The 70,137-nt window shown below is 32.7% G+C and overlaps 6 protein-coding genes across 23 annotated transcripts in view; 4 read left to right on the top strand and 2 right to left on the bottom strand.

The window, feature by feature from the left end:
- LOC113853282 (homeobox-DDT domain protein RLT1) overlaps positions 1 to 9,346 on the top strand; it is a 10,501-nt gene extending 1,155 nt beyond the window's left edge. The window contains exons 2-18 of the mRNA XM_027483836.1: positions 68 to 484; positions 1,531 to 1,610; positions 2,092 to 2,499; positions 2,619 to 2,708; positions 2,812 to 2,976; positions 3,084 to 3,306; positions 3,437 to 3,537; positions 3,882 to 3,968; positions 4,077 to 4,229; positions 4,328 to 4,483; positions 4,738 to 4,947; positions 5,024 to 5,698; positions 5,779 to 6,321; positions 6,778 to 7,401; positions 7,537 to 7,641; positions 7,753 to 8,016; positions 8,285 to 9,346. Of these exons, the coding sequence (XP_027339637.1) occupies positions 68 to 484; positions 1,531 to 1,610; positions 2,092 to 2,499; positions 2,619 to 2,708; positions 2,812 to 2,976; positions 3,084 to 3,306; positions 3,437 to 3,537; positions 3,882 to 3,968; positions 4,077 to 4,229; positions 4,328 to 4,483; positions 4,738 to 4,947; positions 5,024 to 5,698; positions 5,779 to 6,321; positions 6,778 to 7,401; positions 7,537 to 7,641; positions 7,753 to 8,016; positions 8,285 to 9,055 (5,072 nt within the window). The 3' untranslated portion in view covers positions 9,056 to 9,346. The remainder of the gene's footprint in view (positions 1 to 67; positions 485 to 1,530; positions 1,611 to 2,091; positions 2,500 to 2,618; positions 2,709 to 2,811; positions 2,977 to 3,083; positions 3,307 to 3,436; positions 3,538 to 3,881; positions 3,969 to 4,076; positions 4,230 to 4,327; positions 4,484 to 4,737; positions 4,948 to 5,023; positions 5,699 to 5,778; positions 6,322 to 6,777; positions 7,402 to 7,536; positions 7,642 to 7,752; positions 8,017 to 8,284) is intronic.
- Positions 9,347 to 10,989: 1,643 nt separating this feature from the next.
- On the bottom strand, positions 10,990 to 13,740 carry LOC113874126 (dnaJ protein homolog 1-like). 3 transcript variants are annotated; one of them, XM_027512348.1, is made up of 3 exons: positions 13,437 to 13,740; positions 12,248 to 12,684; positions 10,990 to 11,627 (listed from the first exon to the last, which is right to left on the bottom strand). In XM_027512348.1, the coding sequence occupies exons 1-3, from the start codon at positions 13,599 to 13,601 to the stop codon at positions 11,201 to 11,203; spliced, it is 1,029 nt and encodes a 342-aa protein (XP_027368149.1). In that variant the 5' UTR covers positions 13,602 to 13,740; the 3' UTR covers positions 10,990 to 11,200. The 3 variants fall into 3 exon arrangements, with proteins under 3 accessions (XP_027368149.1, XP_027368154.1, XP_027368161.1); XM_027512353.1 differs by having other exon boundaries at positions 11,043 to 11,615; positions 12,377 to 12,684; positions 13,437 to 13,733; XM_027512360.1 differs by having other exon boundaries at positions 11,043 to 11,627; positions 12,422 to 12,684; positions 13,437 to 13,733.
- Positions 13,741 to 16,151: 2,411 nt separating this feature from the next.
- Positions 16,152 to 19,972, top strand: LOC113852989 (DNA-directed RNA polymerase III subunit RPC7-like). Of its 2 annotated transcripts, XR_003502473.1 has the most exons (9): positions 16,152 to 16,317; positions 16,411 to 16,540; positions 16,787 to 16,900; positions 17,013 to 17,066; positions 17,477 to 17,523; positions 17,686 to 17,809; positions 18,413 to 18,514; positions 19,586 to 19,640; positions 19,794 to 19,972. XR_003502473.1 is itself a non-coding variant. In XM_027483418.1 (8 exons), the coding sequence occupies exons 1-8, from the start codon at positions 16,228 to 16,230 to the stop codon at positions 19,808 to 19,810; spliced, it is 609 nt and encodes a 202-aa protein (XP_027339219.1). In that variant the 5' UTR covers positions 16,152 to 16,227; the 3' UTR covers positions 19,811 to 19,972. The 2 variants fall into 2 exon arrangements, 1 of the variants encoding a protein (XP_027339219.1); XM_027483418.1 differs by lacking the exon at positions 17,686 to 17,809.
- Positions 19,973 to 21,907: 1,935 nt separating this feature from the next.
- Positions 21,908 to 23,299, bottom strand: LOC113852472 (dnaJ homolog subfamily B member 4-like). 3 transcript variants are annotated; one of them, XM_027482756.1, is made up of 4 exons: positions 23,135 to 23,299; positions 22,715 to 22,950; positions 22,262 to 22,346; positions 21,908 to 22,144 (listed from the first exon to the last, which is right to left on the bottom strand). In XM_027482756.1, exons 1-4 carry the CDS (start codon positions 23,297 to 23,299, stop codon positions 21,908 to 21,910), a joined length of 723 nt encoding a protein of 240 aa, XP_027338557.1. The 3 variants fall into 3 exon arrangements, with proteins under 3 accessions (XP_027338557.1, XP_027338555.1, XP_027338556.1); XM_027482754.1 differs by having other exon boundaries at positions 21,908 to 22,346; positions 22,535 to 22,950; XM_027482755.1 differs by having other exon boundaries at positions 21,908 to 22,346.
- Positions 23,300 to 38,601: 15,302 nt separating this feature from the next.
- Positions 38,602 to 53,440, top strand: LOC113863030 (glycogen phosphorylase 1-like). 12 transcript variants are annotated; one of them, XM_027496425.1, is made up of 22 exons: positions 38,602 to 39,410; positions 41,076 to 41,190; positions 42,087 to 42,187; positions 42,316 to 42,407; positions 43,014 to 43,149; positions 43,284 to 43,352; positions 43,514 to 43,615; positions 43,886 to 43,984; positions 45,000 to 45,110; positions 45,785 to 45,991; positions 46,374 to 46,445; positions 48,325 to 48,420; positions 48,515 to 48,571; positions 49,586 to 49,732; positions 49,835 to 49,894; positions 49,984 to 50,088; positions 50,445 to 50,606; positions 50,987 to 51,060; positions 51,957 to 52,080; positions 52,446 to 52,537; positions 52,746 to 52,866; positions 52,970 to 53,395. In XM_027496425.1, exons 1-22 carry the CDS (start codon positions 38,757 to 38,759, stop codon positions 53,120 to 53,122), a joined length of 2,949 nt encoding a protein of 982 aa, XP_027352226.1. In that variant the 5' UTR covers positions 38,602 to 38,756; the 3' UTR covers positions 53,123 to 53,395. The 12 variants fall into 12 exon arrangements, 10 of the variants coding, with proteins under 10 accessions (XP_027352226.1, XP_027352218.1, XP_027352235.1 ...); XM_027496417.1 differs by having other exon boundaries at positions 46,371 to 46,445; XM_027496434.1 differs by having other exon boundaries at positions 46,338 to 46,445; positions 52,959 to 53,395.
- Positions 53,441 to 64,678: 11,238 nt separating this feature from the next.
- Positions 64,679 to 67,329, top strand: LOC113852938. 2 transcript variants are annotated; one of them, XM_027483339.1, is made up of 9 exons: positions 64,679 to 64,892; positions 65,030 to 65,157; positions 65,268 to 65,321; positions 65,440 to 65,553; positions 65,949 to 66,017; positions 66,142 to 66,198; positions 66,427 to 66,555; positions 66,743 to 66,823; positions 66,949 to 67,329. In XM_027483339.1, the coding sequence occupies exons 1-9, from the start codon at positions 64,772 to 64,774 to the stop codon at positions 67,003 to 67,005; spliced, it is 810 nt and encodes a 269-aa protein (XP_027339140.1). In that variant the 5' UTR covers positions 64,679 to 64,771; the 3' UTR covers positions 67,006 to 67,329. The 2 variants fall into 2 exon arrangements, with proteins under 2 accessions (XP_027339140.1, XP_027339141.1); XM_027483340.1 differs by having other exon boundaries at positions 65,030 to 65,161; positions 65,275 to 65,321.
- Positions 67,330 to 70,137: the final 2,808 nt, after the last annotated feature.

Raw genomic sequence — 70,137 nt, 5'->3', positions numbered from 1 at the left:
TCTCTTTCGTTTTCAATTTTTTCTTTTTTGTTCAATTTTTGAGGGTTTTGTGTCTTTTTTTGGTTAGTGGAGAATTACCCATCGGAGTCGATGAGGGCGGAGCTGTCGGAGAAGTTGGGGTTGTCGGATCGGCAGTTGCAGATGTGGTTCTGTCACCGGCGGTTGAAGGACAAAAAGGACTTGCCGTCAAAGAAGCCTCGTAAGGTGGCGACTTTGCCGGATTCTCCGGCTGATGAGCCCAGGTTGGGTCCTGAACCGGGTAATGATTACGGATCCGGGTCGGGTTCAGGGTCCAGCCCGTTTACCCGTTCGGAGTTGCGGAATGTGGTGCCACGGGGGTACTATGAGTCACCACAGACTATAATGGAGCTTAGAGCAATTGCTTGCGTGGAGGCTCAGTTAGGGGAGCCTTTGAGGGAAGATGGACCTATTCTTGGAGTGGAGTTTGATCCGTTGCCACCAGATGCATTCGGGGCACCCTTAGGTATATTCGTTGAGCTTGTTTTGCTGTCTTTGACTTGGAAAATGGTTGTGTACTTTGTGTTTGACGAACTCTGTCAATGTATGGTGGTGTATTTTCGTTGAGTAAGGCAGCCAAATTAGTCCTCACAACTGTATGGGTCAAATATTTTAGTTCTTGAGATTTTAAAAATCTGTAGTGAGTTAGTCTTTGTTTTATAAAATGACATTTACTTTTAATTCTTTTTTAGTGCAGAATGACAGAAACAAAAAAGTGAACAAAAAGATTAGAACGAATAACTTTTTGCAAAATTAGGGACTAATTGAGGATTTCTAAAATTCCTGACCTTTACTATCTCTAGGACTAATTTAGGAATTTAATTTACTCATTTTCTTTTGTACATTCTGTTTGTAACTTGTAAGCTTATTTTCTTGGATTTTATGTTATACACCCAATTCAGCTCTTTACTGAACTTGTCCCATGTGTTCTGTTTATTATCTTTTTCACCGTGCATTTTTACTTAGGTATCATGATAATGTTGTTAACTAGAATATGTTGTTTCCATTTCTGACATGTCTTACATTTTATTTTGTTTAGTGTTATGGGTAAAGTAGTTTCTTATATGTTCTATTTTATAGTACAATGTGAGGAATGAAATGTTTCGTTTTTAGCGTTGCTTGCTTTCTCCTTGATGGACTTTTTGAATCTTAAAGTATGGTTGGTAGCAATACTATAATGTTTTAAGTTGCTGATGAATAATAAGTAAGCTCTCATTGTAGTCCCTAATATTGTATCTGGTTAATTTAGTCCCTAACTTTACCAAAACTTTGCTGTAGTTGCTGACTTTGAAAAACATCATTCATAATAGTTCTTATATTTATGGAAAAGGGCTAGCGAGAATGATGTTTTTCAAAGCCAGGACTAAAGTGAAGTTTTAGTAAAGAAATTAAAATGACCAACATGTAAAATATTAGTACTAAAATGAGGGTTTACTTGATGAATAATTGTTTGTGATGAATACACATGCCTTGTTTGACTAGTCACACTTCTGGTGTTTTCTTTTGGTGCAGCTGTTACAGAACAGCAGAAGCGGCCTAGTCTGGCCTATGACAGCAAAATATACGAAAGACATGATGTTAGAACCAATAAGGTTGGTTTTCTGTATGCTATTACTTCTTAGTGTTTGGGTCTGTAAAATTAGCCTTGCATTGAGGTGCATGTTTACCAAAAAGTGTTCTTCAATCATGGTTGTATGAGATAATTATCCGGAGTCAGGACTGCTACCCTTTTTAAATGCCTGTCCTTCATGTCAGTATATCACAGTATTCCTTTATTTCTTATACTATTTAATGTTTATGCTTTCACCTTTTTCTAAATGGCACGCTGGTATTACCAGCTTGAATTGTGTTATCGGGCATTGCATTACTTTAAACTCTAATTATTTGTGTAAAAGGAAGAAGATTTAATGTGGATGCGTAGACTTGGGTATCCACTTGGTATGCTGCATATTCTTTATTGGAAAGCTTGCTTTTATTCTAAGCATATTTAAATTATATTACTATACTGTTGTGGATGAGTATTTTAACTTTTTGATTGTTTGACATGATGTTTTGAATTGGGCTCCATTGCAGGCAATGGCAAGGACGTTCCCTGAATATCCTTTTCTTCCAAACCAGTCTGGCATTAGACCTGATGTTTTTGGACAATTGAGCCAAGCTCATTTACATGATCCAGTGGAGGGTCCTGCCAGAACTCCTTTTCCCCTTGGAAATGAACAACTACCTAGGATTCATGCTACCCCCAGTCATTCTTCTCGTGTTCGCCTTTTGTCTCAACAGGACAAGCAAGGGATTCCATATCCGTCTCCTCCTCGAGACAATGATGTTGCTCCCCAAAGGGAAGCTCACACAAACATAACCAGTACTGGAATGAACTCCCACTTTACAGATCACCCAATTGGACAAGAAAATCAGTATGCCTTACCTGGTGGACAAGTTTTCCATAATGATGCAATATTGCGGATGGAGAGGAAAAGAAAGGTATTAATGTATTTGTAACTTGTGCCAAGTATTATTTTATGTGTCATTTCCTCAGCTATATTAAGTTAATATATTATTTTTGCTGAGGATGATTTTGATTTTTGACTTTATTTATGTAGAGTGATGAAGCTAGAGTTGCAAGGGAAGTTGAAGCCTATGAAATGAGGATGCGGAAAGAGCTTGAGAAACAAGATAACCTTAGACGAAAGGTTATTTTTGAAATGAATTTAGCCTCCCACCATACATTATGTAGCGCTTAAAAAGCATCCCCTTCTCTTTAGCTAACCCTTCTAATTTCCCTCTCCCTTTCAGAGTGAAGAACGGTTGAGGAAAGAAATGGAAAGACAAGATCGTGAAAGAAGGAAGGAAGAGGAGAGGTTGATGCGAGAGAAACAACGAGAAGAGGAAAGATCAAAGCGTGAGCAAAGGCGGGAAATGGAACGCAGGGAAAAATTTTTGCTGAAAGAACATTTGCGAGTAAGTTTTTAATGCCCATTGTTTATAGCCTTAGTTTGGCTGACAATTAAACATCTGAGTATTTAATGAACCCTACTATCCTTACTCCTGTGGTTTACTTAAAAAAGGCTGAGAAAAGGAGGCAAAAAGAAGAGATCCGCAAAGAGAAAGAGGCAGAGAGGAGGAAAGCTGCCCTTGAGAAAGCAACTGCTCGTCGAATAGCTAAAGAATCTATGGAGCTTATTGAGGATGAACAGCTGGAATTGATGGAGTTGGCTGCAGCCAGCAAGGGGCTTTCTTCTATTATCCATATTGATCTTGATACTTTGCAAAACCTTGAATCATTTAGGGGTGAGCAATTATCATTGTGTTACTTTTTGTTATGTTTCATAGTTGGGTTTTTTTGACCTTCAATGTTTATCTGGAAATACTAAGAAAAAAAAAGAGTAAGATTCTAGTACTGATACACCTTGTGCTGTAGATTCATTGTGTGTGTTTCCACCTGAGAGTGTAAAGTTGAGAAAGCCATTTGCTATCCAACCCTGGATCAACTCAGAACAGAATGTTGGCAACCTCCTCATGGTATGTTCATGTTGCCACTCTTCCATTGTATTAGCATATATTACATACAACATAACACACCTCAATTACTATTATCTATTGTTCTTGTGCTGTTAAAAGGGGAAAGGAGGACTTTACATCACAGCTTCTGACAGTGAACTGTTTCATTTCATGATTTGAAATGTTAGGTTAATGATATTGAGGTTATTTTTACATGAGATGATTCATGTAAATGTAGTCTATGGATGTACTACTTTTTGTAGTGAGCATTTTTTAACATTTTTATTTTATTTTTAAATTTGTTTTTAAGCTTAAATTGAGGATGTGAATTTCAAGTTTAAAAGCTGAGGGATGGTCTATTTCAGGTTTGGAGATTCTTGATTACTTTTGCTGATGTTCTTGAGTTATGGCCTTTTACTCTTGATGAGTTTGTACAGGCATTTCATGACTATGTGAGTAAATATAGCCTTTTGTTAGTAATCTTGTGCTGCAGATGAACTGTATTTTTGTGCACCCTTTGTTCATTATGTGGATGTTTAAATCAAACCATTTGATTACAGGATTCTAGATTGTTGGGTGAGATACATGTTGCACTTCTTAAGGTGATAATAAAAGACATTGAAGATGTTGCCAGGACACCTTCTACAGGATTAGGGACAAACCAGAATGGAGCTGCTAATCCTGGAGGGGGCCATCCAGAAATTGTGGAAGGAGTAAGTTGAAATATTTCTTATATTTTTCTTTCTCTTTGAGACCTAAAGTTTTGTTTGAGACTATTGAATCCAATAATGTTCCCTTTATTATGTTCTAGGCATATGCATGGGGCTTTGATATACGAAACTGGCAGAAAAACTTAAATCAATTGACATGGCCAGAAATTTTCCGACAATTAGCACTCTCTGCAGGATTAGGACCGCAGCTGAAGAAAAGAAGTATTGCATGGTCATATGCAATGGATAAAGACGAGGTTCAATTTGTTTATTTTGCTGTTTAATTTTCAGCTCAAAAAATTCTTATGTTAACTGAATACTGCTATATTTTAGTGCCTATAGTCTGAAACATATTTGTTACGTTATTCAGTTTACTGGTTCTAGATGAGCTTTTTTATACCATTTAATACTTTCACTGGGTTTTTATAATTTTGCACGTGTGTTAGATTAACAATTTTTGTTGGTCTGTCTTTTCTTACATTAAGTGGTTCAAAATGGATTGCAAATGCAGGGAACAAGTTGTGAAGATATCATTTCTACACTCCGTAATGGTTCAGCAGCTGAAAATGCAGTGGCCAAAATGCAAGAGAGAGGTTTGTTAGCTCCTCGAAGATCAAGGCACCGGTTAACTCCAGGGACAGTTAAATTTGCAGCTTTTCATGTTCTCTCGCTGGAGGGTAGCAAGGGTTTGACCGTGTTAGAGCTTGCAGAAAAAATTCAGGTGAATTGTTCATCTGTGTATTGAGTGCTCTTTTTCAAACTGTCAGCTTTTGTTCTTATGTCTCTTTTTCTTTCAGAAATCTGGTCTTCGGGACTTGACGACCAGCAAGACACCGGAAGCATCAATTTCTGTTGCTTTGACTAGAGACACTAAACTTTTTGAAAGAATTGCTCCATCAACATATCGTGTACGAGCTGCATTCCGAAAGGATCCTGCTGATGCTGAGTCCATTCTTTCAGAAGCAAGAAAGAAAATTCAGATATTTGAAAATGGGTTTCTAGCTGGTGAAGATGCTGATGATGTTGAAAGAGAAGAAGAGTCAGAAAGTGATGAAGTTGATGAAGATCCCGAAGATGATGATTTAGTAAACCCTTCAGATGCAAATCAAAATTCTGAACAGTATGATGACCCAAACATTTGCTCATCAAATGGAAAAGAAAATTTGGGTCATGATGTAGACCTTATTCAAAATGAGTTTGATACAGATCTACCATGCTTTCCTGAGAATGGTTCCAAGGATGCTGATTGTCCCAGTTCTGTCACTGGACAACCTGTTGCCTGTGAAGATTTAAATACTGGAAATCTTGACCAAGATAATATGGAAATTGATGAAAGTAAGTCTGGGGAGTCGTGGGTACTTGGGCTTGCTGAAGGAGAATATTCTGATCTCAGCGTAGAGGAGCGTCTAAATGCTCTTGTTGCATTGGTTGGTGTGGCAAATGAAGGAAATTCCATCCGTGTTATTCTTGAGGTGAACTCTTTTCCATGTAATGTATACCTTCAACATGATTATTGGTTTTAGGTTTTAAGTTGATGTAAAGAGCTTTTCAGGATCGATTGGAAGCGGCAAATGCTCTGAAGAAGCAAATGTGGGCAGAAGCACAGATAGATAAAGTTCGTCTGAAAGATGATAATATTAGTAAATTAGATTTTCCATCACTTATTGGGAATAAAATTGAAACACAATTCACATATGCAGCTGGGGAGGGCAACCAAAGCCCATTGCTTGACATTAATATTAATAATGAAGCATCACCCAGCACTGCAGAAAACCAAAAAGGAGCTCCTGTTGCACAGAGCATGCCTATTGAGAAGTCCTCATCAATTCAAGAGTTTGGCTTAGTTGCAGGTCCAGACAACCCTCAGACTCAGGTACCTGCACAATATTCAAAAAGATCACGTTCACAGTTGAAATCTTATATTGCCCACATAGCAGAGGAGATGTATGTCTACAGGTCTTTACCCCTTGGCCAAGATCGCAGACGTAATCGATATTGGCAGTTTGTTGCATCTGCTTCTAGCAATGATCCTGGTTCTGGCAGGATCTTTGTTGAATATCATGATGGCAATTGGAGGCTTATTGATTCTGAAGAGGTAAATTGTTTGTTCAGTATTTTCCGTTTGCTGATATCTGTTTTGGTGATCAACTAAATTCAAAATTGATTTTGACATATTTCTTATATTCCAGTGCATGTTTTAGTGACCTGTATGCTAGGACACAGGAAGTATCCTTTTTAGACGTCCTAAGACATTTCCTCTCTTAAATTTATTATTTTCCCGTCAATATCTGACCATTAGCAAATGGCATTAGTGAGGATAGCCTCCGAAATTTAATCACCTCCCTATCTTTTTATTCATGGTAATTCTTTTATATGTCTTTCTTCAGAGTGTCATATTTCATTATCATCAATTTATTGGAACTGTCATGGAAATATTATTGAATTTGTGATTCATTTAAATCTATAGGTGTCAATGTTGTGTACAGTTTAATGTCTTTATACTTGGTCTTAATTGGTTTAATATTATATCTATTCTATGATTTCTATGCAGGCCTTTGATGCTCTTTTGACATCACTGGATTCACGCGGGATCAGGGAATCTCATTTGCGCTTGATGCTGCAAAAGATTGAGAATTCTTTCAAAGAAAATGTTCGAAAAAAGAGTGCACAATGTGTGAAAACTGCAAGCAGAGGTGAAGTTTCTATTAAAAATGAACCTAATGAAGCATATTCCATTGCTGACCGACATGATGGACCTGACAGTCCTAGCAGTACCCTTCATGGCTTGAACCCCGACACATCTGAAACTTCATCATCCTTCAAAATTGAGCTTGGGAAAAGTGAGAGTGAAAAGAAAGCTGCCTTGAGAAGATATCAAGATTTTCAAAAGTGGTTGTGGAAAGAATGCTATAATTCATCAATTTTATGTGCTATGAAATACGGGATAAAGAGATGCAAACCTCAGGTGGAGATTTGTGATATCTGTCTCAATCCTTATTTTGTTGAAGACTCCCATTGCAATTCCTGCCACCGGACTTTCCCCTCAAATAATGGATTTAATTTTTCTAAACATGCATTTCAATGTCGAGACAAGTTATTCAAAGATATTTGTTTTTTGGAATTTTCTCTTCCTTTGCGTACAAGATTGCTTAAGGTCCTCTTGGCTTTTATAGAGGTGAGTTAACGGTAACTTTATATTCACCTTGAACATTTTTTTCTCAAAAATTTTAAAATGTCTTTTGTACCCTCTTATTTTGTCCTTTTAGTTTGACTTTTGAGGAGTATATTGTATTCACATTTTGATTTACAGGTATCTGTTCTATCTGAAGCATTTGGAGCAAGTTGGACTGATGATATTAGGAAGCTTTGGGGTGTGAAGTTAAACAAATCATCTTCTGTTGAGGAACTTTTACAGGTTTCATGTCCATTCATTTAAAGTTTTAGCTGCAGATCTCTGCATTATTTTAAAAATCAAGAATATACACCTATTCAGAAATAGAAAAACAACCCATTTTGCACTTTGCAGATATTGACCCTATTTGAGAAAGCACTACGGCGAGATTTTCTGTCATCAAACTTTTCTACAACAGATGAATTGTTGGGATCAAGCAGTTTGTCAGAAAGTTCTGCACAGGCTTCAACTGATCCTGAATCTGTCACTGTGCTTCCATGGGTTCCACTAACCACTGCTGCTTTGTCTCTCAGGCTTTTTGAGATAGATTCATCCATTAGCTACGTAAAGCTTGAGAGACTTGAGCCTTGTGAGGAGAAAGAAGCGAGGGAATACATAGTGAGTCTCTCTCATTTTTCCTTTTTAGTAGAGTGCTTTTAGTCTTAAATAACTGGGTTTGATGTTATCTTGAAAGGTTTCTTATGAATAAACTGTGCTGCAACTTTGCATTTTCATTTCCAAAGGCTTAGCTATTGTGTCCAAAAAAGACTAGAAGCAGATTTAAATTTATGTTCCTTTTGTTATATTTTTAGCGTCTGGGTTTTTAGCTGGAAATCTCTCATGCTAATCTAATGAAACATTAATTCATCCAATTTATTTTTTGCAGAAGCTTCCATCAAGATATACTTCCATCAAGTCTAATAGGGAGGCTGAACCAGCAGAATTTGACCATGGTGAATTCACTAAAGATAAATCTGCTCCTAAGAAAATTGTACGAAGTGGCAATAAGCGAGGGCGAGGGAGTAGTGATCAAGGACGGGGTAAAAAGCTGTCTAAAAAAATGTACAATTCCAAACGAGACACTGGCCGCAGAAATGCTAAGGTCAGTGACAATTTAAGTCACAAATTAAAACAGCAGGCACGAGGTACACAAGGACAAGGTGCTGCTGGACGAGGTCGCCGAACGGTCAGGAAACGGAGAGTGGAAAAGAGAGCTGTTGAAGATTTGTTGCTGGGCCATACGACTGCCAGTCATAGCACCAAGATTGAGAGAGAACCATTGAGAAGTTTGGATGAGGAATGGGATGGAGAAAAGGCCAGTCCCATGACTCCTGTACACATTGGGGTTGCTGATAATAGTAACAGTGCCGAAGAGGTGGAATCCGATGATGACAATGCTCAAGCGGTGGAATATGATCAAGGAAACTGGGAGGTAGGATTTAACGGTGTTCCCTCCAACAGATGGTGTGGGGATCTGGTTGGAATGAGTGATGAAGATATGGATGCTTTTCAAGATGACAATGACAATGGCATTGAAGAGAACGAAGAGGAGGATTCAGAAGCAGATGTGATGAGTGAGGGTTCAGATGGCATGGCAAATAGGGTAGTAAATGTTGGAGGGTCGGACTCGGCTGTGTCTGAAGATTCTTCTGATTAGAACATCCATTTTTAATTGATCATTGAGGGGATTGTACCTGAAGGCTGCATTACATTTTTGATATTGCAGCTTTACAAATACCTGAGCTCCAAGTCATGTCACGGCTTGAAGTCTTGATGGTTGAGTAGATTTAGTGTATATTATCCATGCAAAATGGAGCCTTGTGTTTTTAAGGATCTTGAAGTAGAGGGCTTTGTAGCCAACCTCATTTTGATTTTTTTTTCTCTCCTCCCTGTAATAGATGCTCATTAATTAATAAAGCTTTATTATACCTTCATTATTGTTGAGATTGCAAATCGTTAGTTGGCGAGTTAACTTTGGTCACGTCTAAATTCAAAATGATATCAGACTTTATGGTAAATTTTATTGGGCCACTTCAATTGTCTTTAAAGTTACAGTTTTACAATGTTCCCGGGCATGAGGGGATAGGTTGAAATTCTGTGTTGATTATAAATATGCTTAATTGAGGGCTTATAAAAATTTGGGTAATTTTCATTTAATACGAAAGTTTTTTTAAGTTGAGTTAGGTTAAAGTCAAATTTAAGAATAATCTTTTCATTGTTAATCTCAAATGTACCAATTACTAATGTTAGTTAATAGGAGTTAGTACTATAGTATTTGCTCATGCCACTTTTCGGATTCATGAGTCAAAATTTATCATTTTCATTGTCTTTAATTCTTTGATGTAACACGCTTGATTCTCCGGTTTTAAGGCTTAGATCTGGCCAAATTCTGATATAGACCACTTTTTGAGAACTGATTTAGTCTGCAAGCATACTTTAAAAAATGTTTTAAACAGGCGATTTTTATTTTTTATTTTTTTAATGTTAGTGAACCTAAATTTATATGTGATTTAGTACCCTTGGTCTTAAGACCCTTTAAGAGAGTTTGTTACAATTTTTTTTTATACAAGACCTTCTGCAATTTGTTGCTTGCATCAATTATTATTATTATTTTTAACAAAATTACCCTTAGTTAAGACTATAAAAAGAGTTAGTTATAGGTCCTAATAATTTTAAAGATAGATTAAAAAAACATTCAAGTTATTGTGTAATTAATAAAGTTGACTACATTTCTTAATTCTTGTGAAACACTTAAAATGGTCTTATATTTAAAATCATACTAAATAATAGATTTAAGCCTATAAATAAAATATATATGACGTAAAAGATGTTACATTATTATTATTATTATTATTTAAATAGGTCAACTTGTTATGCCTAAAAGACTTTAGGAATAGTGTAAATTCTAACCCTCTTAGCTAAATAGGTTTTTAAAATAGGCTTAATGTGACTTATTTAATAAATAAATTTGACTTGACGTAGGCTCAACAGACTATATAGACTAAACCGTAAGACTCCAACGTGGAGCTTGTCCTATTTCTACCCTGGAGAGCCATTTTGTATTTAGGATCATATAGGAATGGCAAAGCGGTTCAGTTTGCCTCGCAAAAAACCCACCATAAAATGAGCTAACTCGCACCTGCCACTTTTTGTGGGTTAGATTTTCTAGCCAGTCAGTCCCATTTAAAATGGATCTATGGGCTAAAGTCCAATCTGCCAATGACAAATAAAAGATAAAAGAAAGAGTTGATCAACAATGCGTTAAAGAGTTGAGCCACCTAAAATTAATATAGAAAAATAAATAAATAATTAGAATAATCAATAAAAACATAAAAATAATTATATATTAAAAAAATTGATATTTAACTAAAAATAATTATATTTTATTTTTTAAAATTAAAAAAACCCAACGAATTAGACCACTCTGACTTTCTTTTAATGGGCTAAAATAGGGTGAGCTAGGTGACCCACCATTTCGGTGGGTTATGGAGGTCAGCCCATGAAACACAATCTCCTTTGCCACCCTTAAACTGCTAGTTCTCTTAATTTCAACTAAATGCACCCTAAAACCACAATCAAGTACTTTTTCGTCAATTGTAGTCTTCAAAATATTATACCTCAATTCTTAATCGAATAATGTTGGATTTTATTTGCGTGGACAACACTGATATTACCTTACACAAATCACGTTCACCTAAAAATGGATGACAAAAAAAGGTAAAAAGGAGAGCAAAACATATGACTAATATACACTAAATACACTCTGCAATGATTGCCATTTTTATATGGTGCCAGAAATTTCTTAATTCTGACTTTCTGCTGTGGCATCAACTAGGTCTGGAAATTCGAAGTTGAATTTGATCCTAAGGTTGCCCTTCTTTGAAGGATCTTTGGAAATGGGCATACCTTCCCCAGCAATCACTTCTTCATAATCTGAATCAATCACGTTGTTGATGGCAATGGTCAGAGGTCTGCCATCTAGAGTTGTAAGTTGGATGGTGTAGCCCGTTAGATCTTCAGCTTCTTGGTGTAATATCTTTTTTGTCACAACCAAATCATTACCATCTCTTGTAAATACATTGTGACATTTCTCATCAATAATAAACACAAGATCTGCAGCAATAACATTTGGCTGCACATTTCCTTTCTCTGGGAAAGTGATTTTTGTTCCCTTTTTCCAGCCTGGTTGGATTTCAATGTTTAATATTTCCTCCAAAGGTAGAGTTCTCCTACAAATATGTATAAAGGGAGAGAAATTAGGTCAAAGTGGCTGCTCTCTTAGGCACATAACAAGTGAAAGAAAAAAAAATTTGCTCCATTTTATGGAAAAAAAAACTCAAGAGTTCATCAGCCTGCAAAAACCATAAATGTAAACTCAATTACTAGAAGAAAGGCAGCAGAGGGTTTCAGGCTGTATAGTACTAGTACACATATGCCACAGCCGAGTGATAAGTCATAAAAGTTGAAAACACTGACCATCTTCACTTTCATGCATATCTTCTCTCTCAAGTAGTCAAGTGAGTTAGGTATTGATAGGGCAACCTCAGCCACTGTTTCAATGCCTAACTAAATCACATAATTAATGTTCTTAGTGAGAGTAATAAGTAATAACTCCAGAGCCAACCATGAGTTATGGCACAAATGCAGTGACCCCATCAAGATTGGATATTGTACACCAATCCTTATCCAACAAACAAATTTTTGGTTTAGCTCAAGGAGACAGAAATGTATCAAACTTTAGTTTTCAACAAGTCCAACAACATAACTCATTCTTCTGTTCATGAAATTTAGTTGCAAGATAGGTTGTATAAATTGTTGTAAATTGAAAAACCAAGCAAAGAGCACTTACCCACTTGCATGAGTGATTTCCCTTGATATTTTCATCTTTCTGGTAGTCCCCTTGTAGAGCTCTTCAAGGCTGCAAAGCAATGTGTTTTCAATGGGAGGTGCCTTGCGTCGTGGACCTTGATTCATGGGCCTGCCTTCCCCAAACACGTCATTGCCAAACATTCCACCAAAGGACCTTGACACCCACGATCCACCCCTTATGCCACTGCCACAACCACCATACCCCATTCCCATTCCTCCGAATGGGCTTGAAGACCCAAAAACTTCTGCAAATATGTTGTTTGCGTTTCTGGGATTAAACCTAAACGTTGTTGCACCGCCCCTACTTTGGAAGAAGGAGAATGGGTCCAAATCTGCATTTGATGGTGGTGGTCCACCTTTAAGGCCACCTTCTCCATATCTATCAAAAATTGCCCTTTTCTGGGGATCACTTAGGACCTGAATGAAACCAAACCAATATATTAAATCAGATCAGATTCTAAGCAAATTTCAGGCTTCATACAATACACCCCCCACAAAAAAACAGAGACAGAGAGAAATCAATAATTGATTTTCATTGTGTGTCTTATTTAATCAAACTTTAACTCCACTCTAACTATATATATAGCCCTTGCAAACTAGAGGATGCTTATTAGAAATCCCAGCTTAGGATTAACTGCACAAACCAAATGATCGATCGTCCATCACCTAACCAAAATTTCAAAATCTGATATTTGAAGAATTTTGTTAACGAGTTCCTAGTAGTCTTGGACCTTTCTTCGGGCCTCCTCAATCTGCTTGCCGAGAAAATTGAATCATGGCAAAATTACCATAGACGGAAATGAACTGAAATTGGGACCTTAAATAATATGGGTGTCCAAATAGCATCTTAACATGAAGTCAAACTAAGAACAATATCATCAATGTGTAGTCATAAGCTAAAATCAAGGCTTGGACTTGAATTGAAAGAAAGAATCAACATCATGAACAAAGCAACTGAAAGTGGGAAAAACATCCCTAACAGGAAGCTAGTAACCAGACACTCTCAAAAGCTGACCAAAACGAAAAACAAGAGAATCTGATCTAACATCCTCAGCTCACCAACACAACAAATCAGGCAAGAATGGATGGATCAAAAAAGGTCATGATTTTCCAGCAATTCAATTCAACTGAAGATGGTAAATCACAGGAACTTTATATAACAATCCTACCTCGTAGGCTTCAGCTATGAGTATGAATTGAGTCTCAGCCTCTTTTTTATTGTTTGGATTCTTATCAGGGTGCCACTTCATGGCAAGCCTTTTGTAAGCTTTCTTTAACTCTTCATCTGTGGCATTCTTATCAACCTCCAAAATCTCGTAGTAGTCCAATCCCATATTTCTTTTAGTTAGAAGCTTCAAACTTTGGACACTACTTCCTTTTCACTCTTCTCTAAAAATAGGTCTCTCCTTCGTTCAACCTTTTTGCCTTCTTGTTGGTTTCCAAATGTTCAACCCCGTGAATCTGATAAGCAACAAGTGGTAATCAGAAACTACTGCATAAGAAATTTGGTAAGTAACATTTTTTTATCAATGTGAATAAAATCTTGTACCAATTCAGATTAAAAAATGATTCTTTTTTTTTCATTTTTGATGAAAATGATTTAATCATATTTTATAACATTTACTAAATAATATTTATATTTATTTGTATAATATATCTCCATGCGATGCACGAGCTGAAAAGGGCCTGATGGAGACTTTGATTTACGATAAGGTACACAGAGAATGGGAACTCGAGAAGGAATTGTCCGCATTTGGCGCAATAATGCGCAGTTGCGCATCATCAAACACGAACGGTATAAACGTAACAAGAGTTTTAGATAAAGACATGCACTGCTAAGGTATAAACCTAATAATGAACAAAGTGGTTTAAGAATTTATATAAAAAGAAATAATTTTTATAAATTATTTATTAAAATAATACTTTTTATCACCTCAAGATTCAGTATCCCACAGGATGATACTTATTTTAAAAAAATTAATTTCACATATGTGATACACTTTTAATTTGACATATCTTTTGCATCAAATAAATTTTGTATTTCACAGTAAGCAATTTTATTTTATTTTTGCTAGAAAGGTGCACAACTTTATATGATCCAATTTATGTGCATTAAGAATGTTAGCTAAAGAAAGAGTCCACTAAAAATTGCAGTTTTCCTCAAAATTATAGAGGATTATGAAGTGATTTTAGTCAAATTTTGATTGTTAAATTCACATTTATCAGTTAGAGAGAGCAGATAATTTGAATATTATATTTATTAACAATTAAATTTTTATTTTATTTTTTTAAATATATAACTTGACTAAAGTTAGTTTTTAAAATTTACAATTTTAATTTTAAAATTAATAATTATCAATCACATTAGTTTTTATTGTTAAAAAAATATTAAAATTAAATAATGAAATAATGATTTATTACATTAACTAATATATGACAATTGATTTTAAATACAAAACGCTTGACTTATAAAATTTAGAAAGTTGATTTAGATAATTTTGCATATTTTAAAAATTAAAGTGAATGTTTATTCATTTATTAACGGATAATTTTTAACTAAAAAAAGTTGGATTGCTTACAAGAATCTATTTAGCTTAACTTTTTATCTAACTAAAAGCTCTATGTAAGCGACATTAATGAATTACTTTTTTTTTTTCACTGAAAATCAATAATTAGTTCTTAGTCAACAAATGTATTCAAGTTAGTATTTTTTTAATAGTAATTTTTTTTATAAATATTTAATTTGTTGTTATTATTTTATTATTTTTCAAGTTTAATTTATATTCTAAGAATAATGACAAAAATATAATTTTTTAATAATAATTTAAATAATAAAATATAAATATTTAGAACTTATTTGATATAAATAACATTATACAAAATAATAAGCCTTATATATATTAATTATTTTGTTGTGTTTATTTGATTAATTAGTAGTTTGGTTCTGTACCTCTTATTTTATTTTCAATTTAACCTTTTAATTTTTTTTATAAATATGTTTTAAGTTAGTTCTTTTCGTTAAATTTAACTAACAATGTTATTAAATTTGTTAAGATAAAATTAAACGTGGAATAAAATAATAATAATATTATTGTTATACTATTTTTATAAAAATGAACCACAATTTCCCCACAAAAGCATAACGTATATTGAAGTCAGAAAAAAGAATAGAGTTCATTATTATATGGTGACAAAATAAAAAAAAAAATCTTATAAATTTTTTAAAAATAATACTGTTGTTGAAGGTAAACAAAATTATTTTGTTTTTATTATTAGTTTTGAGATATTTATTGTTGTATTATGATTTTAGGTGTTTAAAAAATAAGTGTTAGAAAAAAGAGTTGTGTGTAATTGTTGTGTTGTATTTTTTGTAAGAAGAAAACTACTTATAAAAATGATAAAATATTGCATTTAATTTTTTTATTTAAATTTTTAATTTTTGAATTACTTGATCATATATTTTTTAACTTACAAATTTGGATGTCATCTAATTAAAATTAACATCTATGGCATAACTAAGATTAAAATATTACTACCTACTTAAAAAAATAAATTTTAGAAGACCAAATTAAATAAAAAAAATTATGGATCAATATATTAATTTAACTTAAAAAAATTACTTTACGTTACTTATTTATTATTTATATTCATAAAAATAAACTTTACCCTTTCCCTCTCTCTCTCTCCCAGATATATATTAGTTTTATTTTTATTAATGATTTTCCAAAAAGAATTATTTATCGTAGTTATTTTATTTTATATTTTCCTATCTTTTGAAAACAAACAATTTTATGAAAAGGACAGCACTTGTTTACAATATAGGAATTTGACGGAGGGTTTACTTGTGATTCTGTCATTCTGAAGAGGGAGGGTTTAGAAAAGGGTTTTCTTTTCCTTTGATTTTCTGAATCTAACGCACTCTTCTCCTTCGCTCGTTTGTTCGTTTGTGCTTGTTTGGAGATGGGAAGCAGAGGGCGCGGACGGGGACGAGGACGAGGTGGAGGCTTTTCTACATTTGCCACTCAAACTCCATTTGTACTTTACCCTGAGGTTTTCAATTTTCTTCATATTCATTTTCTTTTCTCTCTACTCAATCCTGAATCCTACGCTCATTGCCACTGTTAATCTTATGCTTCACTGCAGGATGTTACTTTGCCCGATGCTAAAATTGATGATATTGGTCCTAACGTGAAAAAGTTGCTTAGTTGGAGTTTTAAGCTTCAGAATTATTGGAAAGCCTCTCCCTATCTTCTCCAGGAGACAACCTCTAAGAGTAATCTTTTACCTAAATACATTATTGTGTTATTCTGTTACGTATGAATGTGACATTATCATACTTAATTATACTTCCATCATCTCACTATCTTTATTGCAGATTAGGGTTTCTGCGGCCACTAGCCTCCCTCTCAGAATAAGACACTCTGTGATGCTTCAAGAAACCCTAATCTCTCGTGCAGACCAAAAAAAAAATAAAAAATCTTTATTGTAATGTATATTGATTTTCTCGCTTTATTGTCAGAGTCTCAAAGGATGCACATAGCTAGATTTTCTGACAAGAAGAGGACCGGTTTTACTCGTGATTCTCTGTCGCAGGTTTTAATGTTCGATGATTTTCCTCAGGAGTTGGTTCAAGGTGTGAATAGTGGAATCGACTGTCAAGGCAGTGGTTATGAAAGATTCTCTTTTTCATTAAGCATTTGAGGTTCCTATTAACAAATGATTTAAACATAAATTGGTATTGTCAGGTTTGTCTAAGCGGATGAAAAGGAGAAAAAAATTTCGATGGAACCCAGAGTCAGGTTGCTTGATTTCACATTACCTTTCTCCTTTTATTTGGTATTAGCTATTGGTTATCTGCTAATGTGACTAGGTTTTGAGATTAGTGCACAATAAGTTTAATCTTCCTAAATTGGTCCCTCTCTCTTTAAAGAACTTTATGAAATTTTCTTCACTTGAGGATAGGATATATATGCCGTTCTACTGAGCAGTATATATGCGTATGGATTCAACATTCTATTCTAGATTGTAATATTATTGTATAATTGTTTGATTGCTTCTGCTGTTGAAACTGTTTTTTATTGGATTGAAACATTTTGTGGAACTTATGTGAGATATTATCTATGTCTACTTGGTGGATCCTTGTTTTCATATAATAATGATAAAGAGCCTTAGATTTGTTTTTAGATTGATTAAGATGCTTGTGTGACAGAGACGAAGACCATTGATTTCTTTGAACAACAAGAGGAAACAAACAAGGTATGGCACCTATGCTTAGAATTCTTTCCTATATGTGTGCGTGTGTATGTGTATTAGTCTCTAACACTTTCAGTCAATTCATTGACACCTTTTTAATTTGATGTTTCTTACTAAGTTCAATATATATTGTTACTGGATGGAGCTATGGTTTTATTGTGGCAGCAGTCATGGTTGCGGTGCAAGCAGATGTTGTCTGCACACCCAGATGCTGTTGCTGCTGCCGCAACTTAGGCAGATGTTGCTGTCCTTCATTTCAAACTCTGGTGGACTTCTTCTACTCTTTGAGGTTCTTTGTGCCACATGGAATTTGAACCTATGGTTTTAAATTTCAGGCTTGGTATATCTTTTAATGTTAGAATTTTAATTCCTAATAACATTTTCAAGGAGTTTAGCTAAAACTAAATAAAGACCTCTTCAATTCTTAATCTGATTGAAAGAAGCTGCAGTTAATAATAGGCAGTCTCTAACCCACCCATTTACAGTATAACAAGTTACTGCAGCACCAGTTTGCTATTTCCACAACCTCCTCTGCTGATTTTGCATTTGTCACTATTATTGCCACCCCTACCATTGTTGCAAATGTGCCACAACGTTTGCCACTCTACATCAGCACCATTGTTGTTGATACCGCTACTGCAAATCCCATTAATATTGCCTCCACCATTGTTGCTGTCAATTTTATTGGTGGTACTTTCATTGTCATTGCCACGGTCACTTTGCTGCCACTCTCCATTAGTAAACTTCAATGGGTGTTGAGCCCTTGATCATTAGTTTCAGGAGTCTGATTGCATTTGGTCTAAATGAACATTGTATTTCCTTTTTGATTCTAGTGTTGGGCTACCTTTACTTGTTCAGCGAAAATCTATGCTGATGATTCTTGCACCTGCAGGGCAAAGAGGATGCAGATGAAAAGAAAGATGGAGAAGATGAAGATGAAGATGAAAATGCAGAGGAAGATGAAGAAGATTTAAGTGATGATGATTATAATCAGGTTCCCATGTAACCTCTACTTTGATGCGTTAATTTTTCCATTCTTGGACTCTTGATGATTCTCTCTGCTATGCTATAATAGTACATTTTATTCACAAAAATTTACCCTGCAAAATTTTCAAGTTGAAGTCCAAGTTAAAGAAGGTTAAACTTAAAACTAAGCCTTCCCAGCATCAATTATGAAAAACTTGAACTTATATGGTTTCCCGTGTCTACATTAAAAGTTCAGTTAATTGTCAAGGGTTGAGCATGAACTTTAATATTTTAAAATTGATATACTGAAAACAACTATGAAGTTGATAATGGAAGCAAGTTTTTTAGCTGTAGCAGTATATCATCTTTCCCCTTTCTTTGTAGGAAAAATTAACTTTCTCATTATTATCTGGCCAAATTGGCTATCCACGTTACCCCCAACAAAAGTATAAAATTGAAAAGAGAAAAAGGGTAGGGTTGGAGAATAAAATTAGAAAATGAAAAGTTGGAAACCTCAAGGATGTGGTTTATCTTTTGCTTGAAAGTTTAGAAGTGGATTTCATATTAAACTTGGCATTTGTTCAATTGTTATACATAATATGCTCTACCCCAGTTGAAAAGTAAAAAACAGAAAATGATAAGAGTAGGGAATGAAAGAAAATTAGAAGTTGAGGATTGTGAGGGTTTGGTCCATCTTCTTGCTTTGAGATTTGTGAGGTTTCTTTTATGTTGTAGAAAACTTGGCATGTGTTCAAATGTTACATGCATATTGCACATTTTCCTTTGACAGCAGGTGGTTGTATAAACTTGTTTCAGCGTTCAATAAAATTCTTCGTTTGGATTTTGGTTGCTTAGCTTGATTTGGTCAGGGCACATGGGAGTGACATGTTACACCATGGAATTTTTAACTGTTAGGGTCTGGTGGTAGTAGTTTGAAGATTTATTTCACTATTTTCCATGTTCCTTGTTTTAGAGTTATGAAGCATATGGTTGCAAAGCTTTGTGTTTTCATTTTCTTGTTAACGAAAAAGTACAAAATGTAAGTGTCTAACTTGCTGTCAAAAAAATATTGGTGTCTAACACAATTAAACTCTTGCAGAATGAATATTTTGATGACGACGAAGATGATTATAATGACGTAGATGACGGGGATGGTATTGTCCACTTTACGCTTCCAGTGCATTTCTTATATTTCATTCATTTGAATCATCTTAATCCAAATGCAATTGTGACATACTTTAGTGTAATCAACTTCTCAATTCTCCTGTTCTACTATTATTTTATACGTAAAATTTCCTTTATCGCAGATGAACCTATCTATTAAGATATCTATAAGGGGAGTGATCTTCTGGATCTTCTGCTCATCCTGTGGCAGCTATACTATCATGGACTATTGCTTCTTTAGTGTTACAAGTTGGGAATTCAAATTCTACGTTAGCCTTTTCTGGCTTTTACTTGGCCACTATTTTTAACTTATTCAATTACATACCGGTGTCTTCCTTCGTCCTGTAAATGTTCATTTTGAGGTACACCGCTTGACCAGGAAGAAAATATTGTTGGTAGAAAAATTGAATAATGATTTCTTTTAGGTTCTATTTGGACAAGTAATTAAAAAATTTAAGAAATTTAAATTTCTATTATTTTAAAATATTTTATTTGAATAGAATAATTAAATTTTCTTTATTTCAAGTATTTTTGTTTGAATAGAGTAATTAAATTACTCACATTCTTTTAAAAAAAATAAAATTATCACTATATTTGACAAAACTAATTAAAATTATAAAAGTTAAATTATTAAATTAATTATAACTAAATAAAATGTGAACGAAAAACAATTAAAAAAGTAATTTTAAATTTTCACTTTTTTGTTAAGATTTAGATTTCTTTTATTTTAATCTACTAAAAATCTCATCTAAAATTTTTAGAATTTTAAATTCTTTAACTATCCAAACAATAAATTTTAACCATGAAATTATAAATTCTCTAAAAAAAAATTTGCTTAAAATATCTCTTTCTAACGCAGATGTGTTCTCTTTCTACAACTAGATGAATAGGAAAGGGAATAACCAATTGGAACACGTGATTTCAGTCCTGCTATAGTAGGTTTCTTTAGACCTATTTTAAGAAAAAGGAATGATGATGCATTAAGGTAAAGAAGTCTCTAAATATAGAACACTTATAGAGTACTTAGATTAACTGTTTCAAGAAGATTTATGGAGATTTTAATTTTGAAAGTACATTTAATTTAATTGAAAATACTAAAAATCTTGTAAGTTCTATTTATAAAATCATTCAAATGCATAATTATATACTTTCATTTATTATAAGTGTGGATGGATAATTTCTCAAATCCAAAAGCGAAAATCTTATTCGTTGCAATTTATTCTATATTGTTCGTTGAGTCTGAATACAATTATCATCCCTAGTTATTGCCGATTTAAGTTATATTACTCAAATTTTTTAATTTGCTAAATCCCCCCGCCTTCTACTTGATTTGGCAATTAAATCTTCAAAATATATTCCTCTACCTTGCTTGTTTCTTTGTCCTATATATGTATCAAGCTTACTAATGGAATCACAATTTAACATGTTTTTTTGGCAATAAATTTGAAAAAAACCTCACAATTGAAAGAAAAAAATTTCAAAACTTTTACAATTTTTTTTTAATTAAGCTGCTTTGAATACAGACATTTGAAATATCAATCGTAGTAGATTATTTGGTTTGTCTCAATGTTAAACGGGGCTCTTACAAGGCATAAGAAATTGCGGAAGAAAAATTTTCAAGTAGACCTTTGAAGGTAAATTGAACTTCAACATAAATAAGGTAAAATTAACCGACGCTTGGACAGACGCTTTATGTCTGTTCTCTCACAAGGCATACACATAAACAGACGCTTTGACATGTTCATAATACAAGGCTTGTGATAAATGTGAAGGAAAAAAAAACCTGAATACAAGAGCAATTTATTGCCCTCTTGGGTCTTGGGATGTTTCTGACTGACAGCAATTTTTCTACCGTAATGTATGTTTCTCAATCGTGTCATCTAACCATGGCTAATTGGATCGACAACCCTTTACTCCTTCCTTGCTTTGTATTTACTATGTAAGAGAAACGGGGCATGATAGGTATATTTCTTGCGAATTAGCTCCTTATGTCGTCCTTGTTTTTAATAGTTACAGCTATTACGTCCAAAGTTTAAACTTAACATGACACACCGTAACCACAATATATTTTTTTAGTACTCTGTATAAACCATTTTGCCAAAATATAATCCCAACGTAATTTGGTCGGTGTGGAACATACATATTACACGCAACCTACACAAACCAAAGGCCATCTAAAATAGAAGGGGAGAAAGAGAAGTATTAATGAGAGCAAAATGAAAGTGAAGACTATACACAAGAAGATACACTTGGGTGCTTATGGCGCCAGAAGTTTCTTGATTCCCACTTTCTGCTCTGACGTCAACCTTGCCGGGAATTTGATGTTGAATTTGATCCTAAGGTTACCCCTCTTTGAAGGATCTTTTGGAATTGGCATACCTTCTCTGGGAACAACCTCTTCATAGCTTAGATGAATGACATTGGTTATGGGAATGTTCAGAACCCTGCCATCTAGTGTTGTAAGATGGACAGTGTAGCCTGTTAGAGCTTCAGCAAGTGATACCCTTTGCGTCACAACCAAATCATTACCCTCTCTTGTAAACACGCTGTGGGGTTTCTCATCAATAACAAATACAAGATCCGCAGCAATGACATTTGGCTGCTCATTTCCTTTCTCTGGGAATGTGATCTTTGTCCCCTTTTTCCACCCCGGTTTAATTTCAATGGTTAGTATTTCTTCCACCGGCAAAGTTTTCCTGTAAAAAAATGTAGTGATGGTGCTCAATTTCTCCTCAGTAATACAACAACTAAATTTTGTAATCAACAAAAACCACCTATGAAAGCTAAAGAATAAGACTAGAATAGTGTCACGTATTAAAAACAAAATCCACAAACAGAAATCATGAAAAGCTTGTAGTAGAATAAATTGTAGTAAAGCACTTACCCACTTGCATCAGCAATTTCCCTAGAGATCTTCATCTTTTTGGTAGTACCCTTATAGATCTCCTCAAGGGTGCAAGGTAATGTCTTTTCAATGGGAGGTGCCTTGCGTGGACCCTGATTCATGGGCCTCCCTTCTCCAAATGAACTAAATATATCATCACCAAAGATTCCACCAAAGGACCCACCTCTCATGCCGCCGCCACCACCACCACCTCCCATTCCTCCAAATGGGCTTGAATACCCAAAAAACTCTGCAAAAATGTCGTTTGCATTTCTTGGATTGAACCTGAACGTAGTTGGGCCATCTCCACTTTGGAAGAACGTAGCTCCACCAGCATCCGGAGGTGGCACTTGCCCTTTAAGCCCTTCTTCTCCATATTGATCATAAATTGCTCTCTTCTGAGGATCATTTAGAACCTGCACCAAACCAATGCACCAAGTCAGAATTCTTTGTTATATTAAACATCCTAGTCCTAGCATACGTACATTACATAAAAGAGATTTCGTTTTGTTTGCATACACTTAAAAGAACAAAACCCAGAAATCAATATGAATGATCTAAATTCGGCATGAACTAAACTTGAAGGAAGAAATGAATAACCTCATAGGCTTCAGATATCTGTTTGAACTTAGTCTCAGCCTCTTTCTTATTGGTTGGGTTCTTATCGGGGTGCCATTTCATGGCAAGTTTTCTGTAAGCTTTCTTCAACTCTTCATCCGTGGCATTCTTGTCAACCTGCAAAATCTTGTAATAGTCCACCCCCATTACAATTCTTATTCTGAGCTCAAAGTTGAAACAAACTACGGAATTATATATTGTGCCAGCACTTGCACTTTGTGGATTATGGCTTTATGGGAAATGGTTCGAAATTTTTGATTTGATGAGGCAGGTTTCAGTGACGAATATCATTATTAGTATTGTAAAGGAATGAGAAAGAATTGTCTCGAAGGTGCGCCATGCACCACCAGATAAGTGTAGAACATTCGAGGATTATACTAGGATTTGTGGAGCATTGTGATGTTTTAAGGTGCCACCTGTATTTAAATGGACCCACAATAGTAGCAGCCACCTCGTGTGTTGTTTCCGTTTGACGGCTGTTTTGATATGCCTTCGCAAATGTTGCATATTCAATTTTTGGAACAATCTTAGTTTTTATTTTTTATTATAATTTTAAGAGATATATACAAATTAAAAATAAAATTAGAGAAAATATTTATGTATATAATATCATATAATGTGTCAGTTTTTAATTATTTAAATAACAGCATTTTGTGAATTATGAATAAGAAGTTAATATACTTTTCAGCTTGCTTTATATATATATTTTCATTAAACTATAATATTTTTATTCTTTAAATTTTTTTGTTATATAGTTCAGTCTTATCTTTTTTCCTTTCTTTCATTCATTCTTGTGCTCTAATTAAAGTTTTAATTTGGGGTTAAAATAGCTTATTAAACTTGTGCACGTTTTAAATTTTTTCTTCATATTTAGTCGGATTTCACCCATCGAGAGGTATGGAGAAATTAGATAGCGTAGTCCTCGGTGGGCTGGGAGGCAGGGTTGATTTACAAACCATACCTGAAAATTCAAAATTCTTATTCTTAATTCCAACATAAAAATCAAATTTAATTATATTATTAGTTTTTATATTTTATGAATTTTAAGTTTTTTATAATTTTTAATTAGATCCCTAAATTCAAATTTAGATCAATTCCCCAAATAAAGATGAGTTAACATGTCTTATGACTTTAACATGGCCTTTGTATAATAACATAATAATAATATTGTCATGACTGCAAATGCATAGAGTCTATTGTCTATTCTTTTTCACACGACAAATGTGATTCAAATGTGACCTCTTTCTCATGTTATCTTACTGATTGACATGATTATTCTAATTCTAAGGTGAGAATGCAATCAACATAGCATTGAATTATTTTAAGCATCACAATCAATGAGCATTTCGTTTTTGGTTTACTTTTCAAGTTTAACGTTAATTTTTTTTTATACTACATATTAAGATGAAATATTTCTTATCAGTTGAGTTGATTCACGTGATTGGTAGTTGTTGATGTTCTATTCATTTTAACCCTTTACTAGTTGATATTATTTTAATAAAAAAATTAAGAGTAAAAAAATGCAATCTTTTTTACGTACTAGAGTGTTTTATTTTATATTAGTAAAAAATTATATTTTCATAAAATGGTGAGATTTTGCATGGAAAAGGTTGGGAGATTTATTATTATTATTATTTTATTTAAAATAATTTTCAAAACAATATAGAAATATTTTAAAAATTATATAATTAATAAAAAATATTATATTAAATTATTATTATTATCATAAACATATTTTTTAATAGAAATTATTTTTTTTAACTTTCTTTTCATTTATTCAAACAAGTTAAATAATTTTTTTATTATTTTTTCTCGTATTTCTATTCGTTCAAATAACATATATTTTATTTATATATATATATATATATATATATATTTTTTTTTTTTTCACTAGATGATTTTTTACTCATTTTCTATTTCATCTACATGTACCATTAAACTTCTAACTTCACAAAGCTCTTATTTTGTTTTATTTTCCTTCAAACTTTTTGAAACATTTTTAGTTCTTTTTATCACCTTCCTCTCACCTTTTACATCAATTTCTCTCTTTTCTATATTTTTTTTTGCACTTCAATATAGTCAATTTTCTCTCAACAAAAATTTATTCTTATAGTCATTCTTTGATCCTTTCGTTCACTTCTACAAGTAAGAGTATTAACGAAATAATACTTTTCATAAGTAAAGTGTAGTTGATTATTAATCATTGATCTTTTTTATATTAAATGAAATACTTGTTAATTATTGATATTTTTTCATGTTAAATGAATGACTAAGATTTAATGGTTAGGTAGATTTTTTAAGTGATAACATGTTGATGAATGACAAATTGGTAAATCTCCACTTCTCTTCCTTCATCTCTCTCCTTTCCTCCTAACCTCTCCAACTTCTTTGTTGCTCCTTTTGAGGGAATGTTTCTTGTTGGGAGTAGAGTAATAGCAAACTTGTTATCGTTCTCAATAAACTAAATAATGCAATAAGACAATTGTTAGTGATAAGAGGAACTTGATTTGGGATTGTGAAGAGGCATAAAAGCCCTAATAGAAACAACTAGTGCTCTTTTTTCATTGGCAATGCAAAACCATTTATAATACCACCCATATTTAAACTACTCATGAGTAAAACATACAGTGCTCTATAATGTTCTACGTGTAGTGTGCGTCAATGACTTAATAGAAAGCTTGATTAAAATATGCATTGTTTGGCAATATTAGAAAATAGTGAAAATTTTTGCAATTTCTTGCCTTTAATGTCTTAAACTTTGAAGAGATATATAACTTTTAGCATAAAATTCTGACTTATGCAAATTACATGTTTATTTCATACAACTTTTTGAGATTTATATTCTTGATGAGAGTTAAGACAATTTTTTTTTTTACCAAAACTTCAATTTTTCTAATTTTTTTGTATTTTTTAATATTTGGGGTTTAGGGTGAAAGAGTTCTACTATTTGTAAATGGTCAACAGTGTGAATCAGAATTTACCAGCGTGTTTGAATTCTTGTCATTTTCTTCCAACACAACTACAATAAGCACAACAAGTGAGTTTTTTTTTCTTTTTGATACTGCTACTTGATGTTACTGCAAATTTTATCCTTTTATATGCACTATAAATATAGTATATACTCATTTGTAATAATGTGAAATATTGATTAGAAATATCCAACACACATTATACATATCATACAAGGCTGACTAAGATTTTCAGTCGTTTCTTATTTATCTTTTATACATAGTACTTTTTAACATATTTAAAGTTCTGTGATCCCATCATTTGTTGAGTGTTAAGATTTATTAAGGTGCAATACTCATTTGAATATGCTTCCAGAATAATGAAAGGTCCTTCTCACTTCAGTGCCCACTTTGTCATATGTTGATTTCTCATTACTACATCAGTTGCTTTAAGCATCAATTCTCCTACTACAACATTCATGGTCTCACTAGCTTAACATATGCCATTCCAACCATTTGTTGGAGTTTCATTATCTCATCCTAGACTTGATTTCTACCATCTTCTGCTAGTTTAGTTTCAATGACCTAATTTTTCAGTTGCTTTAAAAGGACTCTTGTTGAAGGTGTTATAAGTTTTGTGACCAGAATTGCTTTTGCACCGTATACTAACGAAATAGGCATCGCCCTCGTAGTCCTATGCTTGATGGTTTTGTAGGCCTACAAGGGGAGAGATAAATATTCACTCTAATCTTGGTGGTTATCACTTACCATTTTTGCAAGCACCTTAATCAAGATCTTATTTGTTGATTCTGCTTGGCCATTGTATTAGGGGAAATATGGGGTAAATTTGTCATACGTGATCTTGTAGGATTTTAACATGCCTTAGAATTTTTTATTTACAACAAGGGGATCATTGTCTGATATTATACACTCCGGCAATATAAAGCAACAAATAATGTTATTTCGGATAAAGGTTATCACAATTTCAAAGTTTTCTTTTTTATTGCAATCACTTCCACCCACTTAGTGAACTACTCTATTGTTGCTAGAATCAATCTTTTATCCCTGAAAGATGGACTTATTGTTCCCACAAAGTATAACTCCCAATACGCAAAAAGGGTATGAGGAGTGGATACTATGCAATTCGGTTGCAGGAATGTGTATGACATTTCTATGTCGTTGGTACTCCTAACATTTTTTTGACAAATTTTATTGCATCTTTCATTGTTGGCCAAAAGTATCCTATTCTGAGCAATTCATATCATAGCGCATTCCTTCCTTGGTGTCTTCCACATGTTCTACGATACATCTTTCCCATTACTTAGTCCTCTTCACTGCTTCCAATACATAAGAGATTTTCACTTGTGAATGATTTTTTTGTATAGCTCCTATTATACAAGAAGTATCTTTCTACTTTTTTTTTATCGTTTTGTGAGCTTCATTTTTTTTCCAATGACAATATCCTTGTTTCCAAATATTCTTTTATAGGGTACCTTCAATCTCCTTCTACCATATTTACTTCCATGTTTTCCATATTTTCTTGGCACTATTTGCAATTATTCTAAAAGGTGTGGTGTAACATCCATATTTTATTTAAAATAATAAGAAAATAATTTTATAGTTAAGAAGAAAAAATTAAATTAAATCCATTTGCCAGCCGAATATAACACGTGAAATTATAAAATGTTTTGTTTATTTTGCTCAAACTTATAAAAATTTAAATGACAAAGTAGTGGAAACCAAACCAATTAAAAGGAAACCTGAAATAACATTAATATATATTGTTCTAATGAGTTTACAAGAGTTTCATAATTACACGATATAACTTAAAATACATTAAGACTCATCTATATTCTTTATAAAATACAAAATATAATAAGTCCTAATGAGCAGTCTGTCAACCAAAAAGACTGAACACGATCCTAGTCGTCTCCATGTCATCTCTCTATTTTCGCAAGGTCTTCTGGGTCAAGATAATCATATGATCCAAGATAAAAATCACCTAAATCTACAATAGCCTTCATGCCAGTAACTCACTCAAAAGTCCACCGAGTTAGTCTTCGAGATGATTGTGATCATGGTATGTAAACAGGTAGGTCACAGTTGCTGGAGTTTTAACTGTGCCTTAATAGAAGTACACACATAGGGTCTAGTGGATCCTATTGTTGATAAGGAAATCTAAAAGCAGACTATAATATAGATCTATTTCCATCATAATTATATGCCTAGGTATATCATCCACGTACATAGCAAATTTGAAATAACAAGTCGTTTGATATTCGTTAAATACATGTATCAGTTATTAATTATTCAACTTAGTACATTTCCTTTCTATTGACACTCAGAGTTCTCAATTTACACTTTCACTGCCCTTGGGATCCCTTAAGGTCTTCCTTAACATAGATAGTTGCTGGATAGCCGCAGCTACACAGATACAACGTGTGTTGACCTAGTCCTTTTCAGAAAAAGCATAATCAGGAGTTTAAGTCAGGAAATAAATGTGAGGCTTGTGGTGCTCTTACTCTCATTTGTTATGCACAATTCAAGAAGAACATTCACCATCTTCATTTTTTTCAAGATTTCTCAATCGCCTCCATCTTCTATACCCCCTAGTGTACCTCTGAACTATCCATACTTGTCCTTATCATGTTCCTTCCTCATTTCATTTCTCTTTCCATATTTTCCATCTCATTTCTAGATTTCTCATTATGGATCTACTCTTCTCATTAGTCATTATGGTCCAAGCTCATTAGTTATTATATCCTGAACTTATTATTTGTATACTATTATATTATTTATCCCTTTATTTCTCTATTTTATTCCAGTTCATTACTACATCATATATCAATCAATCATTACTAAGGATTGGTCACCCTCAGACTCAGTCCACAACATATATGCATATACACTCAAAACAAAGATCATACACACCATCAAACACCACAAAACCATGCTTCAATCAAATATATATTCACAATCATGCATTACATCATAATATTTTCATGAACACAAATATACTACATTCTTAGTAACAAGATAGAGCTCTCCTTACCTTGAAATGAAAGTTTAGTGAAGGGTTTTTGAGATATCTTGCTCAAAAGGCTGGGTTTTTCCTAAATATTACAAGAGATCATTTTTAGAGAAGGAAAAACAAGAAAATAACTAAAGGAATGGAGAACCAAGCTTCAAGATCTTACCAACGAGCAAAAAAAGTGGACTCCCAAGCTTAGATTGGAGAAAAATATGAGCTTTTCAAGGATTTTTTTTTTTTTGAGAAAATGAGGAGAGAGGTCAGAAGAAATGAAGAAGGGTCGTAACTTAGATTATAATCCAATTTTCTCAACTTGAAAATCCTTAAATATTCCTCAACTCATGACATTCTCGTTATAGTGAGCACTTATCTCGCTGCAGAGGAAAAATCAGACTTTTTTTTCCTTACTGTCTATCATTTTAGCTACAACGAGAGCTTTTCACTATAGCGAGAGCATCCTCGTTACAACGAGAAATTTCTGCTACAACGAGCGAGCGTCAGAGAGCCTGATTTTAGACGTTCATTTCTTGCTACAAGGAGACACATCTCGCTACAGAAAGAAATTCTGCAACTTACACACCTAAAACTTTCTTAATTTCAAACAAAATGCATTAATAATTATCATCCAAAACAAAATTAATAAATAATAAAATAGGGGTGTTACATATGGTAATGAATTTTTAGGAATGGCCAAAATATTCTTCACCTCAGAGTTCTTCTATATAAGCTTGGTCCCTCTTGTCTATACATGTTATCGTGTATTTGTTTCGCGATCTTCATGCCTTCTTCTGGAGCTACACATCTTGCAAATAGGTTATCACTTACTTTCTTGTATAAGACTCGTTAATTTGACATAAGTATTTAATGATCATGTTGACAATTTTCTTATGCAATTTCTCCAATATGAGTGCCCGCCAATCATTTTAAATGACCTTTTCTTCTTCTTCAAATGTGACTTTTCAACTTTTTTAATTCTTACTACCCTTCTATCCCTCTTCAGTCTTCTTCCTATTGTTGCCAATGCATTTGCCAACTTGTTATCTATCCTTGGAATATGAGAAAATTCAAATTTCTCAATGCTTTTTAACAACAGACGAGCTCGCTCCCTGTATGCTGCAAGAGTCGCCTATTTGACCCCATATTTCCCTTTGAGTTGTTTAATGACTAGGCTAGAATCTCTCCTTATTTTCAACTTTCAAATCTTTATTTCTTTGGCTACCTTTAAGCCAAAAAAAAATGCCTCATACTACTTTGTTGTTTGTATAGGGAAAGTCTAGTCCATATCCAAAAGACAATTCCTCTCCTTTTTCATTCATTAGAACAATTCTTTCCCTGCCTTGAGGGTTTGCAGACGATCCACTCCAACTTTCTTCGTTCTGTTGTTGCCACCCCCTCTTATTTCCTTTTCCTCCATATGTACTAGATAGATAGTGAGGAGGTCAACTAATGCTTGACTCTTAGCTATCATAGGAATAACTTTTGAAATGTCATATTCACTCAATATAAGAGACCACTTGCTTGTTCTTCATGTTAGCATGCTATTTTGCAACAAATGCTTTATTCCTACTGACTTGGTCATTACTTGCAGGGGATGCGTTTGAAAATAATTTATATAGTTTTGAGCGACATACACTAACGCAAGACAATACTTTTCTTGTGTTGAGTATTGAGTCTTAGCGTCTTTCAATATTCGACTTAAATAAGCAATTGATCTTTCTATACCTTCATTTTCTTGAGCTACAAAGCCATTTAAAGTTTATTGGGTCACAAAAGGTATAATCTGAGAGGCAATCCCCCTTTTTAGAGGTATCATGGTATTGGTAGAGGTCTGAACTTGTTTGATGCTTTCAAAGATGTTGTTGTGCTCATTGCCCCATCTAAATGTGCTTTTTTCTCTTAATAATTTTTTGAATGGGTGGATCAGTTCTACTAACCTTGGAATGAAACATCTTATGTAGCCTAATTTTCCAACGAATCCTTGCATTTCTTTGACACTCTTTAAGGGTTTCCTTTGTTGGAAGGCTTTGACCTTTTCTTGATATGCAATGATTCCATTCAAGTGATACTTTCTACATCTTTAAAATACTTTATGAAGACGGTGGACATACTCCCCCTTTTCATGCATTATGTCATGGAAAATGACAGTCATGGCTCGCTGATAAGTTGCTCCTGTATTCTTCAATGCAAAAAGTATAACTAAATAGCAGAAGTTTCCTACAAGGGTTCAAAAGACAATTTTCTCCTCATCTCCCAGTGTTATCCTAATTTGATTGTATCGACTAAAGCCGTCCATGAAAGAGAACCTCTCATGACCTGCTGTAGTATCTACCATTGTATCTATATGTGGTAGAGAAAAATCATCATTTGGGCATGCTTTGTTTATATATTTGAAGTTAACACAATACTGAATTTGTCCATTCTTCTTTTTTATTCGGATAATGTTGGATAACCAGGTGAGGTGTTGTATTGACTTGCTAAACTTAGCACCCAATAACCTTTACACTTCTTCTTTAATCTGTTACTCTATTTCTATAACAAACTTTATTGGTAGTTGTTTCACCGGAGCTGTCTCTGGTTGTACTGCCAAGTTGTGGGTGATAAGTGACATATTTAAACCAAACATTTCTCCATACTCTTATGCAAATATATCCTTATATTCCTGTAATAAGAAAACTAGATCTATTCCTTCCTTCTCTTTGAGCAAAGGCTTAGGCTTTTCTCTTTTTTTGATCCTATTTATTTCTTCCATTCCTTCTTCGTGCTTTCTTTAGGAATCTTGTTCATCAATGAGCATATCTCCTAAACTTTGCTTTAATGTTTCTATTTTCTAACGTCATTGGGGCTAATGGAGTTGTCACCTTACATTAGTCTCTCACTTTCCTATAATATCCTCCATCTCACTATTCCACTAGGGAGGTGCTCCCTTACTAGCCCTCTTCCATTGACTTCATATAACGTTTGTGCCTATTCCTCAACATGCTTGATTTGCTTAGCTTCTTGGTCTCAGTCTCCCTCTTCTTGGTTTCTTTTTCTTGCTTTTTCGCCTATCAACACACCTTCATCCCTTTTGATTTGATTTACTCCATGTTGGGCTAATTGATCAAATAATCTAGTATCCACCAAGTGCGCCTCAATCACATCAAAGGACGCTTTTGTTGCCATGGTTTTTATTTTCTTTCTCCTGAAATTTGACTTAACATATTGGTATAACATAGACAGTATGCAATGATGCACGTGAATCCAGGGTTGCCCTAACAAGATGTGGTAAATAGGCATTCCCTCAAAAATTTAGAATGTATTTGCTGTTTTCGTTAGCTCTACTTTAAGTTGTACTATTATGCTTCTCTTTATGGCTACTGTTCCCCCACTAAAGGTAGTGAGTGAAAAACTTGCCTGTACTTATAGGCATTATGTTTACTCTAGAACCATTATCCATCATAGTGCGTCTTACTTTCACTCTCTCCACCGTTGCTTTTATATATAATGGGTTATTATGTACAAATTTGATGCCTTCTTGCATTGCCTCTCTAAAAACAAGTGCAATTGCATGAAATCTTGCAATACTATTCAAAGGAGTATTCGATGCAAATAGATCTCCTCCTTTTTTCTTTACTATGGTAGCAAGCATCTTGGCTGCTTCTTTCCTTGCACCATCATCTAGCCTTATCTGCCTAAAAAGTATTCAAAAGCTCTTTGTCTCTGCTAATCTTTTTGCTAAATTGTTGAGTTATTTTCCATGCTTTATTGCATGTTATTGACACTCAGCGATGATTACATTTATTTCATGACTATGGAGAAGGCGCTTGTTAAAACTTTCTCCTTTGTAACACCCCAAATTTTATAATACTATTTTGATTATTAATATGAGTATGTGGACTGTTAATTGGATGTGCATTTTGATTTATTATTAATGGTGTGAATAAGTATATGTGTACGTGTATATATATGTGTGTGTTGTGATTTAAAGGCGAATGTTGACTTGTGGTTAAGCTGAATTGGTTGGAAATATATAGGCTAAGATTGTGCTGCAGGAGCATTCTCGCTATAGCGAGAAGGTCCTGGGCAAACTCAGGTGTCAATCGTTAGAGTGAGAGGATTCTCGCTATAGCGAGAAAGGGGCAGGGGATGAGGGGGTCTTTATTGCGTTCTCGTTATAGCGAGAGGAGTCTCACTGTAGCGAGAAAGCAATAGAGAACGGTAGTTTTCTGGGTTAGCTTTGCTATAGCGAGATTATGCAGAAAATTAAGTGTAGTTTCGTCTGATATTTTTGCTATAATGAGAAGTGGTCTCGCTGTAGTAAGAATATCGCGAGAAGGGGTTCGAAAAACACATTTCTCACCATTTCTCTTCATTTCTCCTTTAATTCTCTTGACCCTTCACCCTATTTTACTGATTAAATCGTCTCTAAAGCCGTTTGTGTGCTAAATTTAAGATTGAGATTGTGTTTTGAGTGTTTTGAGGTACGTTTTCTAAGCTAGGATTTTTGTTTTTACCCTTTCTCTGTTCTCCTTGGTTTCTCATGGATTATTCCATGTATTTAGGACAAAAATCCATGAGAGAGGAACGTTTTAAAGTTGATTTAGTCGTGGGTCTTCATTCTGAGGTAAAGGGGACTCTACCCTATCTCTTTGTGTTGAAATTCGTTTATATTGTTATGTATTGGAATGTGATTGAAATAAAACATAAGATGTGTATTTGGATGAAAATGACTTGATTGTAATAGGGTTGTGATGGAAATTTTGTGTGAAACTTAGTGTGATTGATATTGAGTAATGTGTGTGATGAAAGTGGTTGAGTATCTATACGTGCCATGATTGAGAATATGAGTGAATATGTGAGAATGACATGTTGATTGTGATTGTGGTGTGTTTGGAATAGTTGAAAACTATGAATAGTTACAGCGATACACTAGGAGTGTGGAAGATGGAGGCGGTAGAAATACCTTGGAAAAAAGAAGGTGGTGGTGACACCGATAGTGAGCGTGGGTGCATCACAAGCCACACCCTCTTCTCTTGACTCAGTCTCTGATCAATACCTTTGTTAAAGGGTTCATGACCGCACAACTATCTGTGAGATGGGAGCTAACCGGTGACCATCCATAGTGTGAAATTGAGTAAGTCCTTAAGTTGAGGGCATTAGGAAACTATGATCACAGTGCCACAGTGAGCGTGACTAATGTGCAGTGAATGCACATATGTGTATGAATTAATTTGAGGTGTAGTGAGTGCACCCCTGTATGAAGTGGTATGAACAATTGATGTGTGAACATGATGTGTATATTATTGGAGTGAATCGATCAATACTTGCTTAAATGTATGATTTAATTCTATTGGAAAATGTTTGAATGTGCAAGTTGAGTCTTCATGTCGTGTTTGTGATAGTGTAGAAGACTCACTTTTACATTTATTTTTCAAGTGATCAAGATGATCAACACCAAGCTTAGTGAATGAGATGAATGACACTGCTATAGGATTGAGAAAATTATTTTTGAAAATTATGATGTAAATAGGTCCTGTAGCATTTATCTTGACTCAAACTTGTAACCCATCTTATATTTTGAAATATTTTATTAAAATCTTGTGTTGGAAATAATTGAAATGAAATTTTATTATTCTCATTTTATTACGAAAATGTCTCATTGGAAATTATTAGAAAATAAATTAAGGTGTTACATCCTTTGTTACGCTCTAGTAGTAGTATCTTCCCCTCCCTTAGTTGTTCCTGGAAGAGTCTCCTGATAACAAAGCAATCCATCATCTTATGAGTTTGTTTTATGGAAGACACAAATGTTGGATTGTCATAATTCTTTTTGGACAGTGGAGGCTGCTTATGTTGCTGTTTGATTATCCCATCTTTCAACCATTCTTCAACAAGCTCGTTTGTTTGTTGTTTGATTAGAGGTATTGTTGACAATTTCTTCTGCACGATATTTCTGGTACTGCTCCGCTGGCTTCTTTTTCTGTTTTTTTCTTCTAACGCATACACTACTTTTGCAAGGTCCACTTCTTTTGTCTTTTTCCCATGTTGCTTCATTGCTTTTGACACATCTGCGACCTTTTCCAATAGCTCAACAAAAGTTATTCCCTCATTGACAAAAAAATCTGTGATTCATCTTTTACATTTTTATGCAATCATACACCAAGTCTGCTTCAGAGAGCATTTCTTTGCATTGTAAGGAGTAGTCTCAATACCTCTTAATGAAGCTTATTAGTTCTTCTATGGATTTTTGTTTTAAGCGCCCCAAATCCATGATGTGTAAGACATCCTCATCTTCTAGAAATTTGATACAAAACTTAACCACCATTTCTTCCCAATTTTTAATAGAATAAGGGTGTAACTAGGTATACCATGTGAATGCTCGTCCAATAAGTGATTTCGAGAACTCTTTTAGTCGAAGCACCTTGTCATTTTTTGTATACTCCCAGGTCATTCAAAAAGGTCATTATATGTTCTTTTGGGCTTCCCAATCTATCAAACTTTCAAAATGCAGGTGGCTAGTATCATACTAGGTAAGGCGTGAGGGGTATTTCTAAAACCAATGGTGGTTCCATGTCCTCAAGTATATTGTATTTGTCTCTATGGCCCTATAAGAGTCGTCATAACTCTCCTTGTGTCATCTACATTGAGGTGTTCTTTGCTTGAAATGTTGCATTGAATCACTTAATAAGGGTGATGAGATTGGTTGTTTGCTTCATGTGAGCCACCAATTGTGTAAAGCTTTGTTGGTTGGTGAGTATTGAATCAAGAATGGATGTTGAGATTAAGACTGAGGATATATAAGGGGTTGAGAGAGGTGTTTCAAGTTGGCCCAGTAGGTCTATGATGAATCCATATTTTACTAAATTTTTATACATCATTTATTACTTTTTTATAGAAAAGAATAGACTTAGATAGTGTAAATAAGATGAATATTTCAATTAGGCTAAATAATATAGGTTTCTTAGTTTTTGGTTAATTTACATTAATTTAGATAGTTTATTTTACATGTTTTAATCATTTGAATAATGTGGCAAGAATCTCCAAGCTTATTTTGAAGAATTATTGGATTTTGTGGAATTTGAGGTGAAAGTAACTACTTTCAAGACTGATAGTGACCGCTACAGCAAGCTACTTTCAGCAAAAGGACCAAAGTGATCACTTTCAAAGCTAAAAGTGACGACTACAGTAGCCCAAAATCCACTAAGCCTGTGCGTGGCTACTATGAAAGTTCATAGTAGTCACTCCAGAGCGTGTAGAATTGAAGGTGCTGTGCGTATCTACTATTAAAGTTCATAGTTACAACTCCAGAGAGCCCAAAATGTACAAGTGCTGCACGTGTCTACTATCAAAGTTGATAATGGACACTACAGAAAGGCAAAAACCAACTGATACTGCGCGTGTCTACTATGAAAGAATGAAAGTAATCACTTTGGAGGGCGCCAGCTTTAATATAAATAGATTTTTGCCAAATTAGGGTAAGGAGCTCTTACACTTTTCGTACCTTTTCTCTTCTTTACTAAATTAGGACATTTTTCAGAGCTTAGGGAAACCTTGGGTGACAGCCAAGGATCCAACCTAGGGTTTGATTTCTCATTTCTCTTGCTTTTACATTAATGTCAATGAGTTTTCTGCATTTCCAAACTGTGTTTTTGACCCTCATTTCCACGAAGGGCTAAATTTTGTGTAATCCTTAGTGAGTTCACATGGATTCTTGAGTTCCTTGATTTTAATGATAATATAATTCTTTTCTTTTCATGAATTACTTCTTCCTTACCTCTTGAATTGAATTAATGGTGAATGAGGGGGACATTACTTAATTAACCTTAATTCCTTTAAGGAGATTCTAAACTAGGGATTGCTTAATCCTAGGTTTAATTCTAAGGTTGCGTAATCTTGGGATGAAGGATTAGAGCCTAACAAATTGCGTAATTTCGTTAGAACTATAAGATTGATTTTCACTTGTTAACTTAACCTAATTCATGGGAGAGAGGATGCGTGTTAAATCTTAAGTGGAATGAAGATAGAATCTATGTGGATGAACTAAGGATTGCTATTTTCTATTGTTTGAATTAATTAAATTTGTTTGCTTGCTGCTCTTTATATTGATTTGAAATCACAAAACCCCTTATTTTAATTGCTTGTTCAATTAATGCCTTCAACATGTTTAATGAAGATTAATAGCCAATGTTCACGGGAGACAATATAGGGTAACCTTAGTACTACATTAATTTGTTTAAATTTTGATGAGAATTTGCGACAAATCTTTTAAACACAACAAGAAAACGCTCATCAGTCTACTTCTTTTTTATTACTTTTTGGTCCTTGTGGATTGACACTTTGTTCCTGTTGCATGTTAATGAGCTCAACATCTGAAAAGTCCTCCAAGCTAAAAGAGCCGTCTTTGTGTGATGTTCCATTTTGTCATTCTCTCTTTACAAGCTCTATACTTCTCCAGTGAAACCGCCAATTATTTTGGAATATAATTTAAAGAAAGAAATTTGTAAGCTTAGGAATTATAAAGGGAAGAAAGAACGAAGTGGACAAATGAATAAGTAATACTATAACTCAGATGTATGTATTTTTTTTTTGCTTGTTTTCTTTATACATGGTGATCCTTTTTATAGTCACAATTTGTGCATACAGATAAACTTCACATTTATTAAGTAAATACAAGATGAAAGTGCTTTGATCATGTAAGCACGATGTTGTTTTATGTTTTACTAACTCGTTATTATGCAAGTAAAAATACATTCCTCCTTGAGTGGCTGAACATCCATTCTACTTCATATTATTAGAGTTGATGTTTTAATTTTTGCATAAGGCTATGCATTCTTATCCTAGTCTAGAATTATGTACTATTTGACGAACACTTTCTATTATGTCTTACTTTTCTTTCTTGATGGATCTGCACTACTGCTTACAACATTTTAGTTTCTATCGCCTCAATTATATATTCACTTGAGGTACGTGCATTTTGTCTATTTTATTTAGATTTTTTTTATGCTTTTATCTTATAATAAAGTTATAACAATTGTCAATGGATTGAACTGGGTGTTAGTTTTAATTTAGATAATTCTTCGGTTATTATTCTAAAAATAAATAAATATATATATATATATATATATATTAACTTTTTTAAAATTTTAACTAAAATATTTTTTCTTAAGGATCAAGAAATATGTACTTACATTTTACATCTTAAACATATCTTGTTATTGTAATTATATTTTTTTTCTAAACACAGCCTTAACATTTAACACATAATATTTTCCTTAGTTATATCATTGTTTAACAGCTACAACAAATAAAAAATAATAATACTAAATTTTTAAAAAACCAAAAATAAAATATTTTATAAGATAATATGCCTTATAAATTAATTAACAAAAGCCCAACAAATCAGTTAATTATTATTTTTTAAAGGAAGTTTAGGTTTGCACACCTTCACGTGTATGCAGTAACATAAGGCACACGCTTCTTGCTTCCTCTGATCGGAAAGGTATTTACCTTTCTAAAGTAGCTAGTTGAAAGTGGAATAGCACGCTTGCCGCTATTATCTATCTTTCTCACTCGTTTTCATCTCACTCATACCACACACACACATGACTCTGCTAAGCTAAACCCTTCCTAAAATTTTCCCTCGAAAATGCAAACCATTTCCTTTCCTCTCTTCACTCCTTCATTCTCAGTCGCATCTTCAATTCCATTCCCCTCTCTCACTCTCACACGCTTCTCCACGTTTTCTTTCCCCTCCGCCACCTTTCGCCGGAACAACCGGTTGCAAGCTTCTACCAGCGAGTCAACACCTTCCACGTCAACCATCGCCGTCAACAATTCCGATTCCGGCGATTCCACCGCTTTCGTTATCCGAGCTCGCAACCGGATCGGCCTCCTTCAGGTCATCACCAGGGTTTTCAAGGTCCTCGGCCTCAGCATAGACCGCGCCACAGTCGAATTCGAGGGCGATTTCTTCGTCAAGAAGTTCTTCGTCACCAATTCCCATGGCAACAAAATCGAGGACTCCGAGAGCTTGGAGAGGATCAAGCGAGCGTTGGCCGAGGCTATCAGCGGCGGCGATGACGGGACGGTTTCAGTGGCGGCGAATCGAGGGATTATGGTGAGGAGGCCTGGATTGGTGGAAGGGCTTGGGGAGCGTAGGGCAAAAGCAGAGAGAATGTTTAGCTTAATGGACGGGTTTCTGAAAAACGACCCTCTCAGTCTTCAAAAGGATATACTTCATCATGTTGAGTACACGGTGGCCAGATCGCGGTTCAGTTTTGACGATTTTGAAGCCTATCAGGTACGTGCCTTTCCACTTCGAATTGCTTTCTGTTTGCTATGTTCTGTGTTAGTTTTTCCATCTACGAAGGTATTTATGGGAGATAACATTTATTATATAAACAGTTCTTTAATGTGTATGTGACACATAATAAAAACTGATATATAGTATTTTCAATAAATATTTTTTATTCAAAATAAGAGAATCTAACGAATTAATGATATTAAATGTCATAATTTTTAATAAAAAAATATTATTATTATTATTATGTATATTTAGATACATATTAAAAAAATAGTTTTATTAACTTTGGTCTTTATAGTAAAATTTAAGCCATTAATAATATTAAGATTTTTTTGAAAATATAAAAACACACTAAATATTTTTATTTTTAATAAAATATTACTATTATTAATTATTTAAGCTTAAGAGTTAAAATTAAAAAAATGTTCTATGAAAAATACAAAGATCGCTTAATTCTTGCTTTTTCAAGTAATTTGAAGTACTAAATTTGGTCCTATTTTTAAGAAATAAATATTTAATTGATCAAGACATATTATAAATTTATATTCTAGTTTATAAATGCTAATATTAAATAATCAAATTAGTATTTCATATATATTAAACAAATGAATATATTTATTTTGTAATGAATAAATGTTTCATTAACACAAATTTTATGATAAGTAAGAGTGTAAAAGGTATTAATGTATTTGAAAATGAGTCATTATTTTTTATAATTAAGAAAAAAAATATTAATAGCTATTTCTTTTGAATAGGATTGGAGGTAGTATTTAACATTCATCCATTCAAATTGATTGGCTTATAAAGTTGGAAAACTATAAGTATCGTAATTAGTAGAATAGTTTTACATTACTTAGTTATCCTTATTATTTGTTATTCTTATTTGCTAAAAAAATGATGCACACACTATTCAAAAACCTTTACATTCATTATTTATTGGAGGCAAAATTGGAATAATTTTTTTTTAAGGTTTCATTGAAATCTTAAAAGGTCACTTAATATGGTTTTTTTTTTTTTTTTTTTGCTAAAACGACACGTAATTTGAAATGGAAGAAGTAAGATAAATTAGAAGATGATCTTTTACTAGAGCTCTTAGGATTTTTCATTGAATCCTTTTCTTAATTAAAAAAAAATGTTAATAACCAACGTAATACATTATTTTAAACACATACTTTTTTTATTATTAGTTAAAATTTATTAAAAAATTAATACTGTGTAAGTTTCATAATTTAATAAATCTTATATGTACTTCTGTAACTTTTAATAAATTTTAACTTATAGCAATCGTTAGAGATAGCGTGTTCTAAGTATTTTTTTTTTGAAGAATGCGGAAGGGTGAGAAGGTGGCAAGGTAATTTTGATGATAGATGTGTTATAGGAGTTTGTCGTATGGACAGTGAACAATTGAAGCCTTGAAGGAACAAACGGCATAATTTAATTCATGCTTGCATTTTTTGAAACGAACTTTGTTGTAGAAGGAATTCAGTCCTCAGACACGGAAAGTTATAGATTATTCCATTTAATTTGATCTGTTTGACATCCTGAAATTTCAGCCCATGTTATAAAGGGCATCAAATAATATATTAAAGTGTTTTGGCCTATTGCTGGTCATATTTTTAATGGGTATCATCAGAAAATTGATTTTGTGCAACGATGTTGTAGGCTTTGTCACACAGTGTAAGAGATCGGTTGATTGAACGCTGGCATGATACTCATATTTACTTCAAGAGGACAAAATCTAAGTGCCTTTACTTCCTCTCGCTTGAGTTTCTTATGGGTACTTAAAGTGATGCGCTAAAACTTGTTTGGCATGTTTACCTTTATTTCATATTTGTTTCTTTCTCCAAGTTGATTTATAATTTTTTTGTTATAATTGCTTGCAAGTTCCAAATATAAATTTCATTATTTAAGCACACGATAAAAATGTATTGAACTTTATGATGGATGGTATTTCCTATTTAGGATTTGATTTGTATATTTTCTGATTTATTTTCCTAGTTTTCTCAAATGAAGCTTCACATATATTTTTAACAATAATGGTTAGTGTGGTAGCAAGCTAGCCACTTAAGCAACTGGATCAAATTTCAAATTTTGATGCGAGAAAAGATAGGATAAATGATAATTGTATATACAAGAATATTAGAGTAGCACCTACAATAAAAAATAATCAGAAATCTTTTAAGGTGATTTGGTCTTGTGCAAAAAAAGTTACTGAAAACACTAGTGAACAAAATTGAATAACATGACTTTTATTTTAATAAAAATGGGTAAAGAGAGTCTCAGAAGAACTATATAAGAAATTATTAAAAGAGAACCGGTAATAAATAATATTTTAAAAAATTTGGTTTTCAATAAAGTTTAATAATGTGGCATGATTTATGTAGTCGACCTCACTTAATAAGATGAAACTTGATTATTATTGTATGTTGTAGTGTGATATAAGTATCTATATATTTTACGATTCTGGTGGTTAATGAAGGAAACAAAAGCAGTTCAAAAATTCTTTTAAGATTTGTATCATAGGAAAGTCTATCAATTAATAAATTGATGCTGAACTGTTTCTTTCATCTGATGAATGGTAAATCAATTGTTGTGCTTGTGAAAATATACAACTGTTGTTGCTCTGAACTTCTTGTATCCAATTATTAAGAACACCTGTCTTTTGGATATCAGGTCGTTCCTTGTCAAATAGTGTCATCAATCTTGGCATCCAGGATCAGTATGCAGAGGCCCTAAGCCAGCTTGGTTTTGAGTTTGAAGTTTTGGCAGAGCAGGTGTGTTATTAGTTTTTAATTAATTATTTTCTGTTCTCCACTCTACTGTTGCAGATTTATTATCTCGGAGTGAGCAATCAGTGTGGTTATGTTTATCATTAATATACGTGTATGCTGTCCTTGACAAGGAAGGAGATGCAGCCTTAGGGAATGGTGGTCTTGCTCGTCTTTCAGCATGCCAAATGGATTCTTTAGCAACTTTGGAATATCCTGCATGGGGGTAGGTGTGGCTTTCTGATTTGTTGTAAAATTTGGCTTATAAGTTTGGAACAAAATTTGCCATTCTGTTTTCATTTTATTTTATGTATATTCTAAACATAGATATAGGCTTTGAATTATGACGTTTAAGCTTGGGCATCTAATGCTTAGTTTTTTGGCCACATTTTCCTGTTATGATGCCCCAAAGCTTTTCCAAATCTCCACAGTGTTTGCATAGTGTGTATGTATGAAGTAATTAGTATTTATCAAATAAGAATAAAGTAGCTTAGTTTATAAATTGTAGTTCACCTTCTGAGAGTGTCTTATCCTAGGAATTGCGTGAATTTGGGAGTTCTTCTGTTTTTTTGTCCACAATACTTTTCACCACTTTCTGTAATAATTATGCCACTGAAACCTTGAGCATCATAGAGGATTGCATCCTATTGAAAAGTTGATTTTGAAGTGTTATTCTTGTGGTTATTTTAAGTACCAACCTACTTGATGACTCTGGAACAAGCAAACAGAAGTACACTTATTTTGCTTTTTACTGTATACAAAACAAATATGCCTCTAATCTGAAGATTGGGTGCTGTTAGCTTAGTTTGTGGAATTGATCTTTATTTTGCAGTTATGGATTGCGTTACGAATATGGATTATTTCGTCAGGTCATAGTGGATGGCTTTCAACATGAGCAACCTGATTATTGGCTGAACTTTGGAAACCCTTGGGAGATAGAGCGGATTCATGTGACATATGAAGTGAAGGTTTGCCCAGCTTCCCTCTGTTATGCCTTTTGTTTAATTTTATTGTTTTCTGTTGATATTATTAGCCTTTCTTTCACTTTCTCACCTGAAAACTACTAACTGATTGCATCTCTATGTTATACTGGATGGATTAGTTCTATGGGACTGTTGAAGAGGTAGATATGAATGGAGAAAAACATAAAGTTTGGACCCCTGGAGAGACGGTAAGAGTAATATTTTTAATCTGGTTAGGAATGATACTATTTTCGAGAACATCTTTTCAAATAATTTTAGATTTATGCCTACTGCTCTCTGTGATTCGTTTCTTTTTGACTTGTGGAACATTCATAATGTTGATGGGGAACTGGTTTTTCCTGAATTGCAGGTAGAAGCTGTGGCTTATGATAACCCAATACCTGGTTATGGGACAAGAAATACCATCAACCTGCGGCTGTGGGCTGCTAAACCTAGTAATCAATTTGATTTGGTAAATCTTTTCTTAAGAATAAACATCTACTCCAACTATGAGACTAGGTTATTGGCATGATGGTATCATAATATAAGTATAATGTTAGTAAATAAAAATATAACTGCAGTTATGCAGATTTTACATTAAATTATTCAATTTAGGTCATTATCCCTATATATACCTTTCCTCCGATTGAACTTAGCTTAGAATCAGGTGAAAGGTGGTCTGCTGCAGTCCATTATTTTAAGTTTAGTTTGACATATCCCTTTTTCCTATTGTTTTTTGTAGGAGGCCTATAACACTGGAGACTACATTAATTCTGTTGTCAACAGACAAAGAGCTGAAACTATTAGTAATGTTTTGTACCCTGATGACCGTTCTCATCAGGTATGCCTTTATTTATTTATTTTTGAAATAATGATTTAGGCTCAGTTTGAATAAAATTTTCAATTAGTACTAATAGAAGAAATTGGGAGGTAAATAAATCTAACTTTTTCAAAATGTTAAAATTAGGTTATACACAACTTTTAAAGAAGTTAAATAGAAGAACTTCTAAAAGAGGCCAGGCGCATAAGTTGTTTTTAACTTACAAAAAAGATTTGATTCTTTTACTTATTTATTTTCTTCTTCTAAAAGTACTTATTGATAAGTTTATCCAAATTGGATCATAGTTGTTGCTATTATCCATTGAACTTGTATTGTTTATCTTCTTAGCTTGTCTCTATTGTTGAGCACGAGAGCTGGTAGCACCATATGTTTTGTTGTGGGTTGATGGTTGGGAGAACAAGAGACTTCCATGTTTCTTTTATTTAAGATTACCTACTATAGTTTCTAGCCTCCTCATTGTATTAGATAATATATGTATAAAGCTTTGCTCTGTAATTAGTAGAATCTTCTGTAGAAGATTAGTGTTATATTGACCGTCCAGTGTCTTATGCAGTTGTCTTTTAAATGAACTTATCTATTGGAAATTCTCAGTCTGTCTGGGGCTCAACATAGTTGTTTATAGAATTGATTATCTGCCCAAATTATGGGTGAAGACTCAGTGAAAGAACTAGGTGCCAGTTGTTGAATGAACAAGGGTTTTTTTTTGTTATCTTCTGCTTTTGTTCCCAAAGTTTTCCTTCTTTAATGTGTAGTGTTGTCCATTACCATATTATGTTTCTCAAGCTTTCAATATTAAGATTCCATGTATTCTATTTTCGATTGAATTTAGTTTTCTCGCTCACAATATTGATTGTATCCTTTGGCATAATAGGTGGTAGAAACATTACATTAGGAAGTTTATATAGTCACTTTAATTTTCATGGATAGGATAAAATTTGGCTATATAATCATTTTCCCCCTTTCTGAAAGATATTTAATCCCTCTTGCCATACTACCACTTTGAGTGTGTTTTCAGGGGAAGGAGCTGAGATTGAAACAACAATATTTCTTTGTCTCAGCATCTTTACAAGACATCATCCGAAGGTTCAAAGAAGCACATAATAACTTTGATGAATTGCCAGATAAGGTTCCTTGTCAAATATTTTGTACTTTCACACTAGGTTGTTAATTTGTATAGTGATTACTGGTTGTTCTATTGCAAGACTATATTGTATCAATAATATGCATTTTATATTTTTTTAATTGTTCCTCTGTGATAGGGTGAGAAGGTTATAGAATTCTATTGACCATTCAAAATTCCTAATTATCCCCTGGCCATTTCTTGATGTCAGTGTTCCGTTTTTTAGTAGTGATTCTAGTATATTAGGAAAGCAGAAATAGGTTGTTGAGTTTTCAAGAAGAGAGAAAGAAAAACAGAAAGAACACAAGAAAAAAAATGCTTTGCTAGTGTATATTGAATTACAAAGAACACATGGATAAGATTATCCTTCCATGGGTTTCCCCTGTCTAAAATAGAGCTCATGCTCAGATTCTCAAATGATAACAACATTGAATGCCCGCTATTCTACCATCTCCTATTTAAATCTAACTCCCTACCTCTACATCTTCAACTGTCCAACTATTCTAACTAACTATCCTGACTAATCATTCTCCAGCCCTATTCCTATCTGTTGGTTCAATATATGTGAAAGTAGATGAGTTAAAATTTATTGTATGCATTAACTGATTGCTATTTGCTAGTGACATAATTGTGTTCTAACTTCTGTGTTGCAACTAAAGCATTTCCTTTCCTATAATTAGGTTGCTTTCCATCTAAACGACACTCATCCATCTCTTTCAATTGCTGAGCTTATGCGAATATTAGTTGATGAAGAACATATGGGCTGGAATAAAGCATGGGACATTGTATGCCAAGTTTTTTCTTTTACAACTCACAGTGTGGTAGTTGAAGGACTGGAGAAAATCCCTGTTGATCTGCTTGGCAGCCTTCTCCCTCGTCATTTACAAGTATGTTTATCAAGACATGCTTTCTGAGTTTCTGTATTTTATGTATCATTTTACCTTACATATGCATTTCACATGCAAATTGAATAGTGGAAAATGGATTTTTTTTTTATCTTTTTTTTTTTTACCCTCTATGTTTGGATAAAGCATGGGAACATTTGACTGCCTGACTTATATTTCTTGTCAGTTTTCCATGTTAAGCCATAAATTTTAGTAATTCAAAATGAAAATGTAGATGAATTTTAATTGTTTTTCTGTCTTTTGTTCTCATAAAAATTGTAATTTTTTTTTCTTAAATTTTTATTATAATGCAATTATATTTACAGAATATTTTAAATGCCCTTTTCAGATTTTATATGAAATAAATTTTAATTTTATGGAGGAGTTGAAGAAAAAGATTGGTTTAGATTACAACCGGCTATCCCGGATGTCAATTGTTGAAGAAGGTGTCGTGAAGGTATTCTGTAAACAACTTGTCAAAGCTTTATCTGGTAATTTTAATAGGCTACATTGTCTAATTGCATGTGCTTAAATATTTCTTTTATTAAGAATATTTTTAAGTTATGCAATTTGGCTATCAGATAGTATTATATATAGTCTTAAAACAAAAACTTGTTGAGTTGAGGCTCTGGCATCCAAAGAAAAAGTATGCGCTGAAAGTTTGACTGTTAGATAGTGTTGTGTATAAAGTCTTAAAACAAAGACTTGTTGAATTGAGGCTTTGGCGTCAGAAGATAAATGTATGCGCTAAAAGTTTGAGCTATTATGAGCTGGATAATTTACATCATAACAAACATCAGTTTACTGTGGATTTTCATGGATCAGTGGTGGCTTCACTACCACAGCAGCTCCCCTCTTAGTTCAGGCAAGTTTGAGCAATCTACTAAGGGTGCATTGGCATCATTCTTCCATTTGAAAGTTTGGCAAACAACTTGAGTATGTGGACTGATAGAATTTGAATAAAGGCCTTGTTTGGACAGCATCCCCTATCTAGCAACCTCTCAAAAAGTGTGGGGTACTAGATTTGCTTATGTTTCAGTTTTGGGTTACCTCCCTCTTGTCACATCACTTGCTTGAATTGTACTTGTCCCACATAATATGCATCTTGTATTAATTTAGGGTTTAGGGAAAGAAAAGTGATGATTTTGTCAGAGCTGAAACAAACATGCATTACTTCCCTCTCACCTTTATATCCTGCTAAAATACCTTCTTTATCTAGTTCTATCCCATCACAAACTATTGCACTTGGAGAATTTTGTACCTATCTTCACATGATGTCTTTTTGTCATTTCTCACTTACTGAACTTTTTGCCATACATTAAATGCACTCATCAACTCAGGCATTCTAAGTATCCTCAAACTTAGTGCATCCATTAATTTGGACACTACGTAAAACACTCTCACTCTAAATGCACCTGTCAACTTACACAATAATTAATGCCCTTTTCCTGTCTCAGTAAATGGATCCTTCTAAGCCTTCTTATTCTCTTATTCTGACCACTGGTTTCCTTCATCTCCTTACTTTAAGCTCACTGCTCTGCTCATTTTCATAAGTTACCAAATGGCTCACTCTCACATCTTACTTGGAGTAGATTGTTATGTCCCCTACATATTCAACTTTGATTGTGTTCACTTTCTGGAGGTATTTTTAGTTTGTTGCCTTTTTTACTTTGGCATTTTCTGTTCTTCCCCTCTTGTCACTCTGAAAGTTGGGCTCATTGGCTACAATGTCTAGTAACACAGCTTTAATCCTTTATTCAAATCACCCGTAAAAGTTGTAGGTAATTATTTATAAACTCCTGAATGCATATAATTTAGATTCAACTCAATAACCATTTATGCATTGAGTTAAAACGACAATATTGAGTTAAAACAGGTGGTTGGTTCAAGTGATACATGCTAAATTCTCCTTAAGCAAAATATTAACCTTCTATATGGAAAAAAAATCTCTTCTGAGAGTGTTAGCCCCTCCATGCTGAAAATAAAAAGGACTGCAGTACATAATGCTCCCTAATTTAGACAGACATACAAATGAAGGGCATCTTTAAGAAATATGTGAATTAGGGGAGGGATCTGCTGTAATTCACAATCATACAATACAACTTAGAAAATTCTTTTTCCCTATAAGCTATTGGATTAGCTAACTTCTGAGCTGAAAAACAGATGTCTGCTTCCATATTATTATGCACTGTGGGATAGTAATTCAAGCATATTGAGAAAATGTTTTCAAATTTGAAGATATTTGTAATTGTGGTGTTATTTAAGGAAGTGTTTGTTAAATGTATTGTATATTTATGTTAAAGATAGATTTTGGTGATTGTGCATTGGATTTGCAGAGCATACGAATGGCAAACTTGTCAATTGTTTGCTCCCATACTGTGAATGGTGTTTCAAAATTACATTTAGATACGCTGAAAACGAGAACATTTAAGGTATGAATGAGTCATGCCAAATCACTTCACTATCCTTATCACCTTTGCTGATTGAAAATTCATAAAGCAATAAATTTGTGGTTCTACTTTGCAGGACTTCTATGAGCTATGGCCTGAAAAATTTCAATACAAGACAAATGGTGTAACTCAGGTATGTAATCTAACTATTGTTTGCAAGGTAGCTAAAATTGGGATTTTACTCTAAATCATAAAGGGGAGTGAAAATTGTAAATCGAATTGTAGGATTTTGTAAAATTCATATGCTTATAAATTCATATTATGCGTATAAAATAACATAAATAAGGAAAAAAAACTTTAAATCAGTAAAAGCACTTAAATAAAGTAGCACTCACAAATCATAATCCAGATTTCATTAGAATGTCATGCATCAATATGAGTAAAAGTTTAGACAAGAACAGAAAAGTTGCAAGAACAGCAGGACTAGACTTGAACTCAGAGCAATAGCATACTGCTGGGTTTAGCTGCAGACTAGGCCGCACACACTGAGAAGACTGTTGAATTAACAATGACGTTAGGGTTCAAAGCTGCTAGAGGCAAATTAGGTTTGATTAAAAAGAGATATGAAAGAGGTATCGACTACATTGGGGTTCAGCAAATGAGACTTCTTGAGCAATTTTCAGAATTAAAGTGAAACCGTAAAATCCCATGATTTGAGGGATGTACAATTTAAATCAGGATTTTACAACAATTTTACTTAGCCAGGATTTTTACCCACATTTAAATTGGTAAGACGTCCAAAATCGTAGGATTTTATGATTCAAATTAGGATTTTAACTACTGTGGTTGTTGGACTTCCCTTCTATGTATGTATAGTTATGTGAAGTGGCTTAGGTGCCTTACTCTTGGATTGGGATGCGTCTGTTGGCAGAATTATCCTTCTATATATGAAATTTGTTACCACCTTGTAAGCACTAGTATTGGAAAACTTTTGTATCTTAATTACATCTTAAATAATGTTGTCCATTGACCATATATATAAGTTCAAGATGCTTCTTTCACAATTATTTAAACATATTTCACTTCAGAAATTTTTTTTTTTGTGGTACTTGAATATTGCACCTATTGTCGATTGACCATTAAAAGATGTGCAATTATGTGTGCACCATGCAACAACTAATGAGCCAAATGAATTGTTATTTGTCAGCGTCGGTGGATTGTGGTGAGCAATCCCAGTTTATGTGCTCTTATATCAAAATGGCTAGGAACTGAAGCTTGGATACGTGATGCTGACCTCTTGACTGGGTTGAGAGATCATGTTGACAATACTGATTTTCATCAAGAATGGAAAATGGTAACTTTTCAAACTTCATTTATGACAGTAGTGGAATTTCTTTAGATTAGGAGAAACTAGGTATGATCTACTCTGATATGGCTCGTCCTTTTGATATTGTAGGTTAAAAAGGTCAATAAAATGAGGCTTGCTGAGTACATTGAAGCAATGAGCGGTGTGAAGGTTGAAGTGAAAAACTTTACCTGAACTTTTCTTATCTTCTTCATTACTATCAAAGAAGTTACTTTTTCCTATATTTTTCTTAATGGCAGGTCAGTTTGGATGCAATGTTTGATGTTCAGGTGAAGCGTATACATGAATACAAAAGACAATTGCTTAATATATTTGGAATAATCCATAGATATGATTGCCTCAAGGTAAACGAGTGTTCCTTGGTACTAAAAGAACTTCTAAATAAATGCTAATTTTAAGTAGCAAAATAATTACTTTTCTCCTCTAAAATCAAAAGATATTGCTGTTCCTCTGGAAAGTAAAATCTTCTTTCCCTACTTATTGTGCTATTTCTTCTATCTATCTACTTGAGCAAGCAATTTTTTAGCTCAGAGTTCATTGAATATGCTCTGTTTGCTGTGCTTCTGTGTCGATCTGATATCCCCCTCCCTTATGGTTTAAATTCCTAACTACCTACATCCGTACTGATCATAACTTTCTACATGGGAGTTATACTGAAGCATCAACTATTATTTTGTATTCACTTCTTGCTTTCTTGCAGAATATGGACAAGAATGACAGGAGGAAAGTTGTACCCCGTGTTTGCGTAATTGGTGGGAAAGCAGCTCCTGGTTATGAAATTGCTAAGAAGATTATCAAACTTTGTCATGCCGTGGCAGAAAAAATCAATAATGACAATGACATAGGAGATCTTCTAAAATTGGTGAGTTTCAAGTTACAACTGTTCTTTTGTGTTTTCTGTCATCTTTGTTCTTTCTATTTGTTAGTGTTTGACTATTAGGGGATCTTCCAATTGAGAAGATCCATCAACCTGAGACAAAAAGAAAGAAAGGTCTATCTATTTTTTTTTAGTTATTCAGTTAAACCAGTGATTCGTTATTGGAGTAGATAGCAACAATCATCTCATATGGGAAAAGTCATCTTTTTCTCAACAATGTCTTTGTCATTTGATCCAATAACGTTCTATTAGATAGGAACAGATTTGATAAATATTGATGTTACAACACAGGATGGACCTGTTAAGTATACTGTATTTATTTTTTCATATCTCTTGTTTGATCCAGTCTCTTTGTTCTGTTATAGGTTTTTATCCCTGACTATAATGTCTCTGTTGCTGAATTGGTGATACCAGGGGCTGACCTTTCTCAACATTTAAGGTTTGTTAAGTTAATGCTCATCAATGTTACTGATCAGTAGCATATTAGTATTTTGCCTCATTTATCATCATGCTTATACTGATCAAGAAAGAGTAGACAGTTTCAAATAAAAGAGGTATGATAGAATGAGGTACGACCATGTAGTGGGGATAATATACAGCTGGAATAGATTTTGTTAAAAAGGCATCATGATAGAATTGAATTTAAGTTATTACATATAACTAGTATCCGAATCAACTTGAGCAAGAACCTGCATAGTCGATCCACTGTTTCAAGACACTACATGTTCTTCATATTCTCTATGATATTTAGTCTTCATAGGGTGCATTTGATGTATATTGAGGAACAGCACGAGAAGAACAACATAGGACAAGAAGTTGTTTCAGCACTATTTTCCCCCTTTCTGTTGTTTGATGGTCGATACACTGCACAAGCAGTTTTGAAAGTGGAGCGGGGGGTTGTGTTGGGTATGAGTCGGATATGATCCCAGTTAGGCTTGCTAGTTGTTTTCCATTGCTGTCGATGGATTTGGCCAAATTGATGGGTATTTTTGTGCTTTTGGCTGTTGTTGTACATGGTACGTGAAGTTTTCTCCTTATTTATTCAGTAACAAATATATAGATCGTGTCTTTTGTTTTATCATGTCTCATCACCATTTTTTAGATTAAACATGGATAAGTATTTTTCATTTCTAATGCTATCCAATCCTTCATCTTTTAGCAAATACATCCTTAAGATTTTTGTATGGGCTGTGTGCTTTACACCGTTATTCTTGCTCAATGCTTTGTAATTTATATTTTTCAGACCTCTTTCCTTTTCCTTTTATTTTTCAAATTTAGTTTTGAGAAGTGCAGTACGAGATTTGTTGCTTATTTACAGCAATAATTATCCTATAGCACTGCAGGACATGAAGCATCAGGAACAGGGAGCATGAAATTTTTAATGAATGGATGTTTACTTTTAGCTACAGCTGATGGATCTACAGTAGAAATAATTGAAGAAATAGGGTTGGATAACTTGGTGAGTGAAAACTCTCATAATATTTTCATGTTACTCAACACAAAATAAGCTCTTAAAAAAATTGAGAAGGGTTCTGAATTTAGGAATCGAGTTGCTTGGACATATTTCCTTAGTTTTTATGTGTAAGGCTTGCTTTCTGTAAATCTGGTTGGTGCTTTTAAATGCCTAATCAAGCATCCTCCTTTCTAGAAGGGACAGAATCATGTAATTGGCTTGACTAAACTCAGCCTCGGTTTCATGATTCCCTATATTGTAATATCTTCTTATAGTAATGGGGGCTTTATTTTATCATTCTTGAAAAGTTCTGTTCATCTTATCAATATTCACCTAACAGCTTCAGTTCAAAATATCTGCACTTGTTTCAGTTTCTCTTTGGTGCGAAAGTGCAAGAAGTTGCAGAACTCCGTGAAAAAGGATCTACTTTAAAAGTACCTCTACAATTTGCACGGGTGTTACGGTACAACAAAATCTTCCATCTTTAAAGAATAAGAGGATTATTAACAATTGCAGATAACATTTCTGATCACAATTCAATTGTTATTTTGATAACTATTAATATATTTTACAATGGCTAAAATAAAGTGTACTGAAAAAAGGAATGCTACTCTTAATCATCGCTTTTTTCTTTTTATGACTAACTGCTGTTAATCTGATAATACAATTAGGATGGTTCGAGATGGATATTTTGGCCATAAGGACTACTTCAAATCCTTATGTGACACGGTGGAAGTTGGTAATGATTTCTATCTCCTTGGCCCTGATTTTGGGAGTTACCTTGAGGCACAGGTACTTTGGTTCGTGTTTTATTGGTCTCCAAACCATTTGTATTACTATCAGTTCTTTATTTAATTTTAGTAAGTATTTAACCTTAATTTAAGTATGATAACAGGCTGCTGCCGATAAAGCATTTGTTGAACCAGAGAAGTGGATCAAGATGAGTATCCTTAGTGTTGCTGGCTCTGGGAGGTTTAGCAGTGACAGGACCATTCAAGAATATGCTGAGAGGACATGGAAAATTGATCCCTGCCGATGCCCTCTCTGATGACTGATCTCTAACGTTCCGCTAGACGAAATTGTGATTGAAGTTAAGGGAGATAACGAGGAATCTTAATACCTGCTCATTAGAATAATAAAATTTTGGCCGTGATCCATGACAGTTAGGTTCACTGTACTAACTAAAGTATACATGTGGTTCTTAGTCGTCCCATAACTTCGGGGGAAAATTAGTATGACGTGTATTAATTCACTTTTTGGTGACTATATCTTGACCCATTGGAAAGAAAGAATTGGGAAAATCCCGTCACTTTGCTCTTATTTTCGTACTTCATATATACACTAAATCACAACAAATATCCTATTTACAACAATTGTGAATAAATCCCAATCACATTCCTATCATTCTGCTAAAGACAACAATAAATCACCCATTTATTTATAGTAAGTGAATAGTTTACATTATTGAAATATATCTCTTTCTAATATAACTTAATACCTCTCGACTTAGTGTATGAAGATTATGAATGCGAAAAGATAAGAGTTACTTGTCCAACACTTTTATAAGAATATTCACAAATTGTATTGAAGTATACGAATATAAGCTCAATATTGTCATTGTATATTTCATCATGTATAAAATGATAATAAACTTTAATATGTTTTTTTTCCCATGAAACACCGAATTGATTATAATATGTAGTGTGGTTTGATTGTCACTGTAACATCCAGGAGCTAGGCAAGGGTGGGAAGTAATCGCCGGTGCAATGTAGCACGGATAAGAAGTGGCTCTTGATAAGTTTTCGACAGTAAGGGGCACATGAATGAATTGAACTTACACTGGAATGAGAGGGATTCAGAGTTAAAGCACAATGAAAAGTCTCTGTTACAGTCACAGTGTAGTTGAAGAGTGTCACATTGTCTATCACTTTTAAGTCTTCTATGCTCTTACAGTATACACGTTTCAAAGTACAAAGGAATACACAAAATATAAATAATTATCTTTTATGTGAGTAAAAATATGACAGAGACAATTGCGTTTATAAAAGTCTACATGAACACTCTTATTAAATCTTCCTATACCTCTTCTTTCTAATTTTAGTTACTATGACTGAAAGTTTGTACAATAACCATGTTTGCAATAGGAGAATAACCATCTGATTGTTACTGAGATTAAATGAGCCTTATAATGCTCCACACTTCTGTCTGAATTATACTCGTTTCATATATCCATTTATTTCTGATAGCCTTTTTTGTAGGTGGCAAATCTTCTAAGTCCATGTCCTATTTTCTTTAAAAGCTTTTATCTTCTTACACATTGCTTCTTTCCACCTTTGACACTTTACTACCTCAGAAAACATTGTGGGCTCATTACCTTCAGTAATAGCAGCCAAAAAATTATCTCAATTCACAAATGTGCTATAGGATAAAAAGTACTTGAAGACTTTGATCATAATGGGTTATTGACAGAGGGGCTTACAAGAGTTTTGTGAATGACATAATCCTTCAACTGAACTAACATGTGTTTCTCTTGTTTCCTACGACTAAGTTCACCATTTAGCACTTCTTCCACAATGGTTTCAACAATACTACAACAATTCAACAATTCCTTCGTCATCCACTATATTCTTGTAAGGGTAATCAACAAAAATGCACTTCTTACTTCAACTTGCAAGCTTATACTTGTCGTAGTTTCTCATAATGACTATAACATAAACAACCAAATGTTTGTATGTGATCATAATTAGGCTCTTTTCCAAACAAGACTTTATATGGTTTTACCACGCATCTAATACCATATTAGGTATGTGATTGATAAAAAAAAATCAAGAGCAAGAATGCTCTCACCCCAAAAAGCCAGTGGCATTTGGCAAGCTTGCTTGAAAAGGAAGTGCTCTAGCCACGTTAAGTATGTGACGATGCTTTCTCTCCACTCTTCTTTTTTAAGGAGTTTTAATGCAAGATATGTCATGTTTTATTCCGTGTATAAGAAAGTATTGCTCTAAGCAAGTAAATACTTTTCCATTGTCACTTCTAGCAACCTTAACATTCTTATTAGACTAGTGTTCGCTCATAGCAAAGAAATTTTTAAGAATAGGTGCTACCTCACTTTTATTATTCAGCAAGTAAATCAAACAACACAAGAATGGTCATCAACAATTGTCAAAAAATAATGATGTGGCAAAGAGGCAGGTACCCGATAAGCACCCCAAAGATCACAGTGAATTAAATCAAAACACTCTTCAGTAACATTGTCACTAGACATAAAAGGTTCTCTAGTTTGCTTTGCTCAAAAACAAATGTCACAAAACATATTCTCCTTACTACCAACACTACCAAAATTACTAACAGGAGGAAGTAACCTAATAATTTTAGATGAAGGATGTCTCATCCTTCTATGTCAAAACTCGAAATCTCCAACTTCATTGATCTTAAAAGCTTGAATTGCTCCCACATCTTTAAAGAAATAAAAGCCCTCTTGTTATATAACACAAATTTTGCCAGTGAATTACGTAGTATATTTGGTTTCATGAAGAAATTTTGAGACTTAGATTAAATTATAATTCAAATTGGGAACAAAAAAACATTGTTCGTTGTTACCTAAGATCCTTTCATTAGCGTCACCACTGTGAGTGTTTAACATGTTCAACAATGTATTCCATTGCTTGTTGCTCAATCCTTCTAGCCCAACTTTTTCTGCTTTTGCCACTTCTTAATTTGCTACCAGACCAAAACATGAAGCATGTGCTACATAGGCCTTCACAAAATTTCCCCACCCTTTGCCAATGTTAGTTGACCCCTGCTACCTAACACATCATCGTCTTGTGCCTCGCTTAGCAACTCGTGGCTGATCCCCCCACCATTCAGGGTATCCTATTAGTTGGAAGCACTTGTCTGCATCATACTCAGGTATCTTATAGTTCGGACACACGTTCATACTCTCCCTTCGGTCCCCCCCTAAATCTCAACTCGCTACACTCACAACACTACCAACAAGATCACTCTTTTCCTCCCTCGAGTGTGTCATTGTTTTGACTTATATATATGCTTGATTTAGATTAGGCAGGGGTTCCATGCTCTAAATATTAGAGCGCACCATCTCAAAACTATCATCATCAAGCCTTGTTAAAAATTGATTGAGTTTTTTTATTTCTCACTTTCTTTCCAACTCCCCAGTCAAATTATATTTGCATTGATTGTCAATATTAATAAGACTATATAAGTCATGAGACTCAAAGAACAAAATGTATTCTAAACAAATACCCTCTATTAAATGTTGGCAACATAAAAGAAAAGTACAAGTTCTACAACCAACAAGCATTCAAAAAATCATTAGAAATGGACTTAAATGTCTGTTTAACTCAACCAATCAATCTTTATATATTATATGTATAATTATATATATTAAATTTCACAAATATCTGTAATTATATTATTTAAAATTTTAGTTTTTACTTATATATTAAAAATATAATATTTATTAAAATAAAATAATGTAATAAATTACTTATTAATTTTATTTTTTATGAAATTTTATAAAATTAATGTCCATGATAAAAACCTTCAAACCAACAATTTAATTGGTCAATCCCACGTTTCATGAAAATTGTACAAGTTTAACACATAATATCAATAAATAAATATTTAAATTTAACACCTATTATCAATGGATATTAACTCTATATAAATGTGTGTGAGGGAGTTGTGAGTTAACTTGTTAGTCAATTATTTTTTAAAAATATATTTTGTAATTTTTTTATTTTCTTACTAATTATATATATATATATATATATATATATAATTAGTTTTCAATTTTTAAATATTTTAGTATACTTTATTATTTAAATCAATCAACTCCCAAAGTCAAAGTATGTTGAACACATTAAAGGTTATTATGAGCAGGAGGTGTCAATTTTGGTTAAATGATTTAGTTGTGTTTTCAGAAATAACAATGTTTATGTATATTATGGGTTATGTGTGGTGTAACATCCTTATTTTATTCAAAACAATAAGAAAATAATTTCGTAGTTAGAAAAGAAAGATTTAAATTAAATCCATATGTCAGTTGAATATAACATATGGAATCATAAAATATTCTTTTTTTTGTTTATTTTTTCAAATTTATAAAATATAAATAACAAGGTAATAGAAATCAAACCAATTAAAAGAAACATGAAATAACATTAATATACAATGTTCTCATAAGTTCATAAAGGGTTGACATTTGCAAAGTATAACATCAAAATATTTTAGGACTCATTTACAACATTTACAATTATAAAATATAACAAGTCCTAGTGAGCAACTTATTACCCCAAGACTGAAATGATACTAGTTGTCCCTATGCCACCTTTCTATCTCTGCAAAATCTTCAAAATCAAGGTCCTCATATGACCCGAGATAAAAATCTACTGAATCCTTAGTGGCCTGCCTGCCAACAATATGCTCATGATCTTCCAAGGTGGTCGTGATCATGATATGTGAACAGGTAGGTCACACCTACTGGAGTTCTAGCTTAGCCTTGGTAGAGGTACATACACAGTGTATGGTAGATTTTATTGTTTACAGGGAAATCAAAAGGTACACTATAAGATAATTCCAGTTCTAGCATAATAATGTTACAAGGTACATTATCAACATGTAAGGCCAACTTAAAATAGAAAAATCTATGGTACTCGTTAAGTACATAATTTAACTTATACTGTGTAAAGCTATCTATAAGTCGAATGCTCTCTCTAAGTGTTGTCATCTTGATTTCCTAAAAAGTTATGTAAGGATGAGTCTCTATTTTCATTATCAAGCATACATTCACAGTCACGTCAACAATACAACAAAAGCAAAAATACAACAAACTATCATGCCATAAGATCACATGCAAATAAAAGCAACACTTATCAATTATTCAACTTATTACATTTCTTCTCTATTAACACTTGGAGTTTTCACTTTACACTTTTAGTGCTCCTGAGATCCCTCGATGTCTTTCTTAGCATAGATAGTTGTTGGATACTCGCAGCTACACGGATACAATGTGTGTTGACTCGGCCCTTTTTAGCAAAAGCATGGTCAGAAGTTTAAGTTAAGAAACAAGTGTGAAGCCTGTGATGCTCTTACTTTCATTTGTTATGCGCAATTCAAGAAAAGCATTCACTACTCTCATTTTCCCAATATTTCTCAATTGCCTCCATCTTCCACACTCCTAGTATACCTCTAAACTATCTATACTTGTCTTTATCATGTTCCTTCCTCATTTCACTTCTCTTTCCATATTTTTCATTTCATTTCTACATTTCTTATTATAGATTTACTCTTCTTACTAGTCATTATGGCCTAAATTCATTATTTACTATAACCTGAACTCATTACTTGTATACTACTATATTATTCATGCTTTTATCTCCATGTTTTGCTTTAGTTTATTATCATATCATACATCAGTCAATCATTGCTAAAGGTTGGTCACCCCAGACTCAGTTCACAATATACATACATATACACTCAAAACAAGGATCATACACGTCATCAATAGCACAAAACATGCTTCAAACATAACAAAAACATGTTTTCATCCATCATATACTCAAAATCATGCATTTCATCGCAACATTTTCATGAACAAAAACATACCACTTTCTTAATAACAAGATAGAACTTTCCTTACCTTGAAATAGAAGTTTAGTGAAGGGTTTTTGAGAAATTTTGCTTAAAAGGTTGGGTTCTTCCTAAATATCATAAGAGATCCTATTTAGAGGAGGAAGAACAAGAAAATAATCAAAGGAATGGAGAACCAAACTTCAAGATCTTACCAAATAGCAAGAAGAGTGAACTTTTAAGCTTGGATTGAAGAAAGATTTGGGCTTTTCAAAGATTTTCTAAGAAAATGAAGAGAGAAGTCAGAGAATGGAGAGGGTCGTAACTTGGATTATAATCAAAGTTTCTTAACTTGAAAACCTTTAAATATCCCTTAACTCGTAATATTCTCGCTCCAGCGAGATCTTCTCTCGCTGTAGCAAAAAAATAAAACAAAATTTTACTTTGCTGTCTGTCATTCTAGCTACAGCAAGAGAGCATCAGCGAGTCTGATTCTAGACGCTCATTTCTCGCTACAGGGAGAAATTCTGCAACTCATATACCTTAAACTCTCCTAATTTCAAGTAACAAGCATTAACAATTCACACAAAATATAAAATTAATAAATAACAAAATAGGGGTGTTACATGTGGTCTCTTTTTTTATTCTTTTATGATTTTTTATTCATTTTTTTTAATAAGTGGGTATTATAAGTAGGGAGTGTGGTCCCAAATTTTGTTGTTATACAATATTGGATATTTTTTTTTTAATTTGGATGGATTCTTTTGTTGAAAGAAAATGTTCTCATTTTAGTGGTTCATGTGAGTGTTTTTTCAATGAATGAATTTGTGAGAATTTCTTTTAAATTAGCATCTCATTATTGTATTGTATTTTTTTTAATGTTGGTGATAGTTATTCACATGCACTACGATGGCATGTTTGTGAAAGAAAATGAAGAAAGAAAGGGTTATATGTGAGGTAAGGTAGAAGCATGGCCTAACTATGATAAGGACAAGTGGATATCTTTGCAATCACCAATTACATAAAGAGTTAGGATATTAGAAATTGATTAATATGCATTGGTTAGATCTTTAGAAGAATTTTGGAGAAGGGTTGAGAGAGCTACTGATTGATGCAAATATATTAAAAATGGTGTCTATAACAAAGAAGAATAGCAAAAAATAATTAAAAAAAAATTACACGAGTGTTATGAAAATCAAATAAGTGAATTTGAATTCATAGACTTGGATAATTTTAACGAGAGAAAAGGAAATGAAGGTATTAATCGTGAAATATCTACAAAAGACTCTTTATTTGACTAAGAATAAAAAAGAGTTAAGGAAAAGCACACACCCAAAAAGAGGTCAAGAAAGAATATCATACTAAGATACTTGAGTAAGAAATTGACCACTAAGGATACAGAAAAAAAAAAAGAATTTGAGAAAGAGGATGTAAGAGCTGAGAAGGAGAAACAATGTCATGTTTGAAAGGAGGACTATATGCACCAAAACAAGAGTCAAAGAGAGCATGGAAGGAAAGGAGAAAGTTGTAGAAAGTGAAGAAGTTGGTGGAAAGAAATAGCCAGCTAAAAAATAAATAAAGAGAAAAAAAAGTTAAAAAAGGGGAAAAAATAATGTCATAAGAAAATATAGACTTGTGGTCACTGAAGATTATTCAAATGCAAAAGTTAATGCTACTGGTTTATAGGGAGTTTGTTACAAGACCACTTATCATAAGGCTGAGTCTATTAAGGTGGAGGATGATTCTTGGATGTTTAAAGAGATGAAGACCCTTGTCACTTCAGATGATGAAGCAACATCAAAAGATGTGTTTTCTTAATTCAATGAGTAAACTATATTTGAACATGTTACCTTGGAATTGGGGGATAAAATTTGCAACATTAGAGACTTTTAAGTAAGGGGGTGAAAGATTACATAATTTAGTTAAGAAGAAAGATCAAATGGGTAAAGAATGGCCAAATAAAGGTTCGAGTTGAATGTAGGAGTGAGTTATGTGATTAGGAGATATGTTGTGCCAAGAACAATGTCAAACAAAGTTATCAAATCAAGACATTCAATTCAAATCACATATGTGTAAAAGAATTTACAAAAAAGGTCAAGCTTGATAAAAAAATTAATCTAATTCTCAATATGACAAATAATAATTAAATGTTATAATAAGATTAAATGTTAGAATTACATGAAACAGTAGAGATTGATGAGTCCATGATTAAGTACTTCCTTGATTAGTGAGAGAAATCCAAAATAGAAAGATGACTCATACTATCACTCTTTCAGATGTTTTATGTACTTTGTCTCAATAAGGCAACACTTTCTCTGAAATGGTTAAAGCATGGACCTTTTTAGTCAATAATAAAATAGGTCAGACCTAACCATTATAGCTCAACCCAACAACAGTAACTATAAAATCATATCCATTAATAATAAAGTTATTACAATTAAGTCCAATAACAATAATTAATCACAACATGGTTCAATATTTTGACATCCAATTAATCTAAAATTAACTTAAAGATAATAAAAATTGATTTATGTCAGTCTACACATAAAATATCCAAAAAAGGTTACTAAGGATGAGTTACTAGAAATTAGTAAAGAAGTTAAGAAGATTACAGACATGAAACATAAAAAAGTTTATAATTACATAAAAGTCCAATATACTGTTTAGCTGAAGGATAAGAAAATACACAAGTCTTTGAAGAAAACTAAAGAGATTGTTGAAGGGAGTGAAACAAAAAATATGAAAAGATGTGGGATTACTTTTGAAAATTTTTGAAGTGTGATCTTATATCTACTATAAAGATGGACACAATATAGCATAAAGTCTACAATAATGTTGTAGGCTTTGTATATGTTTAGCTAGTTGTAAAATGACTTCAAAGATGGTTGTAGACCATTAATTGGTCTTGATGGGTTATTATGGAGACCAAATCTTTTCTATTGTTGGTTAAGATACAAACAAAGACTTCAAGTCCAAATGCTTAATTTGTGGATAACTAAATCACAATAAAGGATTGTCCAATTACAATAAAGCAAAGACCTGAAGCATTTCAAGCTCAATAGACCCTGCATGAGAGTGACCTATATAAGCATTGCACCTCTAATTTAATTAGGCTAAGTCCAACCAAAGTGGAAATTGAAGTCCTAACTTGTACACGAAATTAGTTCACAATCTTATCAAGATGTCTAAACCAACTCCAACTTGAATATTAAACTTAAGCTCAATATCAAAACAAAGAAAAATGTCATAAAGTTGACTTCAAGTGTTGTTTAGAGTCCACATCCATCCTTACTCCACGAGAATGCTGATAACCCAAAATGAGTTATAACATTCATATCCATTCCTCAAGTTTAGTTAGATAAATTATTGTGTTGAATAATTGGGTAAAACTCCTTTTACTTACTCATTTCTATTTTGGTATTTAAACATTAATAGTTACTTTTGTTATTTTTCTTCACTTGATCAATTATAATTAAAAAATTACTTGTCTTGATGGATTGAATTTGTATAACAATTTTTTTTTATATGCACAAATAGTACTTGCAATAACAGACCCTTATTTTGGAACAATTACTCATATGTAATAAAACAAACTACTAAATGTATGTCATACAAGTTTGTAATTTAAACAAACTCAAATTCACACATTGCACTGCCACATTAGTTTACACACATTCGATTTTAAAAAACTTGGATATGTAGTTTAGATTTTTAGCTTTTTAAAGAAATAACTACCACAAAAACCATCAAACAAAATATTAAAATACATTGAAATATTATAACCAAACTAAACCTCTTAATCTTAACTTCAATAGATGACATTTTTTTCCATATTTAGAAAGTGCACTTCCAATAACAAAAAGCTAACCTCCAAATTTCAAATTATCCAATCCCCCGACAACATTCTCTATCCATGAAAAATACTTGAGGTAGTTTTCTGTCTACAAAATTCAAAAGATGCATAAGACTAAAGTCCTTTACTTAGATAATAGTAATAAAAATAAATAAAATAAATTTAACATTTTACTAGAGGTGAAGTTTCTTTGACCCATGAGAGAACTTTGGCTAAGAAAAAAAACCTTACATATAAAGATATATTATTTTTTATGGTCCCTCATTATTTGTTTTATGGACCATCTTTATTATTTTTTAAAACTTAAGTAAAATATAATCATAAATATTCAGAGACATTATATTTTTTACTAAACCCAAGCTCATTTACAAAATAACAAATGAATTGTTTACCTTTTTTTACTATTTAAAATTTCTTCATGTTTCACGGATTTAGCCATGTCCTTCAGTTTTTAAATCCTCCAAAACTACTTTACTGCACTATACCTACACAAAAAGTTTGTCGTTCTTTGAAACTCACTTAAGGAAGCAAGAAAGTAACACCCAATACCTGCAGAAAAGTCGTCTTCCTTTTTTTTTAATCAAATCTCATTTATCCGATTATTATTATTATTTTGTCAATGATAGATTGCACGCAAGAAATTGAAACATGATATCTAGGGAGTGTTTCAAATTGAAACACGACATTCGCATAGCACACCATAGTAAACATCACAGCAGTGAACAATTGGTTTGTTACTTGCTACTTGCACACTATGAACTTCTCATTTGTAGTCCCCTCCACTAGCTTATAAAGAAAAACATAGTTATTAACTAGAGATACTAGTTTTTTTTTTTTTTATGTTTTTAAAAATAAATAGAAGTTTTCTATTTTAACAAATTAATTGCTTTGTTATTTCATTTGAAATTTACATGAATAATTTATATCTATATTATTATTATAGAATATTCACTTACATAAAATTATTTACTATTTAAAATTAGTGTGTAAACAATTTTAAGTACCTTTACTAATTAGTAATTAAATAAGAAACAAGTTAAATAACATTTGTCCTTAATTTGTAAGAATGTTTAATTTGTTTTATGTATGAGTAAAGTAAAAACAATTGAATTTTTTTTTTAAAGAAAAATATTCAAATGATCAAAGTGGTTCTTCTATGTGTGTGCACTGCAATTTTAATACTTTATCTCATAAACAAGAGTAATGTGAAACAAAACACCCAAGATTTCATCTTGAAGAAATGGAAGGTTTTCACAGACTAAGGCTTCAAATTTGGATAGGATGTAATAGATAACAGAAAAAAAAAAAGAGATAAGACTTGATTAATTACAAAACTATAAATTTGTACCACTTTAATATTTGCATGTGTTACTTGATATGACATCTTAACAAATTTTAACACTACGAAGATTTTTAGTTTCCACATACGTTCCTACAACATAATTTGAACGGAAAACAGTAATGAAAAAAAGACAAATAGAAATTTCGCAAAGAAAAATTATGAAATTGGATAGAAAGCCAAAACTTAAGGATAATTTAGTGTTATTTCTAACTAAAGATTTACTTTAATAATCAATATCGATTTCAATAATAACTTTTATCATATAGATTTTACAATAAATTATTAAATAAAACTATAATTTTAATAGATTCTATTTTTTTACTTAAAAAAAAAAAGACTTCTCATTGCAAAAATTATTCAAACATAATTTTTAAAATTTTTATATCCAACGGAAAATAACTAATTTTTATTTTTTTTAAATTTTTTTTCTTATGAGTAATAAACATTGAATGCCAATTAATATCTTTAAAATAAAAATTTTGAACTTATATTAACAATTTTATTAATGTATTCTGTCATAACTTTAAACTTATATTAAAACAATTTCTAATAAATTATTTTTTAATGCTTTAATCAATATCTTTACAATATTGTTTAATAAGACTTTTTTTCTTATGTATTTTTTAAAATGACAATATATTTTTCATATTCACATTTTATTTAAAATTTATCTAAAAACTAAAACTCACTAATATGTCTCATAATTTTTTTTTCTTGAAACGATGAGTTTTATTTCCTAAAAATAAATGATCTTAATTAACCAAAAATAATAATAAATTCCAATTAGAAAGGAAAACTCAGATTTCGAGACAATTTCAACTTAGTTATAACGGAGATCGTTGATTCGGAGTGTCTCCAGAGTTCAGCGTGAAGTTGGGAGTTCCTTCTCGCAGTAGCAGAAAAGCATCACTATGGCGATGGCGCTGCTACACCTTCTTCTTCTTTTGCACACTTCGCTTTCTGTTAGTGCCAATTCAATTGAGCACCACACTTCCCAAATCCATCAAATCAACCTCAAAATCGCTCACTTAGGTGACCACATTCCTCTTACTATTTTACCGTTCAACTATCTAATTCACGTTATTTATATGCATCACCGCCAACATATATTTGCATCTCGATATCGATTTCATGTTTTCAAGCTTGCTTTGTCATTTTGACAAATGCAGAATCGGTTCTTGAAGAAAGCAATAGAAAGTTAAAGGAAAGGGAAGTGTACCTGCAAGAGTGTGAGAAGCGAATGGATGAAATGTCGGAAAAAATCCACAATCTGCAATCTACTCTTTCCACAATGAAGGTTTGTCTTCTACTCTTTAGATTGCATTTTCTTCTTATTCACGTAATTTTCAATCCAATTCCAATATATGTGAATGTGACCAACGCAAGTTGCTATTATTGTTCTTGCAGTTGCAAGTTGATTCATTGCATGCTGAGAGACAGTATAAGGCTCTGGAGGAAGAGGTATTTGTTCCCCAATCGCCCTTTACTTCTCTTGGAACAGTGAATAGTTTACAACTTTTTATTTTCTGGATTCAATTAAAAGTTCAACCATTTGAGAAATTGGCTTTGAATTGCACAGGTACAACTTCTTTGGTCTATCTTAAGAAAGAATAACTTTGATCTCCATATTTTACAATCCCAAGCACAAGATGCTGAAAAAAGACTGGAAGAGATAACAGCAAAAGTTGAAAAGGTTTGTGCATTATCTATGCCATTATTATTGTTGTTGTTGTTGTTGTTATTTGGTGTTTTACATCTGGTTTTAGTGGTTAACAACTAAACATGGTTCTTACAGAGGAGAATTATTGTGCATATTAAGGGAATGACTGTTGTTGCAACAGTTTGTACCCTAAACAATGAAATCTACATTATGTCTTATCCTCAATAATTACTGAATCCTATATTCAAAGACATACAACTAGAACTGTAGAGTGTGGATACCTGAAAAGAGCCTTTAGTATTGAGAGAGCAAGTGCACATATTCTACAGAGGATGTCAAATTTTTTTTATCAAATACTTGATCATTCATTATTTTAAGATATTCTTGTTGATGCCCCAAAATTGATGCTATTAATCTTTTCCATTCAGATGGGTGACATTGTGACTGAACAGTGGATTCAAGTTCAGCATCTTGAGCAGGCTCTTCACATTACCAAAGTATAGGGAATTTATTTTCCAGTTTAATATTTTTGGAAATGTTAACATGTTTTTTTATCTCTTTTCATGTGTTTCTTGAGCTTATCATTTATTTTCATTGTGTGCACTGTGTGTGTCTGTAAAGATGAGGACTGCAAAGGCTCAAAAGCTAGCGAGTTTAACAAGATGCACATTCTTGAAGGTAAATTTAAGTGTTTCAGATTACTAATTTGAGAACTTCAGACTAATTTGTTAATGTAAAGATAAGTAATACTTTATCCAATCTGCAAAGGCCTTCAGTGCACTTGTCCAGTGTTACATTTCTTATTTAAAGATATGTGAGAAATTGCTAAGGCTTGCTAGCAGGAGCCAGTTATCTATGCCATTACTCATGATTTCTCGTATCCCTTTCCATATCTTTGTTTCATAGATTATCTACAGTCTTCTTGATGATCTACGGGCACTCGATTCATATGTCTTTGGTGAAAGGACACTCATCTCACAGGCTATGGATCAGTTGAAGAGATGCTCTTCATTGACCAAAAAGTATCACCATCAGGTCTGCATGAGTGTGAGTGTATGTGTGTGTGTTTAGTTAATATTTGATGTTTTAAGTTTCATAATATCATTGGGTTTCATAATATAGCGAGGCCTTTTGAGTGTCTATTGTATAGCATTTTAAGCATTCTTCTTTCAAGAAATTCAACATCTATGCAGCAGCAATTTTTTAACATATTAATGTGTAGCTTCAAGGTTTCATCAAAGATATGATGAAGAGAAATGAATTGACGGCATGTCTTGCAAATGATGAATTCGTGTTCTTTCTGGTACGCTTAAAGCATTCAGTTTACTAATCAAACATGAGTTTTAGATGAAATGATGAATAAATTCTAGGATTTTAGAAGTTCTTTATACCTTTTGTCATTCTTTGATCAAAGTTACGTGTTTTCAGGCTTCTGCTCTAATCACCGTTCCATTATTAAGTGCCTGGATGTTGCTCTCATCATAATTGCTGGGCAGGCCAGACTTTTTTCTCTGAACGGGAAAATGTCCTCGTATTGATTTCTACAGTGACAACTGACGCTGTCTTCCAACAATTGTGCTTAAAGAGCATATGATACGTTTCTCAGTGACGGTGTCAAAGTAGTTTTGAACTCTAGATCTATATGGTTGCAAGTAGCCGAGAATACTAGCAATTTTTGTTCAACTTTTACCGCCTGTAAATACCTATCCGAAAGGATCCTGAACTACATGCTGCTACCTGCTAGCCCTATGCACTCGCATACTTGTGTTAAAAAACTAGATCTAAAGAGATTGGAAGATAATGGTATGATAATGGAATTTAGCCTCTATGAAAAGAGATATGTATAGTAGGATACGAAGAATTTGTTTACCATACAAACAGCAATAGACCCTAATTATATAGGCAAGATTTAGGTATTATTTATAAGGATTTGTTGTATTATTTTCGTTAGAATGCAAGTGTAATAGTTCAGCAATAACAATATAAAAGGCGTAATTATAATCATTTGGAACAATATGGCTGCAAAGATAAGGAAAGTTGTCAAGAAAATTTTAAGTGAATTTAGAAATTTTTTTTTATCAAAAGACAAAATCATTGTGGTAAAATGAAAATATGCAAAAGAAGATTAAAGAGAAAATAGTGTTTTAAAACTTTGTATACATGAAATAATGTTAAAAATTGGACAAGTTATTAAAAGATAAGAAACGAGACAAGACAAGTAGTGAGTGAAACACGTTTTAAAACTTTTGAAAAGTTCTATCAAGATTTTGGGATAAAGTATGATGAAAGAAGAATTTATAAACTTGCCAAAAGTAAAGAAAAAATATTTAGAGATTAGATTAAGTTAGATGTATTAATAATGAAGAAAGAAAAAATTTAGTTTTGAATCAAGACATCAAAGACCAATGGAAAAAATATTTCTATAAACTTTATAATGAGAGATAAGAAGCAAGTGAAAATTTAATAGGATTAAAAGTGCAAGCGAATGATCTAAATTTAGCATACTACCGAAGGATTCAAGGTGGAGAAGTAAAAGAACATCTTAAGAGGATGAAGAGTGGTAAAACGATTGGTTATGGTAATATCCCTATAAAAGTTTGGTAAAACAAGGACTGAAATGACTTACTAAGCTTTTTAATGAGATTTTGAGATATAAAAATATGTTAGATGAACAAAGTAAGAGCAATTTGATTCTTATATATAAGAACAAAGGTAATATCCAAAATTGTGCAAACTATGGAGGGATTAAATTCACACTATGAAGTGGTGGAAAAATATGATTGAACATATATTAGAGAGAAAATTGAGATTACAGAAAATCAATTTGGTTTTATGCCAAAAAGGTCTACAACAAAAACTATATATCTTTTATGAAAGATGATAGAAAATATATTGTTACAAAAAAAAAAGACTTGCACATGATTTTTACTGACTTGAAAAAGGCATATGAAGTGCTATAGAATGCTTTAGAAAAGAAAAGAGTATGTGTCGCATATATTTGGCTATACAAAACATGTACAAGAGGGTAACTACATGTGTGAGCACTTCTAGAAGTGTATCTAAAGACTTTTCAATTAAAAAGTTTATATCAAAACTCCGCTTTGAGCTCTTACTTGTTTAATCTAGTCTTATATGTGCTTATAAATGACATACAAAATATTAACTCCTAATGCATACTCTTTGCAGATGATATAGTGTTGGTTGAAGATTCAAAATAAAAGGTTAATGCTAAATTTGATTTATGGAGGGAGACTTTATAATCTAAGGTTTTTTTTTTAGAAAAAGTAAGACAACGTATATGCATCGTAGGTTAACAAAAAACAAGATAATGATCATGCGTTGAAAGTTAAATTTAAAGATGATATTATATCATAAGTTTCAAATTTTAAGTACTTTGGATCAATTATACAAAATGATAGAAATTAATGAAAATGTTACTTACAAAATACAGAATCTGGTGGAGAAAGACAAAAAGTTATTTGTGACAGAAAAGTATTTATCAAAATTAAAAGAAAAGTTTTACTGTACTAAAATATGACCATCTATTCTATATAATAATGAATGTTGGGTTTTAAAGGAACAATTCAAGAAAAAAGTGGGAGTTATTGAAATGAAAATGTTAAGGTGGATGAGTAAACACACAAGATATGATACAAAATGATAATATACCAAAGAATATTGGAGTAACACATATAGTAAAAAAAATGATTGAAAATCATTTAAGGTAGTTTGCTAATGTGCAAATAATACCTTTAGAGATGACAATAAAAAATATGGATTGCATAACTCTTAATTTGATAAAAAGACGACTCAAAAGAGACTCAACAAAACTTAAGATAAAAAAGAACTTTCAATTAATTAAATTTTTAAAAATTTAGTTTTTTATTGAACTCAATTTTGTGTAATCTATGTATCTGACTTCACCTAATAAAATAAAGTTTGATTGATATTATATACTAAAAAAAAAAGTTGTATACTTAAATTTTATCTTAATAATAATTTTTACTTCTATATTTGGATAAAGTTACTCTTTTCTTTTCACTTTTTAAATCTCAGTTATACTAATTATTTGAAACAAAGGTTCAAGGAATATAGAATCACTAGTTTTGGTGTTTGTAACCTTTCATGGACCGTACTAGAGAGGTGAACTAATTAAAGTGTTAACAAGTTCTTACGGGAAAAAAATTAAAGATGTACATACCTAATAAATGGAAAATCCTTTCTTAAGTAACATCTCCTTCCAACATTTATGTAGCTATTTGCTAAACATAATTTTTTTTAGGAGAAGATAATATTATTCATCCGAAAAAAGAGAAACATATAAATTATAATCGCTCCTCAAATTCCAACATGTTTTTAGTAATTTATAATCGATTGTTTACATGATAATAAAATATTTGAAACAATTGGTGCATTTGTTGCTGTGTGGAGTGGTTATTTTGTTGATGTCTTTGCTACTGCAACAAATTAATCACACTTTTTAATAGAATAACTATCCTTATGTGATCATTTAAGTATGAAAAATAGCTATTAAAATGATAATTTGATAATAAATATATAACACCAGAGTGGAATGCAATTTATTTCAAAATGTCACTTGGAAACAGAAATTTTTTT

This window comes from Abrus precatorius, unplaced genomic scaffold (genome assembly GCF_003935025.1).
Source record: "Abrus precatorius isolate BTA unplaced genomic scaffold, Abrus_2018 Scaffold10, whole genome shotgun sequence".
NCBI classification, from domain to species: Eukaryota; Viridiplantae; Streptophyta; class Magnoliopsida; order Fabales; family Fabaceae; genus Abrus; species Abrus precatorius.
The sequence above is the reverse complement of the archived record's forward strand: the minus strand, read 5'-3'. Positions and strand labels throughout refer to the sequence as shown.

Bases quoted from the DNA above. Each gene is read 5' to 3' on its own strand.
- LOC113852938 (XM_027483339.1), top strand. From the start codon at position 64,772: ATGGCGATGGCGCTGCTACACCTTCTTCTTCTTTTGCACACTTCGCTT. The intron at 64,893-65,029 runs GTGACCACATTC...TGACAAATGCAG, and splicing joins CCTCAAAATCGCTCACTTAG to AATCGGTTCTTGAAGAAAGC. The intron at 66,824-66,948 runs GTACGCTTAAAG...ACGTGTTTTCAG, and splicing joins ATGAATTCGTGTTCTTTCTG to GCTTCTGCTCTAATCACCGT.
- LOC113874126 (XM_027512348.1), bottom strand. From the start codon at position 13,601: ATGGGATTGGACTACTACGAGATTTTGGAGGTTGATAAGAATGCCACA. The intron at 12,685-13,436 runs GTAGGATTGTTA...GGTTTCATTCAG, and splicing joins TCATAGCTGAAGCCTACGAG to GTCCTAAGTGATCCCCAGAA. The intron at 11,628-12,247 runs GTAAGTGCTCTT...ACATATTTGTAG, and splicing joins GAAATCACTCATGCAAGTGG to GAGAACTCTACCTTTGGAGG.
- LOC113863030 (XM_027496408.1), top strand. From the start codon at position 38,757: ATGCAAACCATTTCCTTTCCTCTCTTCACTCCTTCATTCTCAGTCGCA. The intron at 49,895-49,983 runs GTTGAAGTGAAA...TCTTAATGGCAG, and splicing joins AAGCAATGAGCGGTGTGAAG to GTCAGTTTGGATGCAATGTT. The intron at 52,081-52,445 runs GTGAGTGAAAAC...CACTTGTTTCAG, and splicing joins AAATAGGGTTGGATAACTTG to TTTCTCTTTGGTGCGAAAGT.
- LOC113852472 (XM_027482754.1), bottom strand. From the start codon at position 23,299: ATGGGGGTGGACTATTACAAGATTTTGCAGGTTGACAAGAATGCCACG. The intron at 22,951-23,134 runs GTTATTCATTTC...GGTTTGGTGCAG, and splicing joins AGATATCTGAAGCCTATGAG to GTTCTAAATGATCCTCAGAA. The intron at 22,347-22,534 runs GTAAGTGCTTTA...ATTTTTTTACAG, and splicing joins GAAATTGCTGATGCAAGTGG to GAAAACTTTGCCGGTGGAAG.
- LOC113852989 (XM_027483418.1), top strand. From the start codon at position 16,228: ATGGGAAGCAGAGGGCGCGGACGGGGACGAGGACGAGGTGGAGGCTTT. The intron at 16,901-17,012 runs GTGTGAATAGTG...TGGTATTGTCAG, and splicing joins TCCTCAGGAGTTGGTTCAAG to GTTTGTCTAAGCGGATGAAA. The intron at 18,515-19,585 runs GTTCCCATGTAA...AAACTCTTGCAG, and splicing joins GTGATGATGATTATAATCAG to AATGAATATTTTGATGACGA.